Source organism: Pavona decussata, unplaced genomic scaffold (assembly GCF_977016875.1).
Source record: "Pavona decussata unplaced genomic scaffold, jaPavDecu1.1 SCAFFOLD_29, whole genome shotgun sequence".
Taxonomy (NCBI): domain Eukaryota; kingdom Metazoa; phylum Cnidaria; class Anthozoa; order Scleractinia; family Agariciidae; genus Pavona; species Pavona decussata.
Window position 1 is genome coordinate 751,663 of NW_028145452.1, and position 71,227 is coordinate 822,889.

The following is a 71,227-nucleotide window of genomic DNA, read 5'->3' on the forward strand; positions in this document are numbered from 1 at the left end:
AGGTTTAGGAAGGGGGTGCAGACACCAATCAGTATTGTAGCCTTGACCACTCCCCTAAAACACAATTCTTGGTATTTACAAATAACGGTACCCAAAATACCTCTAAACATAAAATGTAAGTGACAGAATCAAAGACCTTTCCAACTGCGACGCAACATAAGCAGGGCCATTCCAGGCAAATGAAATAAAATCGCATCACATCAAATCAAAACAATCTTATTAAAAATGAATGGAACCCAGGGTTTAACCTTGAGAAGTAACTGATATTTAGTTATTCTCTGAACAGGCTTGATGAGATAGTCTGCCAGTTGAAGCCTGTATCCTAACCTCTCTTTACATCCCTGAAGGAAATAAATCAATTAAGCACAGTTTTACTCGTGAAGATTGCATTCATTCATGTCCCTAACAGTTCAAAATACAGTCAATTGTCTCTACGCCGCCTCTTGTAAACAGCCATTAATTAAAACTCGTCGTCAATGACTGAGCTTGGGAGCGGATACCTAAAATATTAGTGGTAGTGGAGCTGAATATAAAGGGTGTCCCTGCCAAGTGCAGTGCGTAGCAATCACAACCCTGTAAGTGGCAAAAACCCAGCACTGCCATGCTTACCAGGAATTCATGAGCACCATACTTGGCTAAGGTGAGGAAGGGCTGGGAGTAGATAAGTTGGAAGAACAAGCTGTCAGCAAGCGAGAAGGAGTCTCAAACAAGCATCAAACTTCCCCACAAACCAAAGAGCCAACTAGGCCATGTGGAGAACTACCGACAGCATTGTCTCAAGTTAAACATCACTGTATTTGAATCCAGATAAGTGACCAGTGTGACCACCATTTCTAGACAAACAACTGCCCAACATTTTACGCAGTCAAAAAATAATTACAACTTTCTTGGAAGCATAAGGGAGGCTATTTTTAAAAAATTCAGTGTCAGGCCTCAATGCTCAACCAAGACCAGAGTTTCGATCTTCTGGTCCTGTACTGAGACATTTTGTCACATGACATTCATTGTCATATGTCATATGACAACTGAATTCTTCATCACTTGATAACTTATTAAAGGTGCGATGACAAAAGTTCGTAGCTACAGCTAATTTATTTGGATTCTGTTCAGGTAACTTGATCTGAATTACAATATTATTAAGTTGTTATTAAATTCTATATTAATGAAAATAACGCAAACCTGGAAGAAGAAGTCTGTATATTTCTGAACTAATGAGTCAGACCTGAGCTTGTTTCTGCAATACTCTGAGTATAACTCTTCCATTCGTTGTTCCTGTTTAAAAGAGAAGTCAAAAATAACTTGATTGTCATAAATGCCCCTGTATAAGCTGCATCCTGTGTAAGGTACAGAAATAGCTACATCCACATATGAGCTACGCCCTAAAAATGCTTACAATATACAGCTGTAAAAGGTCAGATCACACATGGCAATCCAGTCAGGTGGAGTTTAAAGGGGAAGTACGTATCGTGGAGTTTTCAGGGTTTTTGGTATCTTTTGTTAAAAATGATGAAATAAGACCTTCAATCAGCTGCCAGACAATTCTAGAATGACGAGAGGAAAGAAATGAACTCAATTCTTGACAGGAACAACTCGTGATCTGTTCTAGCACATTTTGGAAACAAAAAATGCGAGAACTTGAAAAACATTAGCCTAACAATTTTCAAGTTTCAATCTATACCGGCCTACTCTGTCTCTGGCCAATTGACAGTTTTATTGCACTGGCCAGGGATAATAATTTTATAACAAAATTGACAATTATTTCCTTGTTTCTGCTGACAGACACACATCTTTAGGTTTTGAAATGACAGCAAATTTGCGTGAAACTTTCCCTTTAGCCCATTTGAAGGGCTCAGAGCTATGGTGCATTCCAGATGACGTTTTGTTGCTTTAGCTAAGATTCACCGGAGGTTTTGCATGTGGCTTTGAATTTCTTCAGGAAACATTGTTCCAATGTTTTCTCTGCTGCTTTGCGCCTCGTTTTGTGATTAAAATGGAAATCTTGCCCATGATCATTAGTTTTTATTGCACACGAAGCAGAAAACAGAGAATAAAACATTGGAGCAACTGTTTCCTGAAGGAAGTCAATGTCACATGCAAAAATTCCGGTGAATCTGAGCTAAAACAACAATAAGCAATCTGAAATGGACACAGGTCAGTAATGCACTGATCTTCAACCTTTCAATTTATGTAGAAAGGTAGAATTATTCAGGAACAGGGATGGTGAGGGTGCATGAACAAAGAGTAGACAGCACAGTGGTGACGGCATCCACCTTCAACCAGATGAACGCGACTTAGGTCATTTGGACCTTCACATGTACAGTATGTTATTAGTATTGGTATGTTGTATTATGTGGCTAATGATTAATCCTTATCCTTGCGATTCCGATTTCGTCGAGCTTTTAAATGCAATTGAGATTCCGTCTTGGTTTCTTGATTCACACTGTAACGTGAGGTTCCTTACGCTTCCGATTCAGTGTAGGCCAGCCGGCTTACAGGTTAAAGCATGTTGTCTGCTTCTCGCGAGAACGTTTGAATACGTGTGACTGGTGTGACTATACAAAGTTGCCATAAAGAGTTTCACAGTGCCGGGATCTTGGCGTTGCTCGCACGGTCAGTATGTATTGATGTTATTATCGTGTGGCACGAGGCAGTGAAAGCGCGGATCATGCGCTTTCTGCAACTGATCATGAGGTAGGAGACGCTTCAACTCCTTGTATTGGCCCACTGTGAAGGTTGCAGAATCTAAGGAGTCCTTTCCAAGGTCGGTAACCACTGCAATGAAACCTTAGTATGATAACATCTTCTGTCTTTATTAGCCAATCTTAAACGGACACTCATCCATCACTGTTACATGGAAGGTTAGCATCCATTTTCCAACGAATCCATCTCCCAGTACTGCTTCTGTTCTTACTAATGCTGGATTGCTCGGCCCAGCCGGGAAACGCTTAACCTACTGCTATTAATAACAGCAATGCCGTCAAGCAACAGAAATCATCCGTTTTCCGTAAACCCGGTTTACTTTAAATTTGTTCTTCGGCGACACACTCAGCCCGCCAGTCACTGTACCGTTTCTCATGATCCGTTGTCATAGTTAGTCATATTGAGAGAACGTGAAAAGAGGACCTCTCTGTCGACTCTCTAGCTAGCGGGAAGTAACATACGCCTGTATTTGTGCACGAATTCCCTTCTTGATTGCTTTGCTCTGTTCTTCTTTTGTCGTACATTTTCCATTTCAAGCCCTCACGTGACTCGCGTTCTCTGGAGGCACTTTTCATTTCTTTCCCTCTTTGTAGTTTTCGAGGCACTTTTTTTCTGGTAATCAGCTAATATCCCTTTGGTAAGAGTTGGTGTTTCGGTCTCTTCCCGTTCAGCAATCTTAATTCAGTTTGAAGCACCTGAGGCTATTTCTTAACGGAACTTTATCGAAATAGTCTAGTGGATGCTTATGGCTATGGCAACAGAAATCTAAAGTGACTTGACGTAGATCGTACGTACGGTGACGACGAACAAGAATTTGATCAAAGGTAATATAATGAACAACAGGAACCTGGTTTCAACTCCTAGTAAAGCAAAAGTTTTGAGATAAAACTGAAAAAACCTACACAGTTCTGTTTCTGCTCTGTTCTGCATGTATTAATGATCTTCATTCACTAGATTGCCTGTTTGCTTGATTGATTTACACGTGTCATTAATGTTTCCCTCATCCTTTGTTTTTTTCCTGGTTTTTGGCTTTTTTACTCAGCTAGCTACGCTCTGAAATTTCTAACCGAAGATGGCGGATAGTTGACGATTGTCCCCCCACCCCCGCCGACCCCGATAGTCAATTATCAGAATGCATATGGAAAGACATTGCCCACGTGAAGTTATCTATTAAGTGTCTCTTGTTTGCCTTAGTGAGAAAAGACCATTGTAGTAAAGGGAACTGGAGGCAAGGCTTATGCTTTTTAGCATTGTTAATACAAAAGCCTGTTGTTTGCTAACAATACTAAGGATTCACATTTAATCAGGACTCCGGGTACCCCATGTACACCGAGATCAAGTACTTTTCTCCATTCAAGTCTAAGCAGGTTATTTTTCAGCCATGCCTATTTCTGTATCAATTGGGTCCCCGGGATACCACTTAGTCTCTCTCCAGGGCTTTCTACCCTGCGAGCGGAGGAAGATCGAAGGGATCTCTGCTCACAGGGTAAGGGCTTTCTGTCCTCAGGTCATTGCAGTTGTCCAATTACCTATGAAGAAGAGAGATCTCAAAACAGGGTTGCCAGTTTATCATCTCCGTAGCATCTATCCTGATTTATACGCATGGGACATTGCTCGTTCCCCGAAACGGAATTGGGGAGATTGTTACTCGATTTCTACCCCTGTAGATCAAAGAATCTGGGCCCAGTTGTTCAAAGCCCGATTACAGTAAGCTAATCCTGGGTTAACGTGAACTTTGATTCGAGTTTATTTACTAACCCATACGAATTCTTCGAAAAGAGTTTTGTCCTTCAGTTTTGCCTTCAACTTTTCTTTACCATTAGCTTAAATTGATTATTATTATTATTGTTATTATTATTATCAGCTTAACATTAGCCTTTAAAAAACAGCCTTAACGAGCGAAGTGAAACCAACATTTAATCATGGATTAGTGTTAATCGGCTTTCGACCAACCGGGCCCTGGAGCCTGGAAATACCTCCGCTACAAGCCATTCACGTTAGAATGAGCGTGTTGGGCAAGCAACTGGATACGATGGCTAGGCGCGAAGCACCCTATGCATGGGAAGGAACATCATGCTATTCCTTGAAGCAGTGACGGAATCATCACTGAGCTCAATTCTTTCCGGTCATTTTTATTTTTGTAATAGTAAAGGCTTTATTTATTTATTTATTTATTTATTTATCCATTCATTTATTTTTTAACAATTTTTATTTGCCTTACATGACACAAGATTTACAATACTGAACACTACTAACATTACTTACAATATACAATACTAAACACAATAACTATATCTACATTGTTAACAATACTTACAATACTTACAAAACTAAAAGTACTCTGACAATGTCCACACTACTTAAAGAAATAACGCTATGTCTTTTAGTGAACACTTTTTCTTATTTTTACTAAAAAAAACGCATTAATTTGCATCAAATACAATTTTACAAATTTTCCACTGATTACGTACAATAAGATCAAACTAGAAAGCAACTGCTGAAGATTCTTATTGCTTTATACATCAAATGTAAAGTTACAGCTGTACGGTCATTTATTCTCCCTCAACTTCGCTTCCCTCAATTAAGTTTCGTTATCTCTGATCACCATAGACGGCTAAATGCCGAGATGGGCTAAAAAGAAAGGATTAGAGATCTTAAAGGATTAGTCAAAAGCCAGAGAAAATTCACTTCGTACAGAAAAATCAGTTTGCCTTCGTAATGCCTCACTACCCTTTTGGTCAAACACATGGTTTAAACGGTCAGCTTTCGAAATATTTCCTTGGTTTATGATCAGTAACGGTTATAATGGTGAATTCACGGCAAGGGTCGCTAATTTTTTTTTAACCTGATATATTCGATTATTTTATTTTATTAAAATACAAACAGAAACTACATTTACAAAGCAATACATAGCAGGAACTACAAAAATCCACAGAACAAAAGTTTTACTAGAAGGACTTCAGTACAATCTACCTCAGCGAATAGCCATTATTAAAACAAAAATACCCACGAAACCGACTGACTAATCGGTCTGAAAGCGATGCGTTTTGAAGCTAGCCCGCCGTTTATTGATTCACGAAATAACTTTCTTTTAAACTATCAGTTTTATTCATTTAAATCAACAAATGTTTAGCCCGAAGCGGTAATCACTATGCAAGCTATTGTTTGTACCAACTCTCTATTGGTAGAATTAACAAGTACGCTGATCTGTCACAAGTAATCATGGTTTGTTTTTGGCTAAACGACCATGAAGATCGCAAATAACATTATCAGACAAAGTTCACTCATGCTGAATCGCACGATGAAATAGTCACTCGTGGATGAACCAGGTGTAGCGCATTTCAAAAACTAAGCAGATAATCGATATCGCCTTGGTACTATTTTGTCCGACTCGATTGTCTGCAAATCATATGCAGAGTTGACAAATTATGGAACGTGCCGAATGCGAAGACTGTTTTGAAGAAGAGAGTTGCCTTTCGGATTCAGGATTTGGGGACCTAGTTTGTGAGTAAAATTTCAATTTTGTGCAGTTTGTTAAGGCCAGTTCTGTTTTCAGTTTGCTCAGCACTGACATCCGATAGGAACGCAGGCTAACGTTAGGCGACTGAAATATTGCAGTAGCTAGTTTACATTGGCGTTTGTGAATAATGATCGACTCTCGTCTGGCTAGAGTTTAATTTACCGCACGATATTGTTTTTAAGTTTTATTTGTCTCCTAACTGTATGTTCACGGTCTCATATACAAGTTAAATTGAACAAAAAATTGAACTGTTTAAAGTCTTAAGATTATGAAGAAACTGTGTACTGACACAAATCATGGTGCAAACAACAAAGACTTAGGTAAACAGTGAAACATTTCCTTATATTAAGAAATGCAAAAACTCTTAGTACGTTGATCACAAAAAAGGCCGGACTATCTACCATGGTTTCCTAAAGTCCTCTATCTTATGTGTTGGCTTTTCAACCTAATATATATGTACACATTTTTTTTTTATTTCAATGTCAATATCAAATGCGAGTGATAACTTGCACATCTAGTATATGTGAGCAGAACTAATTGAAAGCCTACCACTAACAATTCCGCTTAATTTTGCATCCAATGGAACTGAACGGAGGTTGTTGAATACAATAGCTTTCACGCCTCGACTGTGTTAGAGTGCGCGTACGTGACGCGAAAAAGGTTTTAACCAGTTTTTCAGGCTACCTGGTTATAACATTTCCACTGAGTGTACAGAGTGCGTGTTATAAGCGTTTCAGTGGCTGATAAAGTACGAACGTCTTAAGGAAGACAAGTTTTGTGCGTCTTTATCCAAGCGCACATTTACTGATAGGTTGGACTTGATAGGATTGGAGATGGTTTTTCATGGGACAGGATGACCGCGGACTGTGGCCGTATTTTTCAACTTCATTTCTCACACACCGAATCCTGGTGTGGATAAAACTTTTCTCTTCACTCTTGTGACCCACACAATAACAGTATTGTGGTTGCTGTAGCTAGTAATTACGTTCTAACAAGTTTGTGACTGATTACGTAATAGGCCGAATAACTGGACTAAGTTTTAAGTTTCAAAAAGTCCGCTTAAAGAGCCACTATCACTTAGGCTATGTCACAACAATAAGTAAACTTTCAGTAAAACCTGACAACTCCATGCATTTTCGGGCTTATTTCTTAAAAATATAAGACTTGGTTTGAACGCAGAAGTCGATGATTCTCTACTCAGGATGAGCTTTTTAGAATTTGTCCAGGGAATGAGGTCAATTAGAGAGGTCGTGTTCAGGATCTAGAGCTCGATCTTGTTCCCGAGCTTACTCCATTTGGATAATCTCCATCAGATCTCAGTGAGTGTTATTTTGAGTTATGTAGTCTCAAAATCTACCGTCCTGTTTTCGTATAACTTGACTGATTGCATGTTACCGTGTAAATGAAGACTAATTTGAGAGACGACCGATATAGCCCACAACTATCTTGCGTTCTTGTCGATATGATCAACTCTCTGTTCACTTCTTGTCTAACCTGGAATAAACGTCTTTTAGCAAGTAGGATATTGCTTTGAGATCTGATCCACTGGCTACCTACCATACCACAAGAACACCTAGTTGTACACTACTGAATGATTGTAATTTGTAAATATGTCTGTTTTAGATTTTAAAATGTTTATCAGTTTGGGGAAATTGTTTTATATAGGGTTAACCTCATAATTTCCCATTTCGGGAAGTGTTGTGTTGATTAGTTGATTTCCTGAATAAAATATTATGTTATGTTTTTGTCATAAGTTCTTTGAAGAAACCAATCCCTGGCCACTACCATACCGATGACCTTTGGAATCTACCTACCCTACCCTCCAAAGTCTAAATCATCTCATGATATCGAGACAGAAGAATGTGCTGGATTTTGCTGCGCGTGAACCGAATATCTGTCGCACATTTCACGCGTTTCTTTTCATTTTCAACGGTCTGTTTAAATCCGTTTGTTATTTCGATCACAGCAAAACAATGCTGAAATACGGAGTCTTGTTTTGAATACTGACAGCCGGACAAAAGTTATGTAATTATTCGTTTTCATTGCTTTATTTACATCGTTGCGAGAGTCAACTTGCCGGCATAACTGTATCAGCGCTCGTTCTTCAATACTTTCTTGTTGAGTTTCGAGGCTATTCGGGTTGTTTTTATTTGCTGAAGAAAAGAAAAACTGGCGGGCCTGGAAATTATTAAACGTTCTTCGTTTATACAACATGGCGAATCGGCTTGTAAAATGGAAGAATGCGAAGACAAGTCATGCTTGGCCAATGACGAGACCAACGACGTCAGCTCGTTTACTAGTTCCGACGGCGTAGAGGATATAGATACCGGCTTTGTGGAGGAAACGTTGTCGAATTCTGATAATCTGGAGGTTGAAAGCGGGGTAGAAAGTGCGACAGGGGATGTAACTGAAGTGGAATTGTTGGATTTGAACTCGTACTTCGGTATCGGTGATGAAAACTTAAACCTAAACTTGGCGGACCTTGATCTCACCACGGAGCAAGCCCAAGAAACGTTGAAATATTTCAGTGAGTATTGCTTCTTGGTAAATTTGTTTTAAAGGGTAGAAGTGCGATAGATTTAGGCTATAACGTAATTTGTTTAAATTCGTAAAGACGAAATAGCTTTTTTTACCAGCTTAGATTATGGCCGACTCGATTTTATTTTCACATTGCATAAGATTCGAGTCTCAAAATTATTTGTTTCTTTATTGTTCCTCTTTCAACGCGAAGTATAAATTCTTTACTTATCCGTTAACTTGGATTGACTTTAAAATATGTATTTTTCTGACATGAAATTAAGCTTAAATTTTTCGCTAGCGTACATTTTTCATTCATGAGCTTGGGAGAAAACAATATCAGCTTGAGCTATTGACATGAATACAATAACATATGCAAAACCCAAGGTTTTGATTGTTTTATTAATCTTCTGCTTCTCTTATGTAACCAGCTGTAATGTTTTTGCCTTGGATAGGCTAATAATAAACATTGAGGCATTCTTTATATTTATATGTAAACCTTTGAGAAGATACAATGTCTATCTGGTCGTATCTTTGTCATGTGGCATGAAAGTAGACATCCGTAAAGTATTATTAATAATGCTACCTTAATTCATTACCTCTCAGTCTTTTGTTTACCTTTTCATTTAATTACTATAAGTCATATATTTATAAGCTTATTGTTATGTTTTGTCTTTTGTAAAAAAGATTTATTCCCTGTTTTCCATGCAGTGGGGTCATACTCAAAGTGTAAATTCAATGTACCAGAAAAACTGTTATCCTTCAGTCAATTCCATCAGTGTCCATCATGATTTTCATCTAACAATACTGTTACTTCATGTCATTGTTAAATAGCTAGATAAAAGCCCTGGTTTACTGTAGTTTCTAAAGAAACTGTGGTGCTGCAACAGTGGGGGAGTAGAAATGGATGCTTGGTTTTATTAGTCAAAAAGGTTATTTGGTCACCATAAAGACATAAGAGAGATTGGAGTGGTGATGTTTCAAGTGACAGCCTTTTGTCAGAGTGAAAAGAAAAGCTGACTAAGACATTGTTAAATATTTGATCGAAGACAATACTTTCATCCAACAAAAATGTTCAAATATCATCTATATAATATAGACTGCTAAATGTTCTGACATTATTGAAGTAATGAAATGTCTTACAGCAATGTTAGAACATTTAGGTGGTGCTTCAGACATATTTATAATATCACCCAGACTGATTGGTTCTGAAGGTAATGTGAATTTTGCTAAACAGGCCACTAAGGTTGACCACTAACAGTTATTGAGTTATCTATTTAATCAAGTAGATTTCCAGAAAATTTTGCTTTTTTTCTTGGTTTCAATATTGTCATCCTAAATGCATGAACCACTGATATTAGATGTACATTGCTATTTTAGTATTACCAGTTTTGAAAAGAGCTATAAAAAATATTTACTGACCTAAAGTTTGTACAAGAAACAGAACAAAGGAACTCAACCAACATTTTTGCAATACAGGCCTCAGTCTAATGCAACACACAAGGGTTTTATGACCCTAAAATTTACAAACATCAGACAAAATTTGTTTAGCATATTATTTTACTTGCATTTGACCTGCATGCACATTATGCAGCTTGCCCAAAATGTTATTTCATTTTCCTTGCGTTAATATAGGGATGTAGGCTAACATTTTTCAGATCCACTTTCAAATAAACAGCAGTTTTTTTCGTTCTTTTTTGTATTTATTATTTTGTTACGGTGTTTTTGTATTTCCCACTGTAACAAACCTTCCACATGCTTGTTGTACTTTTGTGAAAATCATTGTTCCCTTTGTGAAGGCAGGGTGGTATAGGGGTCAGAATGATTTTTTTTGTCTAACTTTCATTCAGGAGATAGAAAGGTCTGTGAATTGAGGCTCGATTGATTTTTACATAATTTGATTTTTTTTTTATATGTAAAAATCAATTTTTACATAAATTGATTTTTTACATAATTTCCTTAGACAGGAAACTTAACTGCATAATTATTGTCTGTGTCCTCCTAGGCATACAGTATAAGCGGGTACCTGGACCCAGTGGGTAAAGTGCTCTCCATTGGATAAAATGTATTTCCACTGACACATTTTATCTGTTGGATAGTGATTTATCCCGTCTTTTAGAGATAGGCTGGTGTGCTTAAACCTGTGATTGACTGTTCCCATCCAGGAAGGTGGTGGTGGTGGTGGTACTAAGGGGGGGGGGGGTAAGTTCTGGCTGTGTGGGCTACACTGTACTTGGGCTCAAAGTGTTCTGTTATGTTACTATCTTAAGGGAAGTTTTTGTTTTCATTGGTTCTCCACATATTTTGGAAAAATTAGTATGAAAAGACTATGCTGGATGCCTACAAGTGCAACCATTTTTGGACTGCAATTTGTTATGTATATTGTATACCAATTAGAGCAAACTCTGGCATATACAAGTAATGAACATATATTTCTCTGTACTTTATGTATGGATCACCATGGTTTTCTTTTATGCTTTTTCAAACTATTTTAGTGTTAAATGTACATCGTTGATTTTGTGTGTGTTCTACTTCTTTGTTAGTCTGCTTGATAACTTTTTTTTAATACGATAAGCAGAAAATAATTAATTTTGATCAGTTGTGTGAGGTTTGTAGTGGTCACTGTAATTAATTCCTGGTTTTTTTTTAACCACTTTATGCCAATATAGGGTGTACTAAATGTACCTGTATTTTGTGGTGGAAACACTGGTGTGCATATAATTTAAATACTTATATTTATGTCCATACATGTAGTTGCATGTATTGCTAAATGAATCTCAAAACCATTAACCTTATTAATTTGAAAGAGAAAATGCAGAAAACAAAAGGCAAATTAGTTTTCCAAAATTATCCCAAGTGGTTCCACCACCTCATTGATTTACAAGTCCTTCACTAGGAACTGTCATTCAGTGGTCAGCTTTAGAAATCAACATTTGAAACTACAGTGTAAAGTGAATTAAAATTTTTCAGGGATTTTTGTGATTGGCAAGCTTATGCTTAGCAAGTGACTGAGGATTGATCCTGTCTCAAACCAAGCTCAGAATGATAATTTATAACCCTCCATAATGCATGTACTTATTGCCACACTTTTTTTTTATAAAGTTGTATGTCACAGAAGCCATATTGAATTCATGGTAACAAGTATTTTTGATGAACAACTGATAAATTTTGTATCATTGAAAAGTAAGAAGACTCTTTATTGTGCAATAAATTACAGCACTTACATGCAGAAGGTGGCTAATGTTGGAAATGTGACATATTTTGTAGTTCAAAACTAGCTCCCCATGTGACAACTTCAAAACTTTCCTAGACAGCTGCCCACTTTGTATTAGCATGCAGACACCTTCAGCAGTTGCTAAAAACCATTATATTTTTACCTTGATTCAATTAAATGTTATTGTTTTAAAGTCCTCTTTGCCATTATGGCATGATTTATTGAATTATGGTGAATAATTTATAACTTTCACTCAGACAAGTTACTGACTAAAGTATATTGCACAGTATTAGAGAGAAAATTTTACAAGGAGAAATTTGTAAGCGGAAATGGGTTAATTTTGGTTAGCTTCTGGACATAAAGTGAGGTAGTAAATTTATCTTGTTTCTGGAGGACACATCATTGCATCATTGGAAAAGAAGAGATTATAGTTCTAGCCCATTCTGAATAGCAGATATATTGATTAATGAAAATAACTGGATATAATATATCCTCATGAATTCACCACAAGGTTAGATTTAGTTAACATTTTGTTCTTTTTTTCGTTATTTAAATTTTTATGAGCAGATTCATCAAGAAAGCTATAAAAATGAAACTGGAAATGGTATAATAATTATGTGGATTTTGACATTACTGCTCAAATTTTGAGAAATATGATATCAATGTTTATTCAAAATTATTGTTTAGTACTTGGTATTCTTGGTTTTTTAATTATCTAACTTGAGTTTTAAAAGGTTATATATTTCATATTGCTTTGTATGCTGCACAGCTTTCTGCCTTTCATGTCATTGCTAATACAGTAAATTAAATATGTCGTCACTTGCCAAATGCTAAAGACGAAGGTTGTGTTATTGACAGTATTTTGATGCCAGTAGCAATTAAGCAGTTTCTGATATTGTATCAGTTCTACCCATTAATTCCAATATTAACAAGTTTTTCTGACTTTTAAGAGGTGGTGGCAAGAATTGTGTTCTTGGCATCTGATGTAGTAAACTTTTTTCATACATAAAACATTATTAATGTTAAGGAAAACCTCTCACAGGTAACTACTTTCAGGTCTATATTTTCCAATCTCCAGCTCTTATGGACAGTTTTGTTATACAATTACATGTACGTACATGTAACCTAATTAAGTGGGTAATAGCTTTTTGTGATTAGTCTGGGTTTTAAGCACAGAGGAGTCAGACAATAAGTTAAAGATAATAGTAACTTAAGTATATTTTCACGTAATGTAGCATTTGTCTGGAATGTTATAACACTATTGGCCCTATATATCAATGCTTCTAGAGAATTCTATACAAGTCGGCATGTTAACTGGTAAAATAGCAGTCGCGAAGAATGAATGGATTCTTACTTACTGTACTTCCAGGTTTATCATGTACTATATTACATTTTTTCTAGCCTTTGGAAGATTTTGCTGCTTTTTATTGTCCTGATTTAAATGAGTGCTCAATGATAGCAAAGAGATCAATGGAGTCCTATGCTATTTTTTATTCCTTACCTCATCTTTAAACAAAAGAAGCAAACTACGGCAGTGATATATTATGATGCTGAATAATTCCATGGTATCATCAAACTTCTAAAGTACACCTGTAGTCTGGTTTTAAAGACTGTTATTAAAAAATAATTTGCTGTCTCTTTGAGCACAGGCCTTCAAAGAGGTGACTTTTGTAGCAACTTGAGTGTTCATAATATTTAATTTTATGTAATTGTCATGATGCCTACATTAATATTTTGTAAGATGGTTGCAACTTTGCAAGTTGTCTATTGAGTGCAGATACATATTACTGATGGTGGTACAGGTTTACTCACAGTGCCTACATCTCTGTTTTTGCTTAAGGAAAAATAAGAAGAAGTTGTATGTTTCCCATTGTAACTGAATTATTGTCATCATTTGCTTGCAGCGTTAGCCTCTGACAGAACAAACCAAATGACAAAGACCCACAATGATCTGGACGCCATTTTACAACTCTTGCAAGAGGTTTGTTATTTTTGATCAGAAAGCTTGGGTTGAGTCCTAATGTCTCTGCAGTTTCATTAGGCAAGAAACTTTGCTCCACATTGCGATCCCGACCTACATGTACAATAGACTTAAAAGTGAGTTCATATAAGTTAAGTAAGTGAGTGTGCTGTTCACTTGGCAAGGCAATCAGTTTTGAGAGTTGATTCTTGAGACTTCATTTTTCAGTTCTCCTCCATTCTCCAAAAACTAGCATCTCCAAATTCTAATGGGGCTGGCATGGAAACCACCAGAACATTCCTCTCTTAACATACATTTCTTGATATATTCTGCCTGCTGTGCAGTCTGTAAAAAATGAGCAAAAAGGGACAGGTCATTAGGAGCTGGCAGCTGGCTATTTAGAATTATGTTTACTGCTAATAAGCAGAAATGACCACATTACCATGTTTATCCTACATTTTTCCACTGGCTACATGTACCTTCAGTTTCTCAATAAAATTGAGTAATTTTGCATTATCATCAAAGGGAAGAATTATTGTTTTGCACTATCCTCATCTATGACATGTACACATTTTTTTTTTTTCAAGAAAACATAAACCAAATTCATGTTTGTTGTTTGCCAGAAACTTAATTCTTAATCTCTCTAAAATTATGGTGGGCAACTGCATGTACAGTGAAGAAAACTGGGTACCTAGAACTTGATCAAAATGCAAGAAGAATGCAAGACTTTCTTTTAGTTTATTTTGGTGATATTGGCAACTTTCCTTTTGAAACCAGGTCTATCACAGGACAGCCTGGAGGAAGTGACAACAAACACTCGTACTCAGTTACAGCACAGAGAACGGCTGGCTGCTGATAGAATTGTTTGTTGTTTTTTTGCTTATAATACCACTGAGTTATCATTTTAATCTTTTTCTTGCACATTTTATGTCCCATAGAAAGAGAAAGACTTGGAGCTTGCTGCCAGAATTGGACAGGTAAAAACAAACAATGCCAATCTTTCTGATAGCTTTGACAACAAACCTGTGTTTCTTAAAATTATGTAATGCTTAATTATAATAAAACAAACAGCCTTCAGAACTGAACCTGGCAAAACACAAAATTTATTTATCATTGTGATTGTACATACTTGCAGTCCTTGTTGGAAAGAAATAAACAGCTCCTTCAAAAAACACAGGCCTTTGAGAATTTTGTTGCAGAGTGTGATGAAAAGGTCAGTATTCATGGATTATTAGTAAAAATGATAGCTGTTATAAATAAAAGTTCTTTAGATACAGCTTGTTCAGGTAGGAAAAGAAAGGTATATATGTTGTAGGTTAAAATGAATCCCAGGTTAAAATGATTTTAACCTAGGTCAATTTGTATTTTCCTTTGTTTCAGACGTAAATAATTACCCAACCTAAACAAAGGAAAATACAAATCAACCAAGGTTGAAATCATTTTAACCTGGATTCATTTTAACCTACAACATATATAATTATTATAATAAATAACTTTTGTGGTTTAATTTTTTTTCAAACCAGTTATATCTTATTTTCCTTCATGTCAGATTCAGTAATTAAACAAACCAGAACAAAGGAAAGTAGGAAGTAAAATCAAACGACACCGGTTTAACTGTTTTGAAAAATTACTAGCCAATATTAAATTTAACCCACCGTCAATACCCCCCAAATACCTCCTCCAAAACTCTGAGTTCATTTAATAATTTAAAATTTCTTTTATTTCGCAGGAAACTCAACTTCAGCATGAAGTGTCCATGAAGAATGCTCTCCTTCAAAAATTCTTGAAAGATCAGGAATTAGATGAGTACTACCAGCTGTCGCATCGCTCAGATGAGGAAAGTCGCAGGTACATTTTTGTATGTTTATTTGTGTATCAAAGAGGAAAAAAACAAGGAGATGTAGAATTGTTGCACTTCATGCTTGTATGACTCCATTGCACCTGAAGAAATTCCTTCCTGCCATCTCTTAAAGGTCCAGGGTTGTAGCTAAGAAATTTGTCTGCCGGTTAGCTGAGAAATTGAGCCGGCTAAAGAATGCGCGAAGTGCCTTCTGCCGTCGGCGTAGCTGACGGCGGGGTAGGTATGGGAGGGGGTTGCCCCCTCCCATTAGGGGGGTCTGGGGGGCCTCCCCAGGAAATTTTGAAAATTTTAATTCAATTTGGTGCACTCTGGTGAAATCTAGGGGCTCTTTTATGCCAAAAGAAACAACCATTAAAGAGAAGGTCAGCTGTCGTGCCGCAGTTTAAAACGTGTGGTACAGAGATTCACCCTGAATTTATTCAAAATTTTCTCCTTCGCTTTGACGTTTCCATATTTCCTTCGTGTGGTTTTTGTTGTTTGGTGTTCCTTGAACTCTCTACCAGGTCTGTTCACTGTGCCCCTAAGGAGAATGACAGACCTGGCTTCTGAGCAGACAGTGCTTTGTTTTACTTCAGTTCGTCAATCTATGTTGTTTTCTTAATTCTCTTTTTGGTGAGCTCACTAGAAATCCATCAGGAGTATAAAAATTAGAAATAACCTAACTCTCCTACACAGAATTCAAAACCTAACTAAAACTAATCTAATCTAACTAAAACCCGTTTTTCATGAATGCCGTGTATACTCTAACATTGAAAATGAAAATACGTGCGTAAGATTTTCAACATTTACTTAACATTAAAGTAATGAGAACGAAAGCTACATGGCTTTCCATTCGTTCCGAAAAGATAAGTGCTTTTAAGTTTGCACTAGAATATCAGAAAATCGATTCTTATAAACGCTTAGAACTGCAAACAAAAGAGCTGTCCACTCGGTCGTTCAGCTGTTCATCCAGTTTCGCGGGTTCGTTCACTCGGTTTCTCGTTCGTTCGTTTTCGCCGGCGAGTCGGTGCTGGACCGTTGGTTCAGTTGTTCCTTCATTTGCCCAGTTCTTCTTGCTATTCATGAGCATAAACATGTTATAAGCAATAAAATTTAACCAATTAAAAGCTGTATTAAAACTTTACGAAGAAATTCCTTCATGTTTTTTTTCTCTGTCATGCAACAGAGAAAGACTTCTTCTTTCTCCGAACTGACACAAATACCTGGTAACAAACTCGTTCCCAATCTTTCGCAATGCCTTGAATGCGGGGGCTACCAAGCTTCGTGTTGACAAGATGGCGGACGCAGAAAACGGAAAGTGGACACGGTAAACAAGTTCTCAAAACAAGACTTTATTTCAATTACTTTATGGTATCGATACTCAAGGTAGTCAGGAGTTTATTCAACCTTTTCACTTAAAATATATTATTCTAAATCGAACAATTGCTTGTGGGTAACTAAAGAACTGTTCATTGCCTTTTTAACCGAGTGCTTGCCACCCAAAATTCAGCCGGCGATGACTTCTTTCCCAGCCGGCGAATTTAGCCGGCAGCCGGCGCTTAGCGACAACCCTGAAGGTCTGTTTACTGTTGCGATTGTTTTGCAATTTCTGTCGCACTTTATTTTAAGTGCAACTTTTATTGCACTCAGCTTGAAGTTTCAAATCACCTGTGTAGGCTAGAGGTGATAATATTACAGGGGTTTTGGTCGCATTTGAAATTTGATGCAAACTTGCGGGATTTCTCAGAAAATGTACAATCCCAATCCCAAAAGGGAACCAAAAGTTGCATAAAAAATGGCACTTGTAAGCAGGCTTTTACATTAAAATCAATCAATCAACCAGGAATTGTATGGTACATGGTAGTTTTTTTATACCATACAAATCACATGGTCTCATGGCAGTTTACAACAAAAAATTCTTCTGTGGGGTGAGAACAGATGTCAGCATGTAGTATATTAAAGGCTCCACTGGCAGTCACTATCAGTCTACCTATCAGCTGGTTACCAACAAACTGTGAAAGTCATAACATATGGAAGCTTTCTTAGTAGTGGTTGTACATAGAAACAAAATCAAAACTGTTTTAATTTGTTTTTTCTTTTGTAAATTCACCAGTAGTGACAGTTCCTGCAAAGATGATTCTATTACTTCACTGCAACAGAAATGTAGCGCCCTGGAGCAGCAAAATACCCATCTTATATTAGAGGTACTATCAACTTTGCTATGCTTGAATTTGTTATGAAATTAATGAAGGCTGCAAAGCTGTATTGTGACACAAATTGTCTTATGTGGTCCATTCTTGCACTTCTTCCATGACAACTGGATTGAACAAACAAATATATGCATATTTTTTGGTGGTGGTGGAGGTGCTCTAGATACACTGTCTCAAATACCTAATTGGAGGGAAAATCAGAAAGAAATTATTGACTCAACTTAAACATGACAGGTTAAAATTCTAACTGTCAGGAAGAAGGCTAGCTAGCTACAGTTAATTCCCTTTATTGCTTACCCGAGGGTGTTACCCTCAGGACCGCAAGCTAGCGTCCTTAATAGTGAGGGTCCATAACAACAGAAATTTATTTCAGCCAATTGTCTGTAATATATTTTTCCGTGGATTTAGCTGCTGTCCGCATTATTGGGGTGTCTGTAATACCGAGGTGTCCGCACGGCGAGAGTTGACTGTATTTACAAGTGAGATTGAAAAGTAAAACTGATCTGGACTATGATCACATATTCCATTTAGTATTCAGAGTAATTTTGCGGTAATCACTTGGCTATGCTGTCTGGCAGAAATTTGACATCTGGTTTGTCTGTCCAATATCTTGTTACATCATCAAACAAACAGTTTGATCCACTTGTTGAATTTCTATTTAAAAAGTAAAAGAATGTGTGTTGTAATGTTAGGTCAGCGGAACAATTCCAAATTTGGCCTGCTTGACAAGTTTTGCTAAGTAAATTTTGCATCTGGATCAACAGTATTTTCTGCTGAATTTGGCTGCGTTCTGCTGAGAAATCTGATATTGAAACTTGCATTTTTGTTATTATTAACACGACAGTTGTAATACCAGCAACAGTTGTGACAGTTTGACAGGTGTTACTTGAGGTTTAATTGAATTAGCTGCATGAAGAGAGCCTGATTTTAAATTGCATGTTAAATTAATTTTCTAGGCTTTGCAGTTAAAGGAAGAAACAGCTTCTGTTGAAATGAAGGAACAACAACTGGTGTTGGACTGTGTGAACCAACTAGGTAGGACAAATTTAAATTATGCCACTGTTTACCACATAGCCTCTGCCTATCCTAGGAGAAATTTGACCAGGGCTGAAAGATAACTATATTTGAGCTTTCCCTTCAGCCTTTCCAGGATCCTTTCAGATGGCAGATGGCTTGCCTTAGGGCAAGTGAGGACGAAAAGTTACTTACAGGCAGTGAAGTCATCTTGTTCCGGACAATTAAGACTTCACATCTGCAATATAATCGTAAGAAAGTAAATTTGGTACCCTAAAGAGATTGAAAAGCTGATGTTTCGAACACTAGACTTCGTCATGTTCTTACGAAGGTGTAGTGCTCAAATTTACTTTGTCAAGTGACACAATACTTTGGTAAAATCAAATATTCATTTTCACTCCCCTGCCTAGGCAGTATCACAGTGTCTTAAAAAACTAACTGCTTCATCCATTTGCAAGATAACGTGTTGCCTGTTCAAATCGTGCTAAGGTACCAATGGTTATGGTTAAATTATTGTTTTGATTTGTTTAACAGTGGAAGCAAAAGACCAGATCAGTGATCTGACTGATGAGATCTCACGCAAGGCAGAAGACAATATCAGACAGCAGGTATATCTATATCCTCAAGGAACCATTGTTTGCAGGCACTAGCATTGGTTTTGATCATAACCGTCTTTACGTCAAATTTTAGGACATATTTTTGTTTCGTCTTAAAGCGCCTGAAGTTTTGCGTGTGGTCTTTTAATTTAATCAAAGAACATTACATTGTGTACAACTATTTTTTGCTCCAAAGCATCTGTTTTTCTGCTTTTTTGCTTTGCTTTTCTTTCAATGACTTGATAGTTTGGCCTTGTTTTCTCAAAAACTAAGTGTAAACTAGTGTTAAAAAGAAACACATGCACAGAGTAATCATTATGTTTTCTGACTAATTGAAGGAAAGAAAAACCCCAGCCCTTGAACTATTTTCCCTAAAGTGAGGAGCTGTTGAATGTTCATCTCCATAAGTCAAGCAGTTCACTTTTCTCACTTCTCTTTCTTCTCTTTTTAAGGAGGAAATTACACATTTAATCAACACGGTGGTGGACCTACAAAAACGACACAAGCAAGTAAGGAAAATAATATTTCAAAACATTTTTGGTAGTTAATTAATTAAAGCTTGTAATACCATTTGTTTGTATAGTGTGATGCAAACACTTTTGTGCTTTATGATGAAAGTGAATTTCATTTAGGAATCAGGGAATTGTCACATGTAAGCTTGTCTTTGGCCCATGAGCTCACTTGACACTGTATTTGTCCAAGTCTAATTTTATTTTTAAAGTTCGTGCTTGGCGTTCAACCTTATTTTGAAGGTTTTGATGCAAAAAATATAATAATGACTACAAAAATGACTACAAAAATATAATGATAATAATGATAAGGTTACTGCTCTACTAGGAATTGATCCACAGTTATGATATGAATATTATTTTTCTTTTTTCAGCTTTCTATGGACAATGAAGATTTACAAAGTCTACTGAACTCTTCCCAAACAAATCAAAACCAGTTGAAAACAAAGGTAATTATCTTAATTTATTTTTTACACTACAAACATGCCCTGTGCGTGTATTCTGAATAGAACTGTAGTCTTTTGGATATGTAAGTCATGTTAATTGCATTGGACATAACAAGAACGCACTCTTAAAGGGGAAGTATCATCATTCATGGGGTTTTTGGTATCTGCCAAATAATTCTAGAATGTCAAGAGGAAAGAAATCAACTCAATTCTTGAAAGGAACTACTCGTGATCTGTTCTAGCGCATTTTGGAAACAAAAAAAGCGAGAACTTAAAAAACATTAGTCTAACATTTTTCAAGTTTCAATCCATACCAGCCTACTCTGTCTCTCTTTGTTTCTACTGACAGACAAACATTTTTGGGTTTTGAAATGACAGCAAATTTGCATTATAATTCCCCTTTAAATACAGATTGGAGTCAATACTGTATGGGATAGTAGATCAACAAATGAGTGGATCTTGGGATGCGTATCTGGCATCCCCTGCAGATTTTGCAGGGGCGGATGACATCATCACCAACTTGGCAAAGACCCTGGGATCAAGATCATCGAACGCACTCCTTATCTTTGATTATTACTAGTATTAATATTTATCTTAATTTTTAGGTTGATGATTTGCAAGAAAAATACCATGAATGTCTGGAGATGCTGATGGAAAACCAGGTGATGTGAATAACACTGCTGACTGAAGCAAAGTGACAGGATTCAAACTATCAAAAACCAATATATAATGATTGATTACTTCAAGTCAATCACAACAAATACAAATAGGCCATTTCTGAGTTGCTGTGAACCTCATTATGAAAGCGAGGCTACGTGCAAAACTTTTCATATGTTTTGATGATAAAAACTTGGCACTTGGCCTCGTTTTCATGATGAGGTTTAAAGCAACTCGCAAATGGCCTATTTAAGAGCTTGGTTGAAAACTCTGTGCAGTGGAAATTTGTGTGTAAAATTCAAATAAGTTTTGGTCTGGTATAGAGATTGATTAACATGTAAGAATCATAGCTCCATATTTATTTTTTTATTTTAACCCTTTAAGCCCTGTGTGATCAGCATCAAATAAAAATTCTCTTTGCGATATCAATGCTTATTCAACCCCTGAGGTCATGAGAATTAAGGATATGATCACCCAAGGTGAACTTGCCTTTTTCACTGCACACGTACATGTAGCCTTATGTCAATGCAAATTATGTTACTTGTTAACATCCTAATTTCTTTTTCAGAGGGAAGTTAAAAAGTTGAATTCAAAAATAGAGTAAGTGCAATGTTAACATTGATCTTGCTAAACATCAAGTTCATCTTGTTTACTTTTTGTGTACAAATTTAAAACTGATATAATGTTTTTGTTATTAACATCCTAGCGCTGACAAAGGACCCAGCAAGATGTCTTCTCTGTCACAACTATCATACCATGTAAGCAGAGTTGAAACTAACGACAGTTGCTTATCAGTCATTGCCTTACCTATCATATCTTTGCTTGATCAAATTTTAATTTTGTTTTCATATGAAAATTGAAAAAAAAAATTGTTTTTTCCAGTTGATTTATGGCCTACGTGAACATAAATCAAGGGGAAAAAACTTGGTCCGTAACTTACAGTATGGACCTTGAATTCGGTTAGTAAGAGGTATTTATTCTGCTATTCAAGGAAATTAATTCCTGGCTCTGTTCTTTTTTGTTACTCTTGTAGGATTCTCGTGATTCTATTGCCCTTGAGATTGAGGAGAGTGTCAAGAGAGATCTTACTTCCCAACAAGAAAAGAGGTTGGACAATTTCAATTTAACAATAATATATTACACCATGAGCGTGCGTTGGATTTGACATGACATATAGCTACACGCCTCGTTGGCTATGTCTTATATCCAACAAGTACGAGTGGTTTTATTAAGAACGTCCAAGAAATATTGCCAGATCTTGCTTATTTTGCTTTGCAAGATCAACCAGAAGACAATTTAATGGTCGCTATTTCTTGGGCATTTTATGATGTCTGATATATTATGACCGCTAAGCCAACAGAAAATTCTGGAATTGCATATGATCATGTTTTTAATTATTCAAATTATCATTGGTTCGTCCATCTGTGTAAAGAGAGTAAAATAAGAGTTAAATGTCATTAACAGCCGTCAACCGCCTTGTCATTAATCCTGTATTTGATTCTTCTTTGCAGAGAACACACAGCTCGTGTTATGGAAACTGTTCGTGCCATCAACACTGGCAGATCGTCAAGAAGATCAACGGAAAAAGGTCCACATCACCAGAGTACAAAAGGTGGGGCCTCCCCTAAAGGTGGGGCAGGCCTGCACTCCTCAGCTGCCGAAACTGAATCATCAGGAGAAGGCGGTAATGCTTTGGCTAACTCAAAGACTGGAAAACCTTTGCAAGGTACAGTTGGAAGATGTCTTGAAACTGTCGCAAAATGGGATACTGCTGACTCAGCGTTATCCAGATCAATCGTTTCTTATTTCTTTTGATAGTGTCAATGGGGAAAAGGAGACCTCTGTAGAAGCTACTAAGCTGCCTTTGGATTGGTTGATATATTACTTCAAATATTTGAATAATTTAGGTTTGACTTGCCTGCTCCTGCTCTTGGAAGCCTGCGTGGAAATCGGGCCTGACGCACGAGGGGAGCTCTCCTCACGTGTGGCACGCGCGCGATTCCCCTTATCCCTCCCCTTTCAAGCACCTGGCACACAGGCTATGCTCTTGGTCACCCATTCAGTTTCTTACTTCTCTTTGCCATAGTCGTAACTTTTAACTTGTAATATTAATTTCTATCATGATTATTTTTTTGTATAGTTTTGTTTAATAAATTCTTAATGTTTATTAGAAAATTTAAAATTGTAATTTGTCTCTTTTTCTAACCGGGCGTTGCTAGCATGGGTTCTCGCGTTCCGTTTGTTACTCATCCGTCTGGTTGTTTACATTCGGGTCCATGCAGGGTTTGTTGAATGAAGGGATTTAAAGTGGGCCGATCAAGTTGATTTGGTTTTTTAATTTTTATTTGACAGAACGGCGGATATCCTACGGACGACGCTCCTTTAGGGCTCCTGAAAAGCTACAAATTGTTAAACCAATCAAAGGTAAGATGACAACAACCTCGCCTCCAGGGTCGGGGAGAAGGGAGAGCCTGGAAACGAGGTTGAGATTAAGGACTGTAGCTGTTGCTCAAAACAAATTAGGGAGCCTTAGCAACGACGACGGCGACGGCAATGAGGACGTCAAAAAAAGCAACAGGCTTAATAACCAAAACAACAACTCTACACGTGCATTACACTTTTTGGTACATTTCTTTGCCGTCACTGTACGACTAGGACGTCAAATTTCCCGATGGGAAGTTTTATGGAGGGTGCCGGTAAACACACAACGACGAATTTTTCTTTCTCTTTCTAAACTTGGGTTTTCTCCAAGAATTTGACTCCAGGAAATTTCACCTACACTTGACATTTAAAGCGAGTGGAGTAATCTCGACAGCGTTTGAAAAAACGCAAATTCATTTTAATAGTGACGTTCTCATCTTGTATCCAACACGTGCTTGTGAAGTAATTGTTAATTATTTGTGTTAGAACCGATTTCTCCCATTGACACCTTTGCCATTTACATTGTAGGTTCAGTCACTCTGCACCAGTGGAAGAAGTTAGCCAATCCTACACTGAATCTAGCAGAAGAGCGCCCCGGGGTACACGTGAAAGGGCAGAGCCCAGAGGTGATGGAGAGAGAGTTGGCGAGGGAACGGATGGACTCAAGTGATTTGGATCCAGATGATCATGAATACGAGGAGGATCAAGCTATACACATGCGTGTGTCCAGGACTTCAGAAAGTGCTTCAGAGGCTACCAGTCTGGCAGGGACAGAGGAGGATGATATTGATGAGGATGGGCCACTTCAGATGCGTATAAACAACAGCCTTGACAAAGGCACTCCGTCTACAGGGGCTCAGAAATCAGGGAGCTTCAAGCGCAGCCCTGCTGTGACCCCTCCACAGAACTTGGGCCTGATGACCCTGGTGGGTGGTCCTGGTTTTCAGAGAGGACTCAGGGAACGCAGTGTTGATAGCGGGGGCGTTTTGACGCATCTTCTAAAAGGCCCCTCCACTACATCACCTGGCAACTCATCGGTTGGTCAGGTGCTTGCAGACGTGTTACACAAGGCAAGTAAAGAAGCTTCTGAAAAGGAGCCTACACGTGCCGAGTCTCTTCGTAACCTGGCAAAATACTTCAGCGAGAAAGAGCACGGCACCAACCCCACCCCAGTCAAAGTCAAAAGCCCCAGCACTCCCCCTGTGGTTCAGGTACCACAGACCAGCTCCCCCGGGGGTGGGGTGCTGTTGAGTAAGATTCTTGGTTCAAGTGGAATATCCGCAGGGTTGTCAATTCCTGCACCTATCACTACTACAGCTAAGACAAATAGTCTGCCTTCAACAACTAACAGCACGTCAACTTCTCCGAGTATTCTTACACGAAGTACCTTAGTAAGGAACTCTAGTGGGAGTAACTTGATGAGCTTGGCTCAGGGATCTATGGAAGAGGATGCTTCAAATAAGCGTCACAGTTTGGACTCATCTAAATTGCTGAACACCACGGCTGGGTCGCTAGACTCGGCTCCAGGACTCGATTTTTCTCAACTGAAATTCCCGACTCTGCGACGGCGCGCCAGCAGCGGTGATCTTCAAGAATTGGCTTCCAGTTCAAGCACCTTGGATGACCTTGGGGGAGGCGGCTTAGGAGCACGATTGTACAGGAGCTCTAGCATCGGAAACATGAAGGACCTTAGCAACGAGAGCTTAGCAGGGCCGTCCAAGGATGTTTCCGAGGGGGGATTTTTTGGACGTCTACGACGTAGTCCTAGCATAGGGAGCCTCACAAACCTTGTTCAGAATTCCAACATATCAGCTGTCCTTCCTCGGGCTACGAGTTTGGAATCATTTCCGACATTTAAACCCGGTGAGTCACCTCCTTCGCCTTCCAGGTTTGATCAAGATGGCACCAACTTCTTTGGCCGCAGTCTATCTTCTAATAATGCTCCCTCGTCCAGTGCGGACACCTTATCTGGTACCTCCGGTGGGAGTGGTTTCCCCATTGGCACACGATTGAGTGGCTTGGCTGGGGTCCGCGGGTTTTGGAGCCAAGGGGGTAGCAGAAGCGTTGAGATCTCAGCCCCAGCTGCACAACAACAACCACAACCACAACCCAAGAGTGAAGAACGCCTGGAAAAAATCAACAAGGCCTTCGCATTTGAGGATTTCGGCGGACTTGGATTGATGTCCTTCTTTGGACGAAAATCACGAGACTCCAGGTCAGGAAGCCAATGAGAGATAAGGAATAATGTTTGAGAATAATCATAGAAAAAAGTAATTTTGATAATGTAAATGAGCGGAGTGTTGCCTCTCCTTGAACAAGAAGTTCCGCTATAAAAGAACAAACCCCTCCTTCCTTTCACACCTTAACCTTTGTGGCCGTGAAATGAAAATTTAGACTGGTATGTTGTTGACCCAAGCATCCTCTGAAAAAATAAGGCTCAGAATCTCATAATGTGACCACAACAATATAAGACATCGGTTTCCACTTTGCTTGACAGGATTTATTCCGAAAACTAAGCCAATTTAAAAGGGAAGTCATTTCAAAACCCAAAAATGTTTGTCTGACAACAGAAACAAAAAAATAATGGTCTACTTTGTTAGAAATTATCACCCCAGTGCAATCAAAACTGTCGATTAGTGCCTCTGGTCAGAGACAGAGTAGGTCGGAATGGATTGAACCTTGAAAAATGTTAGAATAATGTTTTTCAAGTTTTCGCATTTTTGTAATAAGCTGGCGTTTTCGTATTTCCCCTCTAAGAACACCCAGCCTCTGTCCCTAGCATAAATGTGTTAACAATGTTTCATCGAACACGAGGTGTGCGTTAAGTAGTTACCTTAAGGGCGATTTAGACGGTACGATTTTCTCTTTCGACTGACGCATGCGATTTCTAGAGCGCGCGCTGCTTACGTCATGTAAAAATCGTACACAACTCTCGCCACTCAACATTGCCTCTACCTACGATTGTCGTTTTTAAAATCCTACGACATTTTTCGTGTTGTGTGGGTCTGTCGTAAGGATGTTGTAGGTTGATTTACACGACGCGATTCGTGTTGTAGGCATGGCGTAAGCGTGTCGCATGCGACAAATCGTAGGCAAAATCGTACCGTCTAAATCGCCCTTTACGGTTATTAATGCTATATTTTTTTACGTTTTACTTTGTAATTGATAGTGAAGTCACGCCTTATTCTTATTAATTCTGGGATGGCCTGTTGGTAAGGGTGATTTGTCGGTTGCGCCATTATTCTTGTACCTTAGCTGTACAAACGGTGTTTTGCTTGCACAGGTCGGGGATTTGTCCAAACGTTGTCATTTCGTCGGAAACGTTTGGTGAAGATCGCATCGGTAGTGACACTTACACGTGCTACGCGATGTTTTAGCTGTCATCTTCGTCATCATCATCGTCGTCGTTATCATCATCATCATCATCATCATCATGTTTGTTCTTTTTGCAACAACGTGTGGACTTGTAGCGTCTCCTGTGCAAGCAAAAATCACTTGCAGGCGCGGCTTTAGACAAGCTTATGCATTATGCATACGGTTACTAATGGAAGGGGCAACTTGAGAGGCTTTTCACGCAGCATTCTTTCAATTGTAGGCTCTTGTTTATCCGTGTGCTTGGAGGAAAGACACGAAATGCCGGTTAAAAAAATAAAATCGACTTAATGTTGGATTCACTTTAGGGACCTTTCATTATTAACACGGGAGGGGCCTGTACGGGGAAGGGGGCGGGGGGCGGGTCCCGGGGGTGGACTGACAATAAATGATGAGGGGGGACATTCATTTTTTAAAACAAATGTCCTAAAGTTTTTTTTTTTTTCTGCAACAATAACTCGTGAGAATAGCCAGACCATTGTACAATTTTTTATTTTGGATTTGTGGTACAACTGTTTCTTGCATGCTGTCAGACACTAGTAAATTATAAAGTTAACTCTCGCCTTGCGGACACCTCGCTATTACGAACGCCCCGATGTTACGGACAGCAGCTAAATTCTCGGCAAAAATAAATTACACGCGTTTGACTGAAATAAATTCCCGCTGTTACGAAGTCTCGTTATTAAGGACACTAACTCGTGGTCCCGAGGGTGTCCGCAATAAAGGGAGTTGACTGTATGTATCATAAGAATAATGTTTTTAATTAGCTATAATTAAGTGACAAGCAACTATATAAATTAATGGAGGAACTGAAAAAAGTGTTTTTCATGGGCACCGACAGATCATTTTGGTACATACGTTCAGATATACCTGTTTGGGAGGCAATAGTTGCTTCTATTATTTATTTTTTTTCAAACTATTTATTAAATTGCCCGCAGCCGGCGTCTGCAACTTCTTTTATAAAATGTCTACTCCAACTTTTGTAACACGGTAAAATTAATGTTGTTTTTATTGTTTTTTCCCCTTTCATCTGATCCACAAAAAGAGGCTAGGACTTTCAGAAAGACAACAATAGTTAAATTGGGGCTATGATACTCTGTTTCCTAATATTTTCTGTCCTTTAAGAAATTATCTGCAAAGAACAATGTTAGCTACCAGAAATGTTCTAGGAAAGGCCCTTAAACGATCTAGAAAGACAGCAAATGTTATTTTACATGTGTTTTTGATAGAATTGGGTATACCTTTTGATCTGAATATTATAATATTAAATCTTGGGGAGGGGACATTAGTTTTCTCGTGAGCTTTCGCATTTCCAAGCTGTCCCCCTCCCCTCCCATTCTGTGTTAATAATGAACAGGTCCCGAAAAGACCGTTTCTGACTTGTAAAATTATTGTTTCTAGGGCAAGTGTAAAGTTAAGGTGTTTGTTGGTAACTTTACCAATTAAATTAGTCAAGCTGGGGATGCTTGGCAGTTAATTTGTCGTAAAATCCTGCAAAACAGGGAATATATTTTTTGGTGGAATTCTGGACGGTACAGTTGTAAATAGATAACCGATGAATAAAGTTAACATTTGTTCCTTGTAAAGTGTTGTGTTTATAATATGGAGAGAATAAATGTCGACTCTCCCTATTTCTGCCTGGTTTTTCGTTATTTTTCTATATTTTTTTTAAAAAATCGTATTTGCGCGTGTATAAATTATGAGCTCCCAAGGCACCAACTGACGCATGTTTCACATGGGCCCATTTTCAGACTGCTTCAAACCTAGGGTGCTTACCATTTACATGGAAACCCGGAAATTCCAGGTGGAAAATCAAATGGTACGCATCATTCCATTTGGAGTACTTCTGAAATTATGGGCTTCTGGTCTAAGTGATGCATTTTTATTGCTCCTTTTGGGATTTACAGCTGATGTTCATACATTTTTGCATGTTATCCATCTTCTGTTAAGACAAGCTAAATCATTTCGTATTTATGCCGAAAACTTCCATCCCGTTGGTTTGCGTGAATGGTAAGCACTCCTAGGCTCCTTTCTCTGGTCTAAACAGCAGGCACTTGCTACAATCTATCAGCCCAAACAGTTTATATCCATAAGCTTTGGACACATGCATCATACCGCCCACATCAGGGAGTACCCCTTTCCAGGGAAAGTAAAATGGCACACCTCAGACATGGAACCTCGTTCCCAAGTGCGGGACAAAGAGAGAACCTGGGTATGAGGTTGTCTCGATAGAATGGTACTCGATAAGGATGTGAACGAAAATGAACAAAATAAACTCAAATCAAGCAGCAATTATCATACTTTTATTTATTAAAAGTCAAAACAACTTCAGAAACTATTCATTATTTTCGCTAAAATTACCTGGTCCATTGTTTTAATTTTACAGAATAAATATTTTCTAGTTTCAAAGCTCCTCGAAGGACAATCTCTAAACGAATTTCGTAATATTGGTATAATACCAACTTACAACGACAAAACTGACAAACAATACTTACGAGATCATGTACAATAAATCTCGGTATAAAAAATCTAAAAGTCATGAAATCTTTTGGAACTGATAAGATGTATTTTACGGTAGCAGCCGGATTTCTATTTATGGTTAATTAATTTCACTCTTAGTCACCCGGCAAACGCAGTCTTAAGTAATCAAGTTCTCTCAGCAACAACGCACTTACTTAAGTACTTTTCAGCCCCCACCCCCCAAACAACTACAACGTACACAATTAGCAACCGTAGAGGTGATGTTGGTTTCAAATGGTTTGTGAAAAGAGTTTAAATTTCCGGGTTCCATCCATTTAAGGCGAACGTAACGTGAACAATCGAAGCGATTGTTTCATATCAAGTAGAAAGTGAATATCCTCATAAACCAGTGTTATAGCCGTGGATAAGACTGAACTGTGGGTTGGGGTTGAGGGGAGGAGGGGGTGGAGGGAGTATATTTGACCAAATTTATAGGGACAGAAGTCCGGCTACGTTACGGTCAAAGAGCAGCCTATTTTACAAGTCACAAAACTGCTTTATATTACTCGTCGGCAAGATCAAGTTACAGTAAGGATTGACGTGGTACTACAACCTGTTATACTGCGCATATTCCAAAATTTACAACCACCAACTGAACCAAACATATTAGGACATTTTCACTATGGCGTCATTTCGGACTACCAGAATCCTTCAGTTTTTTGTTTTCTCGTGCTAATCGAGAGCTATCGTTCTAAGCTCTCCTCTAGGATTACAAAATTTGAATTACGAAGTGAATTCTGGTAGTTCTGGTCAAATGATGCCTTCATGAAAACGGCCTTTTACCTTTTACTGTTCTCTCCTTAGTTTCCAAATGAAATAGTCTCGCTTTTTACAAGGATTCCACCCGACACAGTGACACTACGTTTAGCTAAATGAAATGAGAGTTTGACGGTGTCTAGCATCTTAAACAAACTCGTGAAGCTATAAGTACATTCTCTCTCTCTCTTTTTTTTTTTGTTTCTAAAAAGAACCTCTTCTTAATTATTCTCGTGCCCAGATCTCCCACGGTCCAAAACCTGCAGTGAGATCTGGGTACGAGATTAAGAACCATCAGCTAATTAGTGATTGCGTACATAATGAAGTTTTCATTTTAGCGTCGTAGAACAGAAACTAAAGTACGATAATTACTATGGCCAATCACAACAGACGTAAATAGCGCCTTGAACCAATCAGAACTCAAACTGATTTAGCCAGCGCCAAATACGTGTAAGAAAGTCTCGATTAGTTTTGGTTTTCTTTTCTCATTGGTTGAGAAAGTGGCGTAAATATATGCCTAACCAATCACAGAGCGTAGTAAGTAGAGTGGTTTCCAATTGAGTGTTGTAAAACCAAAACCAAAGTAATTCTCTAGCCAATCGCAACAGATGTAAACAGCACAATCAGCCAATCAGAACTCGAAGCAAATACATGTAACCTGCGTCAAGCGCGGGAAAACGCGTGCGAGCGAGGCACGATTGGTTTCGGTTTGGTTTCCCATTGGTTGAGAAAATGGCGCGAGTTTTGTTAACCAATCACAGAGTCTAGTAAAGCCAAACCAAAGCAAACGCGAATTTACTTTCTACACTCAATTGAAAACCGCTCTAAAACAAAAGTAAACGCGAAATTACTTACGACACACAATTGAAAACCGCTCTGATATGATCCAGACGGAAATTGGAATTTTTCAGTTAACTTTAAAAAGTTTCGTATTTCGTTGCATATTTTCTCTCAGTGTATTTTATTAGGATGAAAATTAGAGTGTATAGGTGAAAATTATCCAAAAACTAGAGTGTATCATGAGAATAAGCAGAGAGCCTAGGATCCGCTACTGGATCACTACATACACTATAAACTGTAGCTATAAACAATTACGCGAATAAAAGTATGTACAATGAATACAGAATCATCAAGGATAAAGCTTTCATTTGATTGTCTCAGTAAACTTTACATTTTCAGTAAGCCCTTTTCATTAGCCTTGAAAAGCTACACTGTTCCAAACGCACTCTACGGCACTACGTTTTAGGTGTACACACAGCAATAACATTTCTTTGTAGATTTTAAGTGTTATTGGGAAAGAAATAACTTTATCAATTAATAATAACACCAGTAAGCAGAGTGGCGAGGCAGAACTCTTTGTAAACAACAAAACACGGTTCAACATGGACTTCAATACACTTCAAACATAGTCACTCGTGTTTCAATTTCGGTGCGGACTTCTGAACCTTGATGTTGACTCAAACTGTCAGTGAAAATCTAAAAAAAAAAGTGACAGGAAAGGATATAAATATATCATAAAGTAAAGTAAAGTAATTTATTGTAACGTCTTGCCTCGTTTTCTGCGCAAAGATTGGGAACTTTTTAAGTTTAAGTTTAATAATACTTTGTCATGTAATATTACTACAGTCTAGGGTGGGGAGGGGGAGGTGGGGGGGGGAGGGTGTTACATGACTGGAGAATAATTGGGGGAAATTGAATTCCCAAAATTACTCTCCAATATTAGAAATCTTAAGATGATAGAGCGGTTTCCAATTGAGTGTTGTAAAACCAAAACCAAAGCAATTACTCTGGTCAATCACAACAGACGTAAACAACACAATCAGCCAATCAGGATAGGAAGCAATGCAAATACATGTAACCGGCGCCAAGCGCGGGAAAACGCGTGCGGCGAAAACACGATTGGTTTTGGTTTAGATTCCCATTGGTTGAGAAAGTGGCGCGAGTTCTGTTAACAAATCACAGAACTCAGTAATGCAAAACCTAACCAGACGCGAAATTATTTTCGACACTCAATTGAAAACCGTTCAACTTATACCTAACAATAAAATAGAAAAATCATTTACAATACAATTAAAAAGTTAAAAAATGAAAATCATTCACAATGCAATTAAACCAATTAAAATATGCGAACAACAATGTTCACAACTCAGCGGGAAGTAATCTAGAAGAGAAGTTTTAAAACAGTTCAAAGAAGATGCTTGCATAATGTTTGATGGAATGTCATTCCTGTCTTAAATATAGCGGTTAAAAAATAAAATGTATGGGCTTTATCTGGTATAATTTTAAAGTCATGATTCTTAGGGGCTTTAATTCAGACATAAAACCAAAAAAAAGTCTCCTAATAAACGACTTACCTACTGCTTAGAAGGACAGCAACCAAGACGAACCAGATAGGGAGTCGAAACAGTTCTGCAAAAGGAATCAAAACAACGCCTTCAATAAGCTTTCTTACAGTTTCGTGTCAATATATTACGCACTTAGAGGAAAAAACCAACCAACGTTCAACAAAATAACCAACATACTGACATAAAAAAAAACCTACTCCATAGGAAAACAACAAGTTGAACCTTGAACTCGAACGCAAGAGACATGAACAGAAAATGCAAGGCTAATTTGTGGTACCACTGAGAGCGCCCTGTTTTCCAGTGCTTTTGGATCAGTTTCCAAAACACCTTTGGTGCGCATATCGATAATTAGTATGCATATCCGGGTATTCATTGTATAGATTTATCAGTATCGGATTCGACACACCCAATAGTCTTTAAAAGAACTTTGTCAGTTGGAGCGCATGCGCACTAGACTCCGGTTGAGACTAATTTGCATACAACTTGTCGCAGGATTTTTGCTTTTCTGTCATTGCAAAAGCTTTTAAAAATATCGCGACAAACAGCTTCTGTGATTACTAAAAAGCGTTTGTAAATAAAAAATTGGGCTAACTTTGGGAAGATGAACGCAATTCAACGTATTCAAAGCCGAGCGGCTGTGGGGTCGAGAATGAGTGTTTCTCATCAATGCGCGCATGCGCCTGGGGTGACATAGTCCCTTAAATAAATCTCAGGCATCTTGAGCTCTAGCCACTGACCTGACGCTCTGTTTATTGGACAAACTGTGTCACATTCTTTCACCACTTTGTTGACATCCATGACAATATTCGTGTAGTTTCTCTTGACTTCGTCGCAAACATATTGCTTGTCCCGTAGCACAACATAGTCGCATTTGGTGGTGTTGAAGTTCGCTGCGTTGCAATCCTTGTCGATTCCGCTTCCTGTTATTTTACATTGCAATGTAACCGTGACTGTCCCACCGTTATTACAGGACTTGCTGCAATCCACTGATACACTATACGAGCCAGAGATTGGACTGATGGTTACTACAAAACAAAAAGGAACGCAGAGACTTTAGTTCTCAGTATTACACTATTTGATTTCAGAGTCTCCTTTGGTTTAGCTTTACTATGCTCTCTGTTCCTCCTGCTCCCTAGATATTGTTAGTTGTATGTATTTCCGTTTCCGGTTTTAGTTGTTGCTAGAATGTGATTGACAGTCGTCGTTGCTATGCGCCACATGCGTTGAACTGCGTTGTGTGAAAACTAGGTTTCGCGAGTGTGTTGTGAATAAACCTTTTTAGTTCGAACCACCAGTTGTGCTTTGCGTTGTCTCATCGACACTCTGTAATTGTGATAGGTTTAAAAGGGGTGCAACTACTCTTGACTAATTAAAACTGTTTTCCATTGAGAGAGAGAGACCTTTGTAGCCCATTCAGACACCTTAAGCACTGCTGAGTGCGTGTTGAAAGTTATTTTGCGTTTTTTTTACCTTTGCTTGACTACTGCTCTCCTCATAGTGACTAAAAGAGGAAAAATATCGGGCCATTTTCGTAACCCATAACAAAAAACCTAAACCAAACGTTTATTGTTCGCTCGCGATTTTCTCCTCGTATTTCTCCGCGCATTTTCCCGCGCTTGACGCTTTAGTTGTATTTGCTCTCTGCAAGTTTCGTTTGTTTGTGATTGGCGCGTGAGATAACTTGTACTCGGTTTTACAATTTTCAGTTTTAGATCGCTCGATTTAGGAAATGTTTTAACAAACCGATGTTCGTGTTTCTAGACGTAGAATTATTCAACTGTAATTTGCAGCTTGTTGGATAAAATAATACATTAATTGTAGAAAATGTCGAAAAAATTTGAAATTTTATTTTACTTTATTTTAAAGAGAATCAGGGAGCACTACTTACAATAATGCAACATTGCAGAACTTATGACTTACGACACCACGGTACTAATAATACTACTAATAATACTAAGGTTACAATACTGATAAGCTAGACCCATCTGATAAGTTTCTTTGTTAATTTACTTATATATTTTAAAAACCGTAAAAAGCTCGATGCTTACCATTTATCATCGGTTGCGGGGTAGAAACATGCGCAGATGCCGTCTGGTTGGAGGCGACTGAAAGACTTGTTGCATTCGCTGCTGAGGCTGCTGATGGAGATGCGACTGTTGCTGTGGCTGATGCGGTTTGTGCCGCTGTTGTTGCTGAAGCTGATGCCACTTGTGCTGTTGTCGTTGCTGATGCTGATGTCGCTTGTTCTGCTGTTGTTGTTGAAGCTGATGCCGCTTGTGCCGTTGTCGTTGCTGATGCTGATGCCGCTTGTGCTGTTGTCTCTACTGAAGCTGATGCCGCTTGTGCTGTTGTCGTTGCTGATGCTGATGCCCCTTGTGCTGTTGTCGTTGCTGAAGCTGATGCCCCTTGTGCTGTTGTCGTTGTTGAGGCTGATGCCCCTTGTGCTGCTGTAGTTGCTGAGGCTGATGCCCCTTGTGCTGATGCTAATGCCCCTTGTGCTGTTGTCGTTACTGAAGCTGATGCCGCTGGTGCTGTTGTCGTTGCTGATGCTGATGCTGATGCCCCTTGTGCTGTTGTCGTTGCTGATGCTGATGCTGATGCCACTTGTGCTGCTGACGTCGTTGCCGAAGCTGATGCCCCTTGTGTTGTTGTCGTTGCTGATGCGGATTCCGTTTGTGCTGTTGTCGTTGCTGATGCTGATTCCGTTTGTGCTGTTGTCGTTGTTGAAGCTGATGCCCCTTGTGCTGCTGCCGTTGTTGAAGCTGATACCGCTTGTGTTTCTGTCGTTGCTGATGCTGATTCCGTTTGTGCTGTTGTCGTTGTTGAAGCTGATGCCCCTTGTGCTGCTGCCGTTGTTGAAGCTGATACCGCTTGTGTTTCTGTCGTTGCTGATGCTGATTCCGTTTGTGCTGTTGTCGTTGTTGAAGCTGATGCCCCTTGTGCTGCTGCCGTTGTTGAAGCTGATACCGCTTGTGTTTCTGTCGTTGCTGATGCTGATTCCGTTTGTGCTGTTGTCGTTGCTGAAGCTGATTCCGCTTGTGTTGCTGATGAAGAATACGAAGAAGGCATCGACGATGTACTTGCCTGGGATACCTTCGCATGATAGATACTATATACCAACAGAAGCGCAAGCAACCTTCGGTAAGACGCTGACATCATCTATAGGAAGATTGAGCAAAAAACAGTAATAAATAAACAAAATTGTTCATACTACTACATGTCTTTGTTCAGTAATTGTGGCGTAAAAATACTTACAAAACACGTGCCTATCTAATGATTTGTGGCAAATGAGCTGTGAAATGAGCTGCAAAAACATGACTAAAGCAAATTATAAATTTGTGCGCCTAGTGGCGCGGTTTTCTTTTTGTCTGCTTCGATTTAAATCCCTTGATTTGATTTCTGAATGTATTATGTGTTGTTTGAGAGGCTATAGCCTTGTATCCTGTACAGACATTCTTGGAGCTAGTCATGAACTGAGAAGGATTAATTATAAAGCGTTAAAGGTACTGTACATACAACGCAGGAGGCTAGAAACAACCACTACTACGTTAAAAATATACAAACGTATCAAGAGTATAGCCGAGTAAACTCAGTCTAAACTTGAGTTCGGATAATCAAACTGAAATGAAAATTGCGAAATTTTCTCTGATGAGGAATGACGTAGATGTGTACGTATATGCCCGTACTTGTGTTTGCGTTGACAACACAAAAGAGTTGCTTTTAATTTTTAAATGCTTTTAAATGTTTTCCGTTACTGTTACACTAGACAATTTTTCTTTCAACTTGTCTCGCAATATTATTCTAACATTGCCGAAACCGTTGCAAAAAGTAGAAGTCGGTTCTACTTTGTGCAACGGTGAGTACAACAAAAACACTGCGAGACATGTCCATTCCAGGGCATGTTACACGAAGCAACGATCCGCGCAACTTGTGCGGCAACGGCGCAAGGAAATTGCGAGACAAGTTGCAACAGCGCCTTAAGTCGCACCGGCTTTCAAGTTGGTTTCTAGTGCTTATTCTCAACCCTTTCCAGTGTTGCGCAGACAAAGGAGTAAAAACGTAAAGCAAGAATCGTGAATCACAGCAGGGACTACTGGCATTGTGGTTTTTAACATACACCCCTCTTGTGCGGTCTTTTATTTGTTTACATGAGTTGTTGTCATGGCTACGCGCGAACGAAGACTTTTTACTGATATCGTGTATTTCGCCTCGCCGATAATTCTACTGCTTGCTCAGCTATATGTACCTTGCTTATCGTTCTTATGAAAATTTAAAACTTATGTCTCAAACTCATTAATAATTCAGAGATAAAACGAAGGAAATCATTACCGTGAAGGAGGTTTGGAAATGTGTTCTCAATTATCATAAACATTGATGAACTTTTGCTTTAAATTTCTCCAAGAATTATTAATGGTTTGAGAAACTATATTAAACACTCTGTTTCTTCCTACATGTATTTCCAAACACCTCGAAGTTGGTTAAAAGAAACTCAGGTGCGCCTTGCTTTTCACGTGTTTGATCTACTACATGAAATAAATTTGAGTTTAACAGTCACATCAACAGCTCGCTGGTTTTGCGATCTGATTTCCTATCGTTACTCGCTTCGTATCAAGAAAAGTAAGCAAAAGAAAATCCTTCACCAAATATCATGAATGAACCTTTATTTAAGTATAATGCAAGTGCAAGAAAATCCTTGACCAACTACCATTGAAATATTTATGTTTTTTCGATACCAAATTAAATATTATCATTATCAGCAATCTCGGGATTGTCCAACGGTTCGTTTCTTGTCGTTTTGGCTGAAATATCTGTTCGGTAAGCCCGTTACTTGCTTCAGAAATTCGGATTAAATTGAGACCAAAAACTACCGTCCTCTTTCTTTAGCCAAACGTCAAATTTTCATAACAATGAAAACTTAACTCCTTTTGTTTTGGAGGGGCAAATATATCACTTAAAGACCATTTAAACGGTTTTAACATTTGATCAACACTCGTTCAACAAAAGCTGGGCAAAACTTTGCACCTGAATGTTGAACGGAGTGTTGAAACGGCTTCAACGCCATTCAATATTTTCGAAAGCTTTCAACAAGCTTTCAACATTTTTCACACTTTTAACAGTACAGTGTTGAACGACCAGTTAAAACGACCCCGACATTTGGTTCAACAAAGTGTTGAGCGCGGTATGTTGAAGCAAATATTGACTGAACCGTTTGAACGAAAGTGCATGGGAAATAACGCCGGAGAGCAGCCTTTTCGGAAAGCCACTGACACACATCTCGGAAAACTGGAAATAAAATTCCGTTCGCTTAAGACTTTGAACACACAAAAACGTGTTTGCTTACACACATTTGCCTTTGAATTTAAAAAAAATATATGGCCATAAAACCATCTGGGAACAGAAGACAATTTCTTAAGTGCTTTGCTTAAATATTCTCGTTGAATTGGTGCCTCTGTATATGAAGCAGGTGTTTTCAAAGTAACGGTTATAGAGTAGTACTGAGTAAAGCAGAATTTGTATTTCAATAGAAAAGTTACGGTAAAAGGAATAAACTTAATGCTTGTGGGTAATTTAACTGAACTTTTATCGAAGAAAAAAGCCTGCCTTGATGTTTGCAAATTTATTCGTCGCAAACGTTCCCAATTTTTTTGTATTTAGTGTAACAATTCGTCGATTTTTTGTTTAATTAGCGTCTCCTCCTCCAATCAAACTCCTGTCGGTCTCTTTCCGGATTTCAAACAATAAAACAAACATATTGTAATAATAACAATAATTAAAAAAAATACTCAGGCCTCATCGCGAAACAAATGGAGGTGCATGAATTCAAGCATGCTGCATACAAAATATGGCATATGGCACTCTAAAACCCGGACTGAATTGACACGGTGTGAGTGGGTTGTTCAGCTTTTAAATTTTGAATCTGTTTCTCATTAGCTTCACCGTTTGCTATAGTTACGGCTTGGCTCGAGAAAAACAACGTTTCGTCATTCATAATTGATTTTTAATAATAGCACGGACTTCATAAAACCGATCGTTATGGCGAAAGGTTTTATAAAAACCTTTCCCTTTATTTTCCAAAAACATTGAGGTCAAAAGAATTAACTGAGTAAGCCAAGAGCCATTTTAATGATGAATATGGGAACTTTGTTGTGCTCGACATGAGTGCTTTTATAAATTATTCACGAACTAGTGTGTTATTAGCATAACTTGATTCTTAAATACACCTGTGCTTTTTCTAACAAGTTTCGAGTACGCGCTGAGCCATACTGAAGCGAATGAGGCACTTTATTGCCAACTTTTGTAATCCAATGAGTATTTCTTAAGCTTCTGGCAAAAAAAAAAAATATTTTCTAAATTTTACTTCATAAAATGTTTGAAACCTCAACAACAAAAAATAAAAAAAAAAACCGAAGATATAGATAAAATAGCTTTGGCACGGACTACAGTGGTCCGAATATGAAAGACTACATCATTTCAAGATTTAGGACAGCGAAACAGCCTGTCCTATGTACAACTTACTGAAACAAGAACAGCGGTAATACAAGACTTGCCAGGAAGCGAAGGGATTATTTTATATATTTGGTTTCGAGGCTCTCACGATACAACATCATGTAAACTTTAATTTCAGAAAATCAAACATTACAGCGACAATTCAAATTGCTGTGAAATACATTCCAGATTTTAAATTGCCATTTCGTTTTATCGAGGCCAATGGAAACTAAAAGTTTCCCGACTCCTCCTTGCAATAAATTCCGTAAAGAAGGCTTCGCTGACACCCGGCCTCGGTCCAAAATTTAGTTTCCTTTTGCCAGTTTTATTTTATTGGGTATTTTTTGTAATATATGGAAGTTAATCTAACGTAATTTAGGTTGGTTTTACAATCGTTATATCAACAAGATGGACACCAAGCCGGGAAGACTTGGCTTAAATAAAATTTCCCTGCAGTTTTAAAAACTACATATTTACAAGTAATTTATATTACATTTCCCCGTTTCAAAATTATTTCATTTGATTTTAAATAAAGCTAGGAGTAGAGGCAACGGTGAGGAGTGCGTGGATGTTAAACTGGCTTCACGGAAAGCAAAAGATCATGAATTCGAGAGACGAGATCCGCATTATGAAATGAAATCTAAGGCTTTAACCACATTTGGTTTTTCACGTTAACTGGGATGATATGAGACCCTTTTAAAGGTGTAAAAAGTGGTTGAAAACTGTTCGTATCTCTTACCTTGATTCTTGCTCTAAAAAACGAAAGTGGACTGAAAATGTCGCTTGACCAAACAAATCAACCCGGCGTCGATAAAGTGAGAAACAGTAATTTGCGAGACAATATTATACACTACATATGATATTTTAAAGCCCTCCTATTGGGGTCGCTATAGAAACCTAAAAAAACACAACACGTAGTGCTTTCGTTTGCACCATATTTCCTGGTTACCGCAACAATACCTTACTGATAATGCGTTTTATCCAAACACATGGTGTAAGCTTACAGATGCTTGAATATATCGAAGTATTTTTTGACCGGAGTCATAGAAACGACGAGAAACTCGCTCGTCAAACGAGTATTGTTTAACTTTCAAGAGCGGCAGTTGTGAAGGCTACAAGTGACACAAACTATTCCAAGATGAAAATTTGTGTCAAGTGAAATTAAAATGAAGAATCTTACACAATAGCCGCAATCACCAAAGATTTAAGTGCAATACATCTTGCCGCGCGAAAGCTGTTTTCATTCGGACTGATGAATAATATTAGATCTGCTGTTTTTGAAAAGCAGATTTCACCACTGGGGGGCGAAAATAAAAGCAAGTGAAAATTTATTTTCTTGGAAATAATTGTATTTTCCCGTAAATAAATAAAAGAAGAAAAAAAGAAGAAGCCACTTCTGACACGTTGGCTCCGAGAAGATTTGAATTTTATTTTCAAGTGGTCGGAGTAAGCACAGTGTAGGGTGAGGTGTTGTTTTAGCCACGATAGCATAAAATTCATATCTTTGAGCTAATTGCAATCTTCTTTTTATTATATGGACAATAAATATACATGATAGAGATTGAAAAGTTGGATTTACTACAAATACTGGTCATTAGATGAATATTGAGCTTAATTTCAAAAATCTTTTTTAAAAAACATTTTTAAAATTAAAATCACCTTTAAAAGGGTGTTTCAAGCTGTCTAAATACACGTGAACCGGACTAAATGCATGTGAGCTGGTTTTAAGCAATGAAAACTCCATTACTGACTCTGACTTGAATCATCCAATACAGTTATTTTCAGTCTATTTTCACTACGAATCCATTGAGGCTGTTCAGCACGACAGTAATAAACTTACTCATCAGTTTACCGTCCCGATTTTGCAGTTTTGAAATAAACCTAGTAAATGATTTGAGATCTAAGACAAATGATTGAGGCTTACTTGAAGGGGTAGGTAGGTAAGAACCTGAGAAAGGCGAAGCTAATAAAAAAAAGAAATAAATAAAAGTAAATAAATAAACAAATAATACCGGAGATACCGTCATTCTGCGGCGCAAAATGGCGTGCTGGCTCTCGTCAGTACGGTGTGAATTTGTTGCTGCCACACCATGCTCTCGAGAGCCAACCAGCTCGAAACAGCTGTCCACGGTTGCCTTTTTGACTCCCTTTTGACTCTCGCAGTTTCAGTTACTCAAGAAACTGCCTGTCTTATCGGAACGGAAAATCAAAAAATTAAAAAGAAAAGAAAAAGAAAAACACACAAAAAAATAAAGGGAAACAAAAACTTTCTCGAAAGTCCGCACTTTAATATCAGCCGACGTCGTAATCTCGTACCCGGATCTTCCACGGCCATTTCGACATTCTCGAACCGACTGAAATCTCAACCGACGATTCCCCACCCTACCCCGATAGAAAAATTTTTGACACTTCCCAGCGTGCTATATGGTCGCACGTTGATCACGCTTCTTTCTCTTTCGCTCCAGTTTTCATCATGGGTCACTCGAACGTTTGGTTTTCTCACCCAAGAACTTACGGGCCAGGCTCAAGATCCTGGTAAGTTTGCAACTAATACGTATCTAAGTCAGTCCTTGCTATTTTTCTTCAATTCTTTTTCGACCTGCTTCTGTTTTTATGCTTATTTGGCGAATGAAGAACTCGCCGCTTCGTGGACTAAAATTTCAAGATGGCGGACACGTGGTGGCGAATTTATAAATTAGATAGATAGATTGACTTTATTTGTGTGTAGTTCACTTTCAGTGCTTGCCGAGCGGGCGAAATTTGAAATATGTCCAACTTTTTGACTGGAAAATGCTTAAAGTCGATTTAATGCCATGAAAACTTGGTTTCTTTTTAATTTTCGTCTTAATAATGACTGCAGTTTCAGCAAGGCAGTTTAGAGTTGCAGTCCAGAGTCCACTGTTAGTTTCAAATAAAACAGAATAAAAGAGATAACCGAAGAGATACAATTTCATAGTGGATTTTCTACTAATGAACAGCGCAGATTTGATTTCGGTTTTAAATGTAGCTTTGTTTTGTGCTGTTCTTTAGCTTATCAAAGAACGTTACTAGTGTTTTGATCCTTGTGGAGATTTTGTCTTCAAAGATGAAAGTGGATTGTGAAAATCAGATTTGACAATTTTGTTATATCATAAATGCGTGAATTATCATCATCCAGGTTAGTGTAGTTCTGAGAAGGACTATTTGAAGTGACATTGACTGATGTTTCGACAACCTGATCGGAAGTCATTGTCAGAGTCAAGTAAATTGTGGAACATCGGTAGATGGTATAAATGTCTTTGGTTGTTGACCTGATTGGTCAACAAAACAGACAAACAATAGACCATTTTACTGACCAACCAGGGCTGAGTTGCTCGAAACATGGTTAGGGCTAACCATTGGTTAAGAGGTATTAAAACCTATAGGTTGTTATGGTATTTAACCCGGGTTAGCGCTAACCATGCTTCGAGCAACTGGGCCCAGGTCAACAACCAATAATAATAACAATCTTTTATTAGGAAGCTCCATCACTTAGAGTGGTTTACATAGAGGTCCTAAACCAGAGACATTACCATCTACCAACATTCCAAATTTACTTGACTCTGAAAATGATATCCGCTCAGGTTGGCGAAACGTCAGTCAATGTCACCTCAAACAGTCCTTCTCCGGACTACATGGTCATAATTTATGTACTTATGACATGACTCTTGAGTTCAAACCATTTACAATTCTGTTATAGTTATGACAATAATGGAAAATTTCCGAAATAGAGAGGTTCATGGATATTTGTGTTAGACAATTTTTTTTTCTCCTCAGCCGAGTTTGTTTTAATCACCATGGTCTCATAAGAAAGTATGGGCTGAACATTTGTCGGCGATGCTTTAGGGAGTATGCCAAAGATATTGGCTTCCAGAAGGTTAGTTCAGCCATTATGTTCTTACATGTGTACCAGTTGTAGTATCCCCATGAGAGAATACTGAAAAGCCACTGCAGGACGTGTCTACGTAGTCATAAAGACAAGTATAATATAATATAGAATAAGGGGGTCTTCCAATTTGGCACTCTTAATCTCTTCACAGTGTCCATGATTCTGGAAGATCTCCACCCTGATAAAACAACACTTTTTTCTTTAAGGAGTGTATAGAGAATTTGGGGTGAAAATAATGGAAACTAAGGTCGCTGAAATTAACGCGCCACTTAATTAATGACGCAGAAATTAACGTGAACAAATATAAATGTGACTTAAATTAATGTAAGTTTCAAAATTTGCATTAATTTCATGAACCATTAATTATTTCCTATAATAAGGTATATACATATAAACCCACAATTCCTTGATTCGCTCTGATGCAGGGCTAACGCTTGAAATGTCAGCACTCTAATCCCCTTATGGTGGCCATTTTACCTTGATAAACCAAACATTAGTCATAAAGTACAGTTGCATTCTCTTTGTTAGGTTCCTTTTGGTAACTTCCCTAGTTGCCATCTCTTCTGTAAGAGTCATTCAAAGGGCAGACTGATATTCTATCTGCAGTACATGTTATGATCATTTCATATACGTGTATTTGCAATAACGGTATTGTGTTGTAAAATTTCCATTGTGTTATGAAAACACTGAGACAGACCGCTGAAGAGAATCAGAAGTGCTGTTATTGTTTTACTCAATTTGAACTTGAGTAAATAATTGTGTGCAGTGATTTGAATAATCCTCCGTGGTGCCAAATTGTTTGTACCTTGTGATAGCTCAAGAGATGGAAAATTAATTTCATGCTTTAATATTCCCTGAATTAGTGGGCAACACACCACCCTCTGTCCTGAGACTAAATTGTTCCATGCTCTCATTGTGAGTTTGGTGAACAGCTAACCTCAAAAGCAAATGCAAAAATAAAGTGTGCATTTAATTATTGTGTTGGCTTTTCACTGGCCACAGTGCGACATAAGTGAATATCAGTAGCTTGGGTGTCTTCAGCTACAGGTGGTTTTCAGGCATTTCTTTGAACTCACTTTATAGTTGCCTACTTTGCCTAAACTTGGTCATTACTTCACTTCAAAGTTTGTGAGAGTTGTCTCAGGCTTCCTGCAAGTGTGGCTTGTTCTTAAAACCCCTGCAATATTATTCTTATAAATTTGTTTTATTTGCAGTTCCATTAGAGTGTGCTGAAACATGAAGCAATGCAAGGACGCAGGGAAAATATGGTGCTATGATGAAAACAGTATTATTGTTACCACATTGAACTGTCAGACTGTTACATCTTGAGAAATGTTGTATTAAAGCATTGTTAATATTTATCAAACGGTTTGGTGGAGTATCTTTTTATTCGAGTGTGGAAGTAATGTTTAAAACACGAGCAGCAGTGTTTTATCCGGATTTAAAACCACAAGGTGCAGCTGAGTGGTTTTAGACCCGATAAAACACGTGCTGTGAGTTTTTTGAACGTCTTCAAAAACATTCCTGGAAAAGCGTGTGTCAGGAGAGTTCATAACAATGGTGGAAATTAGCATACGAGAAAAATATTAAACACCACATACTAATAAGGAGGAGGTTTTATCAGGTTTTAAAACCACTGCACGTGATATTTTATCGACCATTTTGTAGGTCAATGGGGTTATGAATATTATTAACCAGTTTTTGAAGAACGGATATACGCCATGTGGCCGGGCTTTGAGGATGTTCACTGGAAAATAGTGTAAAACGACGTTTTTTCTGTTGCATGTTCTCCTAAATGAACCCCTCCATTTTTGTTTCAAACAGGAAAGGGGGGGGGGGGGGGGGGAAGGGTGAGGTCACAGGCTTCATGTCAGAGATCGGGCACGTGGAAAAGCACTGATTTTGAGAAATGTTACTCGACACTCAAAGTGACGTCAGTGAGATTAGTTAAAAATAGTCAAGGTGAATCTAACTTTCAAAGCCAATTTTTGTCTATAAAATGTTCAGAAGAAAATTTGTTTTTATATCTAAAAATGGGGGCACCTTCATGTGCACCAATGCTTGTACTGTTAACGAAGTAACATCAAAAATTAATGTAAAGTATATGTGAAGTAAGAATTACTTATTATTATTCTGTGAGTGACACAGGAATAGTCAAAAAAAAGGAAAGGAATTCTGAGTGCTTTTAACAGGAGTTGAACAAATTAGTAAGAACATCCAAGCTTTTAATCAGAAGGTCACATGATCTACAACTGTTGGGAGCACTCGGATTTCCAGTGTGTCACGTGCTGAATAATACATCATTCTCTTTTATTTACCAGGCTTAAATGTTTCATCACATTTATTCTATATGGGAAGTACTAATACGTGTGATAATTTCCACAAGAAGTCAGAGTTTTGTTGCTGTTGTCTCAAATTCAAAGATGCCCACAAGAACATGAATCCAAGGGTTTTGTTGACCCTTTATCCCTTAATGTCAAAGAACAAATTCTTATATCTTGTTCCCTCACTTTTCTTATAAAAGTACTAAGATAATTCCCCTTGGGTGATCATATCCCAGGGGCACCCAACGGATCGTTTCGGTAAATTATCTGTTCCGAAGGCCCTTAATCCCCTACAATTTTCTTAAGGGAATTTTCACCACGAACTTTCGTGATATGGGAAATTTAAGGCCTAGTGTTTTTGGATTGATAAAAATGTTGTTTCGGGTCGAAAAAAGGTCAGCTAAGATTTTCTGAAAGGAAATAAGACCTAAGGTTTTCGGGAAATGGACAAAAATGCCCTACTTATTTCGAAAAGACTCAAGTTCCCCTAGAATGACCGAACAGATAAAAATATTATAGCGCTACCTAAAATGAACCTATAGAGCTTAAAAGCCACTCCAGATCGCCTAGAATAACGTTTCAAAGGATCTGAGAGAAAATTGTCGTTGGGTGCCCCTGATATCCTTAATTCTCATGACCGCAGGTAATGAATAAGCATTGGTATTACCAGGAGAAATTTGATGCTGATCACTGTTAGGGCTTAAGGAGGCTCCAGCAGTTTTTCTGGACTTAGGGTGGTTACAATCTCGCATACAAGATAAACTTCGATCTCCTTTATACTAAATCATCATTTCAACATATGATCAAAGTAAATTTTTTCATCGGTTTCTAAGCAACAGCTACTGCCATAATTATCTCGAAATCTAGTCAGACACTTTATGACGAAATTTTAGGGATTTAAACATCTCATCTCATCTATATTTACCCTCGGATTTTGTATATTAGCCGGCTTATGCAGCTAATATCTCCGAGCAATTACCCACCCAACTTTTTGCGAACAGTGAGTGGGTTCTTTAACGTCCCACAGAGTTATTTACAAACAAGTGTTGTGAGACGGGGCCTACGGCTTATCGTCCTTATCCGAGAAGCCTAGAAAGTCTATCCATTTGCAGATGTCATCACAAAGGCAGCACTTTCTCCTCAGTTATTTCAAGACCCTGATCCGGCCGGGGTTTGAACCCGCGACCTCCTGCACGGTAGTCCGGTACTCCACCAACTGAGCTAACTGGTCGGCTGAGCTAACTTGTAGGCGAAATAAGAAAAAAAATTCGGTAAGAGCGTTTTCAGGTAAATAATGAATCAATTTTTACGGGGTGATTTTGTTTATTTCCGCATTTTTCACCAAGGTTTTCAATATCTCTGTATAATAAAACTTGACATTTTGCCTTTTCTGCTAAAGGTCTTTCCTCATAGCAAAACATTGAGCTTCATGGGTGTCTCCGATTTGAAGATATTTATGTTTGAAAACAGTTAAAATAAAGCGCAGATGAATGAAAAAGTTCCTACTTTGCAAAAATCGAGATATCTTTAAAACGCCCACAAATTTTTCTGTTAAATTACAAGCGGTTAAAGTAAGAATTCTTTTCGATATCCACGCAAGTTTTAGACTCAAGAACCGAAATCGGTGTTAGATAAGAAGGCTGAATCTTGGTCAAGTTTCAGTCGTTATTCGCTTTCTCCGAGCAAGAGTTTTATTTTGTTTGCCCCGGTCTATTTCACTGCTATTTGCATCCTGTGAATATTTATGATTGCGTGAAGTCGTGCAAAAGGTAAAATTTACAATGGAAGACTTGAGAAGCAGGAACATATGGTTATGTTAATTTTAACTTTTGCACGACTTCACTGTTTCTAAAGTTGGTTCTTCAATGCATTTCTTGATTTAAGGACGGTGCCTACTAATACCGAAGTATTTTTGTGCGGTTTATGACTATGCGGGAAAAGCAGATCTTAGTAAGGCCTATTGGAATCCAAAAAGAAAATTGGGGGTAACCACGCATTTTTCAGAGATAATTAAGTAACAATATCTCTAAAAAGCACCAAAATATAAAGCAATGCATGCAGGCCCGTAGCGTGGGGAGGGGCAGGGGGGCTTGAGCCCCCCCCAGAATTTTTGGAAGTTAAAAAGCAATGTGCCCAAAAAATATAATTAAAACAAATTAATGTTGAATTCTGAAGCTGCAAGTGCCTTTTCACAACCTTTTAATAGCCTGTTTACTACCTGTCAATTTCCTTCGCTAACAGGGACTCCTATCTTGTGAATCGGAAATAAGAATCAAAATGGATTGAAATCAACCAATCTGAAGCCGTGAAAGCTGTCGAAATAGATTACTTGTTTTCTAAGACATCCGCTCATTTTAAGCAATACAAATATCCATAGTTTATAACAATTTAGTGTTCCCGCGTTGTCACACAAAAAAGCCACACAAATATGTCCTCAAGACCAGAGGAAAAAAATTCTCCTGCAGTCGGATTCTTACTGCCCGATTCCAAATTTAAAAAGAGAAAGAAAAATTTGTCGTCGTTTGTCTACGTCCTCGTTCAAACGTGAAATTAGGAGACTTTACGTAGTAGCCCACGTTATAAAGAAAAGGCAAAAACATGTATCTAAGAGTGTGATCCAGGGTGCAAAGTTATTGTCTTACTTACTAAATCTACCGGGGTTTTTTGATGTTCTTGTTGCAGGGGCAGTGTCACCTATTTTTTGTGTCTCTTTGAACAGCCAAAAACGTATTTGAATCGATGAAATCGTCAAAATAATGTTTCAGCTTTGTTAACAATAACTCTACTAGTACACAGAAACTGGTATTAATTATGTTTGGCTGCGGATGGCTTGGATGGAAATGGATTGCAACTTGAAAAAATTGGCCAATTTTTTCAAGTTCTTCCTGTGTATTGTAGGGAAAACGATAAAAACCTGATTATAGTTTGTTCCTTCTCGGAGAAATCGCTTAATATTTTCTTCCCGGTGCTCTAACGACAATTTCACGTTATTGAAAGGTTCTTTGTCAAAAATTGGAGCGGGTTTGACCAAAATACAACAAAATCGCCGTGACAGTGCCCCTTTCAACTCCCAAATCAGTCTGTTTTTGAGTGATGGGGGGTAGTTTTGTTTCACCATTTTGCTAAGCCCCCTCAGTTGTTTTAGCCTTGCTACGGGCCTGGCATGGGATTTTTTCCCAAATTGAAGCTTAAGGTGGGGCTCTACCTGAATTTGAGTGAAATTTGAAGAGTTTTAAGAATGGATAGAAGAAAGAAAATGATTTTTGGAACACTAACAGACAGTCGACAACCACGCAAGAGCACCCCAGGTTGCTAGTGGACTAACTTGGTATCCGTCTATTAATTATTAACTACAAATTCTAATTTTAAAACTTCACTATGAATGGAGGGTTTTTGTATTGCTTGAAATGCAAACAAGATATTTTCATTTGACCGATTTTAAGCGGCGTGAAAATGGCTTTTAGGTGAACCCCCACCTTAATTTTCTCTGAAAAATGCATGGTTACCCCCAATTTTCTTTGAGATACCAAAGGCATTTGGTAAGTTCTGCCTTCTCCGCATAGTTTTAAACCGCCCAAAAATATTCCTGTATTAGTAGGCACCATAGGAAACCCGAGTATCTCGCGATGCGCCGAACGTATGCGCAGTAACAATAGTAGGCACCGTCCTTAATGGGGTGACCACCGTGTCTCGATCTCCACCCACCCGTAGGGGCTAGATCCCAGGGCTCGAGCGATTTACGCTCGTCGTGAACTGGCCTGGTTACTAAGTCGATCCCTGTCGAGTTGGAAGCCAAGTTGTTTAGCATGCTTCTCTTATGCATTCTACGTGTAAATTTTCAAAAGAGAGCGCTACATTTGGTTTATTAGCGGTTATCAGCGCCCGGCTAAATGTAGAAAGAACTTATGCTGCGCAGTACCACGATTGGAACTTTGCAGTGGCACTTGAAAATGACAGCTCTTCATTGTGGGAAAATCTACAGCATTCGCTGCCGGGTAGTGACTGTGATGTTGATGTCTTTCATTGTATTGTACTTCGTTTATTTCGCGAACATTCCGCTCTCAGAGTTGTTTTTCCTGATACCAGGAACTAGGCCAAATATTTATGGAATTATGTTTGATGCTGGCAGCACGGGGAGCAGGATACATGTTTTCACGTTTGTGAAAGCTAAGGGTGAGTTAGTTTAATGAAGTTTCTTATGGACACGAAATCTGAGATTTACACCTCAAAGGCGTACAAGTTCAATCGATAAAATATGTAGAAAGTATCTGAGCTTAATTTTTATCAAAATAAATTAATCGATAAAAATCGATGAACGTGTACGTTGTGACTAATCGATAATTGGCTTAACTGCAGAATGCCTTACCACTCCAAACCATCTCTAAACTAGTGGCTAAGTGGGTAGGCAGTCCTGTTTTCTGTGTAGCTGCATAATCAATTCTGAATGTAAATATATGAAACATATATTTTGAGCTGTGGATGAAATATCAAATAGAAGAAAGATCTGGCTAGATTGCAGAATACCCGTCCCACCAAATATCTAACTTAAAAAACTGCAAAATCTGCTACTGCAGTCCCGCAGCCGACTAATTTGCATCCACTACGGGACTGCAAACCGCGGTAGCACTCCAGTTTAATACATTCCTCGTTCTTTAATCCATCCGCTACTGGACTGTTGAGCGCGGTAGCACGGACCACGGGTTTCAGAGTAATGCACCTTGCCAGTGGACGGGTATTCTGCAATTGCTCCAAAGATCCTTGCAGTTAGTACGCAACTTAAGCAGTTGCGAAAAGAAAGCCTGAAAAAAATTCATAGTCAATTCTGTCAGTCAAACCTAGGAAGATCATACAGGGAGGAGTTGTCTTGTTCACTGCATAGCAGTGAAGTTGTTGTAGTTTAAAATCTAGTTTTTGGTTTAAAATTTTTCAAACCAGTTCAATTTTATTTTCCTTTGTGCAGTATTCATTACCACAGTCCGAGATAGTCTCAGTTTTAGTTTCAGTTTATTGTTTTGCCATAAGTTGCACCAAAGCAAGAAAAAAAATTATTATTTAAACATTAATGGCAAGGAAGCCCAAGGGAAGCCACCAGGTTTATAAGGAATGGGCTCCCTCAGTAAAGGGAAATAAAAATCAAACTGGTTTGAAGATTTTAAAACCCAAAAAAATTTGAACCACAGCAAATCAACTTCTGCCAAACCTAAGAATATTGCAGAGGGAGAGCTTGACCCATTTACTGTGCACCACAGATTAGTTCTGCCAAACCTTGTTTATGGCTATTTCTTGTTCTTGGGCTAAGAGTGACTGCAGATTCACATACTCTGTATTCTGTATTCTGCAGTTATGGCTAATCATCAATTTTGCAGCTATCTTTTTTAAATTCTTTCCTGAGTGGCCATTTGGTGACTACATGCAACTCTTTAGATTTGGTAGCTAGCACAGTTGGCAACTCTAGGCAACTCTCATGTTGAGGGTAAAATGTATTAGCTGGATTATATCTTATCTGAAAAGTACCGGTATCCATTCTTTGAACAGCCAGGGTGAGTTACATTGTATTTAAGTGCATCCTGTTAATGACCCTGGTGTTTTTTTTTTTTTCAGTTTTACTTGGGTGAAGTACATGTAAACCATCCTTGTAATCTATAATAATTTTATCATTATAGTGAAGCTCGTTCAAGTGTTTCTACCAATAATATAATTAGAATTTGGTTATTGCCATGTTGATTTCATTCCTCTTTTTAAGAATGTGTCCTTTAAATGAAGAATGGAAACTTCAAACTGACATTGATATATTGGATTTACACTTCATGATGTGCATCAGGCACATGAGAGTTTGGCAGTTTGTCTAAAGCCACCGTTACACGTTGAAACTTTTAGCTGAAGCATGTGTGCAACAGCGCTGCAAACAAGTTTCATGAGATGGTGTTACACAGTGAAACTCAGGATCCGAAATTAACTTTTTTAGGCAGGCGCCAACTGGCGACTGAATATTTTTTTTCAGTCGCCATATGGAAAAATGTGATCGCCAAAAAGTGTCAATAACATTTTTCCTTCGCAGTAAAACACAAACCAAACTTTTTGGTTGCCAATTTTTTTTAAGAATCAGAACGAAGAGAACGCATTTTGGGCCGCAATGGCGATTTTTCTGCTAATGAATAAGATTAAATACAAACACGCTGATCGAAGCTGTGAAACGTTGTGGTAGATTTAATTAACAACAGGAAAATCGGTTTTAAACTTCAAGTAACGGTAAAAGGTAAAACGTAAAGGTAAAAAGTAAGTGACCAATTGGCGGGAGGCTTTGAATTTTATTTTAATTGATTTGTCTGAAATCAAAGTTATTGTTTGTATAATGATCGTGGCATGAAATAGTTAATCGCCCGTTGGCGACCAGTTGTGAAATTCTGGTTGCCAGTGCAAATTTTAAGTCGCATTGGCGACCAGGAAAGCTCAATTTCGGACCCTGAAACTCTTGTTTTTTCACCACTGCGACTAATGTGAGCCGTTGCAGAAGTAGAAAGTGGTTCTACTTTTCGTGAAACTTGTCTCGCAATGGATGTTCGAAAAAGTTTCACGAAACTGACCCTGAACTTACACGGTGCAATGCCTGCTGAAACTTGTTTCGCAGCGTCGTTGCACACAAGTTTCAGCTTACTTAACTTGGCACGGGCCAGGGCTTAAGACTAAAATTAGCCAATTAGCCACAGACTAGTAAAAATTCAGTTTTGGATAGTACACTAGGTTTTGAGTTTTCACAAGCCATTTTGTTAACAAATGTGGCAGATTTTGTCCTAATTGCAGGGTTTTCAAAATGAAAAAAAGTACCAGGAGGAAATATGAAAGTAGCCGGTGCCGTTTCTCGCGGTGGGAGGGTGCAGGAGGGGGATACCCCCTCCTGCTGGAGGAAGGGGGGTCACGGCAAATTTTTAAATTTTGCATATACCCAGAGATGCATTCTGGTGCATTTTCAGGGCAAAAAAGTGTTTGTTTGGAGGTCATTGTAAACTGAATTATAAACAAGAGTTTTCTTCAAAATATCACTCAAAAGTCAAATCCAAGTGACACCATTTGTCTATATTGTTTTGAACCGATGTTTTAGTTTTATTCATAACAAACGGCAAAACCTATTTTACAGTAATTGGAAACTTGTACTACAGACAGCACGGCATCAAAAGCTAATTTGCATTCGTTCTCTGTTACAAATGTTACTGTAGAAAGTTGGTAAAGAGACCGGAAGGTTATGTTTTCCACTTAACGTGACTTTACATCATATTTTGCTCGATACCCCCACAAGATGACACAGACAACGTTATCAGAAGTCAACTTCGCCGGAAGACAGTCGGCTCTACAGCAAAAGAAAAAAACTCGTAAACAAATCTTGCCTTTTGTTACAACGTACCACCCATTGGTGCATAACCTTAAAAACATATTGATCCAAAACTGGAGGTTCATACAAAATCAGCCTTTGCTGAAAAGCATATTCAAAAATCCGCCAATTATATCCTACAAGATAGGACAATCTCTTAAGGACATGCTCGTTAGGGCAAAAATATAAAGGCAGCGTTCATAAAAATATACACCACATAACGCAGTGAGCCGTGCAGGCCTGTCATTTCTATTATTATCACTGTTTGACACCAAACTGGGTTAAACACAGTTGTGATATCCGCCTTTTCATCTGTGATAGCATTATGACTTTCTTGAAGGAAGCTATGTACGAACTCAAATGTACGGACTGTGCTCGCAAGTGCCACATGTATAATTCGCCTACCGGCAAGATGAGAAGGGTAAAAGTGGGCGTCATATGACAGAAACTTCGCAGAACCTCAAATAGTTTCCGGTTCATGTAAAATGTCGTTGAAACAACCCAAAGACAACGCTGGATAGTAGTTGATGAACATGAAGAAGATGTATATAAACTATAAATTATAACAAAAATTAAAATCTGGGCAAAAATATCCACGTCCGTAATCAGCTATGTTATTGACGTAAATTAATACTTTGGAGACAAAAAGTACCTGGTGCAAACACTAAAAGTAGCCAGTGACTTGCGTCGGACGTCTGGTGCTTTTGAAAACCCTGTAATTGTAATTATTACACTTGTAGTCAAAAAGGCACAAGACAAAGTAGTGAAACTGTGCATGGCAAATCTCGGTAGTGAAAATTTTGTTTTGGCTAGCAGGGCTATCAACTCTCCCAGGTAATCTGGCAGTCTCCAGATTTAGGTCTGTAATCTCCAGGTTTTTAGCCATTTCTCCTGGTCTCCAGATTTATTTCTGTAATCTCCTGAATAATTGACGAAGTTTGTGATTTGTCGTGGACTGGACAAGAAAATTGGAAATGTTTAGCGTTGTTTCTCGTGATGCGATGCCTCTGTAAGGCGCTTTGTTATTGCTGGCCGGGGAAGTCAAATTCTCCATGTTTGAAGACTTTGAAGACGTGTGAGGTTGACAGCCTTGGGCTAGTGAAATTAGACCTGTTACAAGCCACTGGGCTAGTCAGCCACAAAGTTAGTCCCCAACCTTGGTAAATTTACTAACCAATAAAAAACCGGTGTTTTATAGTTTATTTTTCTCCTTTTCAACCATTCCAAAACTCTTACAGTGCAACGAACTCAACCTGGGCCACCCAACATTGATCAGCCAATCCCAGTACATGTTTACAACATAGGAGTCTGGCTTTGGTAGTTTGTAAACCAATCAAAAACGGGAACATTTCTTTAAATTTCAAAGTGTCAGTTGAGTTCATTGCACTGTAATGTCTTGATTTGTGTTTTTCATATTTAAAATGCCACGGTGAGTGTAAATTGTGCTATTGCCTGCATTCAAAGGTTTCTATTTTGTTTCTTTTTGTTCCGTGAAGGTGGGCAATTGGATCTCAGGAGGGAATTCTTTTATCAAGTTAAACCAGGTCTCTCAGCTTATGCTAATGATCCTAAACAGGTCAGTAATAAAAAAAATGCCATCCTAATCTTGACAGCTAGATGATGTTCTTGTCAGTTATGAATAATGAGCAGGGATGGCACAGTGGTGAGAACACTTGCTTCCCAACAATGATTGTGACATAGATCCAATTCTGAACTGACATCATTTGGGTTGAGTTTGTTGTTGGTCTCATCCTTGCTCCAAGAGGTTTTGCTCTGGGTACTCCTGCTTCCCCCTTTTCTAAACGACCAACCGCGAAATTTCAGCTTGAAGCTATGGCTTCAAATGCCACTCTTACACAATATCTTCACTATTTTAAAAGACAACACTCTCAAACTTGGCCTTTTTACTAATAATTATTATTTTAAGGTGCTCTTTCCAACAGTATCAATAGTTTTGTGTTACCTAGTGTACATAAAAAATTTTAAACTACCATCATGATAAGAGAGAATAGCAACTAGTTTCGTGTTTTTCCTTTGCAGGGGGCACATTCAATAGAAGAATTACTTAAGAAGTCAAAAGAAATTATTCCTAAAGAACGGTGGAAGCTTACTCCTATTTCTCTGAAAGCTACTGCTGGTCTTAGAATGTTGCCATTAAACTCTTCTAAACAATTGCTATATGAGGTACTTATCATCCTATTTTAATGCAGTTAAATGCAATTTAACAGAGTTAACAACAAGGAGCGCTTGTTCCATCCCGTTGGCCATGCGGCATTTGCGAGATGCGCATGTACCAAGACCCGTCATGCTCTGGGACCAGTATGCATCTTAGCGTGGTCTAGTGCATTTAGTACTTTTTAGCGTGCTTTATTCAGCGTGGGTGTATCACAAACATTGTGACTCATTTTATAAGCAGTTTCTTCCCTCCCCCTTCCCTCCCCTCTTCCACTGATGTTCTCAGTGTGACGGGTGCCTGCTTTCTTCCCTGCCGCGTGGGGGCTCATGGCTGGGTTGCCAGGATTTCCCAGCCATGGGAGCTGGCTGCCAATAGTGGAAGCTCCTGGTTATCACAGGCACCCAACCTCCACTTAGCAACAAAGTTGTTAATGTCATATAACTATGAAGGTGATGCTAGTTCTACAGCAACTACAAATGTATGTGTTATAAGTGGCCCAGATGTTTAAGAGCTGATTCAAGCAGAAGCTACTCCACAAAATAGCCAAGATTTTCATGTTGCTTGTTGAAAAGTTAAAAATAATATATTACAGTCGAACCTCGATTATCCGGACCTCGATTATCTGGACCCAATTTTTTCATGAATATTAATTAGTTGTGATCTTGAAAACTAAAAGTCGCAAAAAGCCCAATATTCCTTTCAAAAGACTGTTGAAACAGGGTATTAACCTGTGCACTTTTCAAAATTCGCGAGTGCAACGAGACAATACATGAACTAAAAGTTTTTATTTGTAAATACATACAGGCTGTGTAGATTTCAAAATTAAAATTATGTTCTCTTCGCTGTAACCTTTTGTTTACATTTCTATCTCATTAATTTTCATATTTTCGATTATCCGGACTCTCGAATATCCGGACTATTTACCGAGGTCCCGACGAGTCCGGATAATCGAGGTTCGACTGTACCTGTAATTTTTTGTTTTCAGAGGCTAATTTTATGGTTAAAGTTAGAGGGTCTAAGTCGCAACTGAAGGGCAAAACCTTTTAGAGAAGTCTCTCTTGATTACTACTAATAGTACTATAATAAAGTGGATTCAATTTGCTGGTACTTCTCTCCCCTCCCCTCGTTTCCATTTCTGTAAATCATTTAACTCCAGCTACAAGTTTCACGGTAGTTGATTACATGACCAATAATTATTGTTGAGGGCCTATTAAGGTCATTCCCCTAAAATAGAACCTACACTCAGATTTTTTCCAAGCTTTGCCCATGTGTGGTTCACTATATGTAAACTGTAAAAATTAAATAAAAAGAGGGGGTCCTCCTGCTTGTTCTTCAGCAACGAAGCATTGAAATATGGTAATTTCTGCATGTTTGGACTAAAAGGACCATAATAGGAGCATTTGCCAAAAACAGGAATTATTTTCTGAAGAGAACAGTTAACGGCTCATTTCATGCAATTTTTTTCCTGTTCATGAATCATTTTCAAAGTGAAATCTGCTTGAAAACTATTGCTAACCAGTACTACTGAGATATTCAACAAAATAATCTAATTCGTTACCTCTGAAGGTAGGCCAAAATGTCCATTGGCGAGATATTAGGCGCAAAATTTGATATTTCTAACACTAGGATTTTCCTTAAATTTTCACGGTAGTTGGCAAACGATATTGTGGTTAGAAATCCGAAAAGATAAAATAGGTTCACCAGGTTGGTTTTGCAGATATTTCACAAAGCAGTGGTAAATTGAGCTTCAAAACTGGTTTCTCCACGAAGGGACTGGGGCAAGTCTTATGAAAACACCTTAATTTCCGCGCAAAATGCAAATTAAGAGTTTTGTTATTAGATGCAAGTCAGATTGAGTGATACTCAGTAGTTAGCTAGAAATGAGAGTAAATTTTTTATTTTGCCATTGTGCGCAGTTGAGTTGCGCACTGCAAAACAGGGGAATGACCTTAAACAGATAAGAGCATACGATTCTTGTATTTGTACAAAGTTCCAAAGGAAATCATCCCCAATAATGGCAGACCCTGAAAGAAGTGACATCTAAACCTGCATGGGTATTAACAAATCCTGAAAGTGGCAACTGGGTCTTTCAAGGCTAGCAACTACTATTCTGTGTAGCTGGCAATAACAGTACTGTCAGCTGTACAGGCTAGATAATTTCATGAAAGCTGTATAATTATTTTGTTCTTGTGTTTTAATAGGTGGATAGATTATTTAGAGATTCTCCATTTTTTCTTCCTGGACAAAGTATGGTTGACATTATGGATGGCCCAGATGAAGGATTATTTGCATGGATTACTGTCAATTTCTTATTAGGTTAATGCTATTTTCTTGTCATTGTAGCTTAATATTATATACTGCATATAGTAGATACATGTACATATAATAAAGAAACATTGTACACAGAACTAAACAAAATAAGACCTCCTGTTGTTGAATGATGAGTATATCAATTCCATTCACTTTCTACAATTGCTGGCCACCTCTTCCACATCCTTTCACAAGCGATAACCCAACCACCTCTGCACATTTTTTTCCAGTCACTCTAAAAACAAAAAAATGTAGTGGGTTCCTCCTCCTCCTCCTCCTCCTCCTCCTCCTCCTCCTCCTCCTTCTTCTTCTTCTTCTTCTTCTTCTTCTTCTTCTTCTTCTTCTTCTTCTTCTTCTTCTTCTTCTTCTTCTTCTTCTTCTTCTCCTCCTTCTCCTTCTCCTTCTCCTTCTCCTTCTCCTTCTCCTTCTCCTTCTCCTTCTCCTTCTCCTTCTTCTTCTTCTTCTTCTTCTTCTTCTTCTTCTTCTTCTTCTTCTTCTTCTTCTTCTTCTTCTTCTTCTCCTCCTTCTCCTTCTCCTTCTCCTTCTCCTTCTCCTTCTCCTTCTCCTTCTCCTTCTCCTTCTCCTTCTCCTTCTCCTTCTTCTTCTTCTTCTTCTTCTTCTTCTTCTTCTTCTTCTTCTTCTTCTTCTTCTTCTTCTTCTTCTTCTTCTTCTTTATCATCAACATTGTCATTGTCATCATCGTCATCATCATCACCATCATCGTCACTGTCATCATGATCATCATCATCATCATCATCATCACTGTCACCATCTTCATCATCATCATCATCATCATCTGGTGGGCACATCATTTAACTTTTGGCGTAATTTTAACTTTTAGCCTAAAATGTGACCTGACCATTTCAATAGGTAATCTTGTGTAACCCTGACGCAGGTATCATCTTACATGTTCATGTACGTATCTTTCTTTAAATTTAGCATATGTAGAAATATTAAAAAAACCTTCCATACTGATACATAAACAGAGGCAGCTAGATCAAGGAGGAAGCAACTTCTGTAATAATTAATTTATTTAAAATTTCCATGTATAATTTGTTTGATATTAACAGGAGGTCTAAGAAGAGGCAGTTCAAAGCTGTTTGGTACTTTGGACCTGGGTGGAGGTTCAACTCAGATTACTCTCAATCCACTTGATCCGGTTAGTACTTTCTTTTATTTTTTTATCTTGAGGTAACAAAATTGTGATGCGATGGATTGGGTATAGTTTTGTTGCATCAGCATTCTTAAAAGCTCTCATAAATCTCCATTAATTTGGAATTAAACATCTGTTTTGAGGATCCTCTTTATTATTTTTGTACTTTAATGTTTTTTTTCTAAATTATGGGTGAATTTTTTTTCTCTTTTTTCTTATTTCTACCAAGTAAGAAGAAGTAAAAACTGACTCAAACACAGCTTTTTGTTGCTTGTTCTCTTTTCAGGAGAACTTGCAAATGAATACAGTAAAAACCTGCATATAAGAACCTTATGATATAAAAACCTACAGGCTGAAATTTGGCATTTAAATATCCAAAAATATAAGAACCTGTTCAGCCTGGCAAAGAAAAATAGGTTCTTATGCAAAAACAATCACTCCAATTTTGATGGTCAAAATTCTGGATTTTAATTGTGTGAAAAACTTCTGACAAAGAGTTATTGTGTATATGTTTTCTTTGATTTGCATTTGTTTGGATTTTCACTAGATTTCACTAGTGCTAAACCATTTTATATTAGTAGTACAATATTTCTGCCAATGGTTGCACTACGACAACCTCTGAAAAATAAGAACCTATTAAGAACCTAATCAGCCTGAATTGTGAAAAACTACCCTAAAATATAAGAACCTGTTCAGCCTAACCTTGAAAATTCCTAGTTCTTATTTGCAGGTTTTGACTATAATAAATTATTGTGTACGTGTAGGTCAGCTAAACACATATATATGTTATTGTTTTCTTTAAAGGTAACTTTAAGAGATTCTCCAAAAGGATTCTCGAGACATTTAAACATTGCTGACTGCCAGTTCACACTCTATACACATAGGTAACTACAACTACTGCCTGTCAGTGAATAGTAGGGTCAGGGTAATGATAATTAGTTTCTTCCTTTAACTTATAAACATTATTATCAATGTTTATAAGTTGAAAGGAAGAAACTTCCTTCCTTCCCTCATTTCTTTTGTCTTTCTTTTCACTATAGTGTTCTGGGCCCAGTTGTTCAAAGCCTGATTAAGCTAATCCTGGACTAATGTGAAGTTTGATTTGAGTTTAACGACTAATCATCAAAATGTAATCTAAAATGTGTATGATACTGACTTGTAAAACGTTAAAAACCAAACGTTTATAAAAACTTTAACAAGACGTTTCGGCCAAGAATCTTCGGCCTTCGTCGGTTTAAAAAATGACAAATAAGCAAACGCTTATCTAACGGTTCACAGTATGCGCGTGCTACAATCACGACACGTAACGAACGATCACCGCGCGAGAGAACAGATCACGTGAGTGAGTTATAAATTCCAGGAACATCAATATGTTCATTGCCCGCATTTTGGTCTCGCAGAGAATGCCAGGCCTCAAGAAAAAGTCTCTTGTGGTAATCACGCCCTTTGTTGACAATGGTGGCTCGGTCAAAATCTATACTATGGCCAAACTGATTCGCGTGTTGCGCTATCTTTGAGTTGTTATCGCCAACACGGACTGCTCTTCTGTGTGAGCGTTGGCAACAAGGATCAAAGAACACAGAAGAGCAGTCCGTGTTGGCGATAACAACTCAAAGATAGCGCAACACGTGAATCAGTTTGGCCATGATGTTCCTGGAATTTATAGCTCACTCACGTGATCTGTTCTCTCGCGCGGTGATCGTTCGTTACGCGTCGTGATTGTAGCACACGCATACTGTGAACTGTTAGATAAGCGTTTGCTTATTTGTCATTTTTTAAACCGATGAAGGCCGAAGATTTTTGGCCGAAACGTCTTGTTAAAGTTTTCATAAACGTTTGGTTTTTAACGTTTTACAAGTCAGTGTCATACACATTTTAGATTAAATTATGTCCATTCCTAACTGCAATTTCAGTATATTTCACTAATCATCAAACATTCTTCCAAAGATTTTGTCCCTCAGAGTCAGTTTTGACCTTAGACTTGTCTTTACCATTAGCTTAAAATTAGATTTTAAAAACATTTTGAACGAGCAAACTGGAAACCAGGGAATCGGTTGTCAACTTTTTAGTGGAATGGTTAGGTGGTGGGTTCACCCAGCAGGGGACCTGCCTCAGGGCGAATTTGTAAAATAAAATAAATAAATAAATAAATAAATAATAACTGGGGATTAGCGTTAATTGGCTTTTGAACAACTGGGCCCAGATAACTAATATCTTTTGGGCATATATCACACCCAGTGTTTGAGAGAGCAATTTCTTTTTTATCCAACATGATTGAAATGGTCGATTGTGTTTAGTTACTTAGGTCTTGGACTCATGGCTGCAAGGACATCCATTCTCCAGTTAGGAGAAACTGTTAAAGAATGTAAGTGTGTAACTTAATAGCTTTTTGTAAGAAGCCTTAAGTTTTACAGACAAATGTTACACTGAAGGTTTCGCCTGAAGGAAGAAAAATGAATTTTTTTCTTTGGATTTAAAAGTGATAAAAGAAATTTTTCATCAACAATAAATATATAGAAATTTCATTAGAGCTTTTGGTACTCACCCAAGTCCCTTTGTCACTGATGTAAGGACTGATTCACAAGATTGTTCTATTGATGTAGATTTGAGAAGTTGACAGGTGTGTTGATGGTAAATGTAAATTGCTTTGTGGATTAGTAAGCGGTCCTTCTCTCCCTTGGCAGGGTTTCTATGGGTCATGGAAATTATCCTGGAAGGTCATGAAATTTCAACATTGTAAAATCCAGGTCTGGAAATCCAGGAAAAAAAGGAGAAGTCATGGACAGTTATGAAAAATTTGATTTTTTTTCCTGAGCATAATGAAATTGTTGTCTTAATCTCTTGTACAACCAATGAGATTCCATGATTCAGCTTTTTCAATTCACCTCAAAGGCATTCTGAACAGTTACTCCAGTCTCCTACGACCCAGAAGACCCTAAATCGTTCAAGTCTACATGTGCTTCATGCATCCTAGCTTGCCCATCGCAACTGGTTTGCAATATTCTGCCATCCCTGCCTGTGCCCCTTTTTTCACCTTTTTTCCTCTGCATTTTCCCTAATGAAGCTAATAAAGATATCAAATGTGAATAACGGAGAAACGAAGACTCAGAAAAAAATCCGAGTCCCAGATGGGATTTGAACCCACAACCCTCCGTGATCTAGTTGGATGCTCTAACCACTGAGCTACTGGAGACTCCATGGTGAGCTAGGATCAAATTGTAGGTATCGACTGGAACCGCATCACGCGGCTACACAGTCACGTACTGACTCATGAACTCACTAAAAGCATTGACTCATATGAACTCACTAACAGCACGATGCTGTTAGTGAGTTCATATGAGTCAGTACGTGACTGTGTAACCGTGCGATGCAGTTCCAGTCGATACCCACAATTTGACCCTTGCTCACCATGGAGTCTCCAGTAGCTCAGTGGTTAGAGCATCCGACTAGATCACGGAGGGTCATGGGTTCAAATCCCATCTGGGACTCGGATTTTTTTTCTGAGTCTTCGTTTCTCCCTTATTCACATTTGACATCTTGTTGTTGTTGTTTGTTCATTAGAAGCTAATAAAATAAAATAAAATAAATCTGGATTGGATCGCTATTAGGAGTATATTTCATAGAACAAAATCATACAAGCTGTGGCTTTATAAAATTTCTCATAGTGTAATGCATTGTTCATGTTACTCAGTTTTGTAATATACTATTCATCTTTTTATTGCCCTTTATTCCTTTAGCTAATGGCAAAGAAGTTAAAATGAGTCCATGTTTATCAAGCAGTTTTAGAGATCGCTGGAACTTTGGTGATAAAAGCTTTGATGTTGGGTAAGTACATGTATGTTTACTTAATTACTACTTAGTATACACAGGGTTCGTGCTACTCCTTGAAGTCCTTGAAAAGCCCTGGAATTTAATTTTAGATCTCAGGGGCGCTTGAAAAGTCATTGAAAAGAAGAATTTTTTCTGAAAGTGCTTGAAAATAATGAAAACTCCTTGAATTTTTTTGTTCGGATGGGAAATATTGTAGGATTGTATCAATATTAAGTAATTCAGGGATTGAGCACAGATTTCAAAATTGGGGACAGATTATATCGGGGGGAGCATTTTTAAAGTTGCTATTGACCAATGAAAACATTTTGATACATAGTGCAAGACAGAGTAAACTTGCTTTGAATACTCCTTGAAGACTCAGTTTTTAGTGCTTGAATTCTCCTTGAATACTCCTTGAATTTTATGTCCAAAACTAGCACAGACTATGTATTCATAAAATATTCAATTTTACATTTCATCAGGCAGAACAGTGTATCCCACTTGAAAATGGTGTTTGTTGGAAAGTTGTTCATTGTTCATGAGTGCACTTTAGCTCTTTAACATACACTCTGATCCATCATCTGTGTCTTTGGTGCTAGCGCCACAGCATTCATTTGAACCCTTTAGGTTCACCTCAGGAGCATACTGTAGGGTACAGGACATGTCTGAGTCCATCTGGCTCAACCAGATGCAGCTCTTGCTGTTGAGCTAAGGGGAGACTTGTAGCAAGCTCAGTCTGGTCATTTCATAGCTTCATATGAAACCTGCATACTGTAAGGATTGATCAATGATGTTGAAACTGTCCTGCACTATGATGTAATGTTTAAAACACGAGCAGCAGCGTTTTATCGGGATTTAAAACCATGAGGCGCAGCCGAATGGTTTTAGACCAGATGAGATGTGTGCTATGGGTTTTTTTTGAACGGCTTCAAAAACATTCCTGGAAAAGCATGTGTCAAGAGAGTTCACAACAATGATGCTTTTGTGAACATTGAAAATTAGCATACGAGAAAAACATTAAACACTGCATACTAATAGGGAGGAGGTTTTATCAGATATAAAACCACTACATGTGATGTTTTAGCGACCATTTGATAGGTCAATGGGCTTATGAACTATTAAAGGGACACAGTCACCTGGTGCACATGCGCATTAGATACCATTTCTTAGCTGATTTGCATATCACACTTCATCACAAGTCTCGCGCTGAGAAGCGCATCCTTTGAAAAATGTAAACAAACCTTGTCGAGTCGACGAAGTATTTGCCAGTCAAAATTATTTTAAAGTGATTATAGACCTAATGTCATTTTAGAACGCTCATTTTCTTGATACCATGGAGAATTTACTGATGGACTTGTCCCGGGAAAGTCACGTCAACGAATACCTCTGAAGTCGAAGAATCGTTTAATCGTTTATTTCGGTATCCGGTCGGGTGAAACATTATCTTAGCTGTTTCTACGTTTCACAGTGTTTGCATGAGAAGCAAATTGAGTTCAAATATTAGAGAATATGTCAATTTTAAAACGTAGCGAATCGACTGAACTGCAGTGTACCGAAACGACTTTGTAGCGAAACTACCGGTAAGCTTTATTTCTGCTTTCAATCATATATTTTGCTTTCACTATAATTTCGTTTCCACAACTTCTCCGTTATCTAAATTTAGGAACCAAACGCATGTCGTTGCAAGAACGCTTCCTCGACCCGTAGAAAACAAGGTTCTACCGGAGGTTTTCCTTGTCGAAGAGATAATCGACTGTGTACCGAAGCTTGTCTTCGTCTGAGCTCAAAACCAAGCAGCCCTGACGCGTAGTTCGAATCGTTTACAAAGATTTCCACCGCACGAACCTTTCGCCAGGTTGAGAAAATGTAATTTTCCAAATATATATAATGGTGATTTGTTCTCCAATGTTTTTGATTGATTTCTCTCGTTATTTTAGTCAACGCAGGCGATTTCTTCCGCCCGGTGCCTTCACGTTTCCCTCTTCTTTTTTTCATGTTCCGTTGGAGACGCGATCCATACTATTTTTAACCAAATATGATAAAATAGTATCATAGGATGAGCAAAAGCATACTCAGAAACAGGTTTCCAGTAAAAGATTGAAAATCCAATAAAACACTGGGAAGATTGAAGCGGATTTCTAGATGCCGACGTGTACTTTTGATTTCGGGTTGAGGTGGACACTTTTCAAAATTGACAAAAACTAACGTCCAGGTCAGCGCGCTCACAAAGGTGACTGTGTCCCTTTAATGAGTTTCTGAAGAAGAAAGGAAGATGGTAATTTTTTACTTGGCCATGAAATAAAAAGGATAAATTGTTGAGTTTGGCACAGGTGTGAGACAGAGGAAAAATTTGAGTCATGGATGCTAAAGAAAATGTTTGTTGTTTTCTTTATTTCTTTCAGTGGTCTTAGCAAATATGGATTCAGTGCTTGTATGGAGCAAACAAGAACATTTATTTCTGATTCAAAAGTTCATAAACCAGGTAAGACTATAACTGCAAGCATGAACTACTAAAACAGATTGTTTTAAAAGAAATTCCATACACGGTATGGTACATTGTAAGCCCAATCTGTATTAGGAGTACGTTCTTTCTACCTCAAATGCAATTAATATTATTATATCTCTCAGTTAGTACGTACAGTGTGATTGGTCAATTTTGCAGGCCATATTTCAGTTTACAGCCTGCTAAATTTGAAAGTTTACTTTTCTGCGCGCCCAATTAACCTCAGAGGTATAATAGATATCTTACTAACCTCATTTTCTCGGTCTGTACTATACAAGCTGTAAGTTGTTCAAATTGATTTATGGCTCGTGCTCTTTGCGCTGGGGCCATACATGTAAAAATAAATAAATAAATAAATAAATAAAAAATGAAAAATAAAATAAAATAATATAAATCAACTGGAAAAACTTCGTCCATAACTTACAGTATGGACCTCGAACTTCGTTACTAAGAGGCATTTAAACTCATCACAAATAGATGAGTTTGGGAAGTGGTGCCTTAAAGGTTAGCGGAGTGCCAGATGCAATATGCAGCAAGGAGGTATCCATGGCAATCCTGGTAGTGGGAACCACCCACGCAAGCAGCCGCTAACCGGCATCGTCACACTGAAAAGAAATTCAGTGGAACCCAACTTACCTGAAGAGATACATACCACAAGGTACCCACACCCAGAAGGGAGGGAGTAGAGAGGGCAAGAATCCGCAAAGATTCGCTAAAGAGAGCAGTGAATTGATCCGCGACGGTCAGCTGAATGAGCAACGCAAGTTATGCAATGAACAACAAGGGCCCTGCAAAACCCCTAGTGGCCACCCTGCGGTCACATACAGCTGAAGGGGAAACCGCTGGCCGCATTGGTTTGAGTTTAACTTTGCCTAAATTATATTTAGCCACATGTAATTAACATTATGCAATCTAATAGCAATAGATGTTACCACATAAAAGACATTTCTTTCTTTTTTCTCTCATGTCAGCTGGTATTAACTCAATAGAGATGTATGCATTTTCGTACTTCTATGACCGAGCTGTGGATATGGAGTTGATTGGTGAGATTTTTAGTCATAAAATGATCATGACGATTTGATCAAGCAAATAAAAAAAATTATGTCATATACACTTTAAAACAACAAAGAGAACTAAAGTGTTTGTTAAGAAAGAAGCATTACATATTACTAGCATCAAACGTCCCCTCAACTACTGGTATTAATACAATAATAATAATAATATAATAATATAAATTCTAATTGCAGATAAAGATAATGGTGGTACCATTACTGTGGGGGATTTTATACGTGGAGCGACAAAAGGTATGTAGAACGTCACAAATTTCATTCTGTTTGTTTAGTCCCTGTTTAAAAATTCAATTTTGCAGACTATTCAAGTTCTTAAAGTAGCCACAATACTATCTTGATGTTTTCACCCAAGCCATTTTTATTATTATTATTATTATTATTATTAGTATTATTATTATTAAATGAATATTATTGTAAATAGGTTCTAATAGTTCTTTTTTCTACAGTTAACTTGTAAATAGCAATTTGCTTGGAGTATGTTAATAAACAGATTATTATTAAAAAATATTATTATTATTATTATTACTATTATTATTTATTTTTTATTAAGTATTCGTTGAGCTCAGACATCTGCAGTGCTTCTTCTCTTTTTCGTCTTTGCAGTGTAGGCTCAAAAAGCATCTCTGACGACATTGGTGTCGTTTGGGCTAATGCTTCTGTTATGAAAAATTGACAAAGTTAAACGTACAGAACTTCCTATAGAACAGTCAAGAATCGGAAGGCATTCAGCCGTGACCTATAAGAACATTCTAGAACGATCTATTTCTTATGTAATTACCTTTGTTTAGAAACCGTATAATACTACTAAATTTAGTTCTTAAAGGGGAAGTATCGTGGGCTTTTTCATATCTTTTGTTAACAATGATGAAATAAGACCTTATCAGCTGCCAAATAATTCTAGAGTGACGAGAGGAAAGAAATCAACTCAATTCTTGAAAGGAACAACTCGTGATCAGTTTCAGTGCATTTTGGAAACAACTTAGCCTAACATTTTTCAAGTTTCAATCCATACCGGCCTATTCTTCCTCTGACCAGAGGCACTAATCGACCGTTTTATTGCACTGGGCTGATAATTTATAACAAACTTGACAATTATTTGTTTGTTTCTGCTGACAGACAAACATTTTTGGGTTTTGAAATGACAGCAAATTTGCGTGATACTTCCTTGGTAGTGTACGTATGTAAGAGCGAGTTTCGTCTGCTCAGTGTAAATGTGCAAATGTGGAGAAGCTTAGTGCTGTAATTTGAGAAATCAACGTTGTGGAAATAAACCAGTTTGTTGCTGTTACCGGCCAACCTCGTTCCCAAAGCCTCTCCTCTTCACGTCCCAGGGACGTGAAGAGGAGAGGCGCTGGGAACGAGGTTGGCTACCGGCAATCCTGAGTTCTTTTCAGGAACAACCCTGCTCTACATCGACACTTGTAATAGCTTCCTTGCCACGTTATGTTTAAAACACGAGTAGCAGTGTTTTATCGGGATTTAAAACCATTGCACATGATGTTTTATTGACCATTTGGTAGGTCAATGGGCTTATGAATTATTAATAAGTTTTTGAAGTGTTCTCTATACACTGTATTTTGTAGTCCATGTATTCAATATATTTGTGGCAAATAATAAATCTGAGACTGAAATTTTTGGCAGTACTCTTATTGCAACAGTTTTGCGCCTGAGTTCTTATTGTTCTGTCCATTATATTGTTTTGTTTTTGTTTTGATAGCTTGTTCCAAGGAATCTCAGTCTTCCCCATACCTCTGCTTGGATGCAGCTTTTATAGTCACATTATTAAAGGAAGGATATGGTTTTACAGAAGACAGAAATTTAACGGTGCGTACCATGCTAGGTCAGAACTGAATAACAACGCTTCATCTCTTAGTCTCAGCTTGGGGACGTTATTAGCATGTTGTTAACATCTGGGTCAATAGACCCTTCTCCAAAATGGCGGCAACATGTTTGAATGAGTTAAAATTGGACTGAATGAAAAACTGATACCAGCACTGGAAAAAGCACCTTTACTGTAGTAACCTTGCAAAGTTTCAGCACATTAGGTGTTATATCAGCTTAGGAAACGTAAGATGAAATTTGACAAATTTACAGACGTTTGTATGACTGGGGGTATACGTCATACCCCCAGTCATACAAACGCCTGTAAATTTTTCATTTTTCAACTTACATTTTCTCAGCTGATATTACACCTGATATGCTGAAACTTTGCAGGGTCACTAAAGTAAAGTGCTCTTTCTAGTGCTAGCATACGTTTTTAATTTTAACTTATTTGAATTTTTGGCCGCCATTTTGTAGAAGGGTCTATTTCAGCCTTAGCGTTCTCATAAAAAAAGGAGTGTATACCGGTTAGTAGTCACATTGCACCTCTGTAAATTCGATGAGATTGTATTCTTTTTTTATTTTTTGCACCAAAGTGTTTCTACAATGAGATAATAAATTATTTAAATGATAGTAAGGGGAAAGTTACTAGTAAATAGTGTGAACAATCAGCTTAGAAAATTAGAAGGAGGTTGAAATGAATTAGGATGAAAAATGAACGTTGGCGAGGAGGTCTCAACGAACCGCAGGCGTCACAGCGAAGAGGCCTCCTCATGCTTTATTAATGTTTAAAAAATGAGCAGGAGTGTTTTATCGGGTTTAAAACCACGAGACGCAGCCGAGTGGTTTTAAACCCGATAAAACACGTGCTGCGAGTTTTTTGAACAGCTTCAATGACATTCCTGGAAAAGGGTGTGTCAATAGAGTTCATAACAATTATGCTTTTGTGAACATTGGAAATTAGCAGACGAGAAGAACACCGCATACTAATGAGAAGTGTTTTATCAGCTGATAAAACACCGCATACTAATAAGGAGGAGGGTTATCGATATAAAGTCACTGCACGTGATGTATTATCGACCAGTTGATAGGTCAATGGGCTTATGAATTATTAAGGAGTTCTTGAACGATTTTTTTATGTTGTCTCATTTGCAGCTTCATATGAAAATAGGTGATGTTGAAATCAGTTGGGCGTTAGGAGCTACTCTGGATCTGCTTACCAAGATGACGTGATACTAGGAAACATTAAATATAGAGGTGTAAAGTGGTGACGTCATAAACACTAAATTTGTGACATCATGAAATTTGCTGAGATATTCAGAAAGAACCTGATGAAAAACGACTACTTGCCAAAAATCAGTTTGCCAAATCAATTTTGGGACGAGCCCCCAAATTGTAACAAGATGCTGATTTTTGGCAAGTAGCGATTTTTCATCATGCTCTGACCGAAGATCTTAACAAATCCCATAATTTCACAAATTCCAATATTTGTGACGTCACACTTTAGGACTCTTTAAAGGGAGCTTAAGCAACGACGACGGCAACGGCAACGAAAACGTCACCCGAAAATATATCTTTATTTCATTTGTGCTACTTCGCGATTATTTCAACTCGCTCAACTTTTACAAAAATGGCGAACTATCAAGGAACCAAATTGGTAGGAGTTATGTACAAGTTAAGAAAGAATATGAAAAATTCACCGTCGTGCGTTCACGTTCTCCACAAAACCTTAAATGTGGTCATTTCACGTTGTTGTTTTGCAGAGGACGGCAAAGAATTGTACTAAAATGTAAAACGCACGTGCAGAGCGATTGTTTTTGCTCATTAAACTTATAATTTTGCGGCGTTGTCGTTGCCGTCGCCGTCGCCGTCGTCGTTGCTTAAGCTCCCGTTTGTCTTAAAGGGGGCTTGTTAACGGGGCGCTTTCCGTTTGGCTGACGTGCAAATTGACTCGTGGATCTAACGGAAATTTTTCCAGAACAAACAAACGACTTTTGAGATACTTCACTTTTTCCTCTCCAACCAGTTGGAAAGAAAATTACCGTCCATCTTCACAAAATTTCCATTTCCATTTCAGTGTCGTCTCCTTGCATCATCACGTAAGTTTCTTGATCTTCCAATGAGATTACAACCTTGCACTAAAGGCGACTTTTCAACCTCGTTCCCAGTGCTTTTCCCTTTTCGTGGAAAAGTCCTGGGAACGAGGTTGGCGACTTTTTCCGCCCAGATGGAAAAAAACTTCCATTCCATTCAACACGGGAAGTTTCCGGAATTTCCAACCACAAATTTTTGCTGAATGGAGAGTGCCCAGATTAACTCTTTAACTAAATTACCAAAATACTTCCAATTGGTGAAAGCGCTGTGTAATCTTTGTATAATTTTGGCTTTCTTTCAAGGTTGGCCATTTTTGGCCAGTTATAATTTATACAATAATGAGAGGTTTTCGATTGGAATTTTAATATTTTGTGTAATGTAAAAGGGAAACCTGCTGCACTGTAAATGGAATCCAAATACTGTAAAGGTTATTTTTAATGTTTGTAAATACTGTTTGTTGAAATTTATTTGAAAAATCTGTCCACATACATTTTTGCCTTTAAATGTGCCATTTTGAAAATGGGGCAGATAGAACATGAAGTAGAGCATTAATATGGGGAAAAAGAGATGTCTATGAGGGCTTTGACAGTGAATAGCGAATCTTACCATGAAAAGTAAATGAACATTTCACAGTCTAACACTGCGTAGGATTACCAGAACACACATCGCACATCTCACATGAAAAGAAAAAAACGTGTCGTCCCGAGTGGGACTGGACCCCACATCTCCCCGGTTTCTAGCCGGGCGTGACGACAATCTCGTACCCAGAGTCCTCAGACTCTTTGGCCAGCGTTTGGTTGCCAGGAGATCAACCGCTGGCCAAAGAGACTGAGATCTCTGGGCTGGGTTATTCGAAAGCCGATTAACGCTAAACTACGATTAAAAGTTAACTGAAGTTTCCAGCTCGCTCTTTAAAAGTGGTTTCAAGGCCTAATTTCAAGCTAAAGGTAAAGAAAAGTCTAAGTCAAAACTGAGGGCCAAAAATCTTTTGGAAGAATCTTTACCGATTAGTAATTAAACTCAATCAAAGTTTACGTTAACCCAGGATTAGCTTAATCGGGCTTTGAACAACTGGGCCCTGGGTACGAGATGGGGCGTGATGACCACTACACCATCGAGGCAACCACGATGGCAACGTGGCCTCTTTGCACGTTGTTAGTCTGCAAAATGTTCGTTTATTCGTACTAAGTCTTTTCTGGCTTCGAAATACTTGGTCGGTTGTTACCATGAGCATACTGAATTTTGGGAAAGATTTATTATTTATAGAACAATTTTATGCATGAGGATAGTTACGTATGGAGAGCTGGACAGAAGACCATCCAGTATAAAAGGGAATAAAGCTTAGTATTAAGCACCTCATTCGTTCCTCTCTTCTGGTGTGTGGCTCGTAAATTAAATAAGTTTGAAAGTTGCCTAAAATCAGGTAATTCATTGTTAGTAAAATATGTAAGGTAAGACTAGCGTTCGTCCAGAAATTAAACAAGTTTCATCGCACAATATTTGTGGCAGAAAAGACGTGTGTTTGTTAGTCTAGCTGATTAACACAATAAGGTGAGAATGGTCAAGTGAGGTCAATTTTATGCTGGAACAAGAAGCTGTTTCCAGCTTAT

General features: G+C 38.1%; 5 protein-coding genes and 1 non-coding gene across 7 annotated transcripts in view; 4 read left to right on the forward strand and 2 right to left on the reverse strand.

Annotated features, from left to right (window-relative positions):
- LOC146484807 (rho guanine nucleotide exchange factor 25-like) overlaps positions 1-1,290 on the reverse strand; it is a 7,338-nt gene extending 6,048 nt beyond the window's left edge. The window contains exons 1-2 of the mRNA XM_085104292.1: positions 1,180-1,290; positions 249-341 (exon numbers count right to left, since the gene is read on the reverse strand). Coding sequence (XP_084960418.1) covers positions 249-341; positions 1,180-1,263 — 177 coding nt within the window. The 5' untranslated portion in view covers positions 1,264-1,290. The remainder of the gene's footprint in view (positions 1-248; positions 342-1,179) is intronic.
- Positions 1,291-5,952: 4,662 nt separating this feature from the next.
- On the forward strand, positions 5,953-28,562 carry LOC146484808 (uncharacterized). Of its 2 annotated transcripts, none has more exons than XM_085104262.1 (17): positions 5,953-6,204; positions 13,856-13,932; positions 14,850-14,888; positions 15,047-15,124; positions 15,641-15,759; positions 17,865-17,955; positions 18,918-18,996; positions 19,510-19,583; positions 20,024-20,080; positions 20,455-20,529; positions 21,132-21,188; positions 21,752-21,783; positions 21,890-21,941; positions 22,217-22,290; positions 22,695-22,909; positions 23,536-23,607; positions 24,133-28,562. In XM_085104262.1, the coding sequence occupies exons 1-17, from the start codon at positions 6,129-6,131 to the stop codon at positions 25,833-25,835; spliced, it is 2,970 nt and encodes a 989-aa protein (XP_084960388.1). In that variant the 5' UTR covers positions 5,953-6,128; the 3' UTR covers positions 25,836-28,562. The 2 variants fall into 2 exon arrangements, with proteins under 2 accessions (XP_084960388.1, XP_084960387.1); XM_085104261.1 differs by lacking the exon at positions 5,953-6,204 and adding an exon at positions 8,068-8,747.
- Positions 28,563-29,257: 695 nt separating this feature from the next.
- Positions 29,258-39,929, reverse strand: LOC146484809 (uncharacterized). The gene is made up of 5 exons (XM_085104282.1): positions 39,823-39,929; positions 34,646-35,756; positions 33,335-33,622; positions 32,607-32,661; positions 29,258-31,728 (listed from the first exon to the last, which is right to left on the reverse strand). Exons 2-5 carry the CDS (start codon positions 35,754-35,756, stop codon positions 31,710-31,712), a joined length of 1,473 nt encoding a protein of 490 aa, XP_084960408.1. The 5' UTR covers positions 39,823-39,929; the 3' UTR covers positions 29,258-31,709.
- Positions 39,930-41,495: 1,566 nt separating this feature from the next.
- Positions 41,496-44,356, forward strand: LOC146484810 (small ribosomal subunit protein uS14-like). Its single transcript, XM_085104294.1, has 3 exons — positions 41,496-41,618; positions 42,879-42,978; positions 44,205-44,356. Exons 1-3 carry the CDS (start codon positions 41,557-41,559, stop codon positions 44,211-44,213), a joined length of 171 nt encoding a protein of 56 aa, XP_084960420.1. The 5' UTR covers positions 41,496-41,556; the 3' UTR covers positions 44,214-44,356.
- Positions 44,357-49,092: 4,736 nt separating this feature from the next.
- Positions 49,093-70,976, forward strand: LOC146484811 (ectonucleoside triphosphate diphosphohydrolase 5-like). The gene is made up of 13 exons (XM_085104284.1): positions 49,093-49,487; positions 54,177-54,256; positions 54,721-54,864; positions 57,058-57,172; positions 58,237-58,325; positions 59,124-59,203; positions 60,617-60,684; positions 62,057-62,144; positions 64,532-64,611; positions 65,604-65,675; positions 65,880-65,936; positions 67,420-67,526; positions 68,679-70,976. Exons 1-13 carry the CDS (start codon positions 49,220-49,222, stop codon positions 68,754-68,756), a joined length of 1,326 nt encoding a protein of 441 aa, XP_084960410.1. The 5' UTR covers positions 49,093-49,219; the 3' UTR covers positions 68,757-70,976.
- Positions 61,734-61,807, forward strand: Trnas-aga (transfer RNA serine (anticodon AGA)). The gene has a single exon. It is a non-coding gene; the product is annotated as a tRNA-Ser (tRNA).
- Positions 70,977-71,227: the final 251 nt, after the last annotated feature.

Bases quoted from the DNA above. Each gene is read 5' to 3' on its own strand.
- LOC146484808 (XM_085104261.1), top strand. From the start codon at position 8,453: ATGGAAGAATGCGAAGACAAGTCATGCTTGGCCAATGACGAGACCAAC. The intron at 20,081-20,454 runs GTAAGGAAAATA...TTCTTTTTTCAG, and splicing joins TACAAAAACGACACAAGCAA to CTTTCTATGGACAATGAAGA. The intron at 21,942-22,216 runs GTAAGCAGAGTT...TTACTCTTGTAG, and splicing joins TGTCACAACTATCATACCAT to GATTCTCGTGATTCTATTGC.
- LOC146484809 (XM_085104282.1), bottom strand. From the start codon at position 35,756: ATGATGTCAGCGTCTTACCGAAGGTTGCTTGCGCTTCTGTTGGTATAT. The intron at 33,623-34,645 runs GTAAGCATCGAG...TTTGTTTTGTAG, and splicing joins CCCGCAACCGATGATAAATG to TAACCATCAGTCCAATCTCT. The intron at 32,662-33,334 runs GTCAGTGGCTAG...TTCCTTTTGCAG, and splicing joins TCCAATAAACAGAGCGTCAG to AACTGTTTCGACTCCCTATC.
- LOC146484810 (XM_085104294.1), top strand. From the start codon at position 41,557: ATGGGTCACTCGAACGTTTGGTTTTCTCACCCAAGAACTTACGGGCCA. The intron at 41,619-42,878 runs GTAAGTTTGCAA...TTTTCTCCTCAG, and splicing joins GGGCCAGGCTCAAGATCCTG to CCGAGTTTGTTTTAATCACC.
- LOC146484811 (XM_085104284.1), top strand. From the start codon at position 49,220: ATGCTGCGCAGTACCACGATTGGAACTTTGCAGTGGCACTTGAAAATG. The intron at 54,257-54,720 runs GTCAGTAATAAA...TTTCCTTTGCAG, and splicing joins ATGCTAATGATCCTAAACAG to GGGGCACATTCAATAGAAGA. The intron at 65,937-67,419 runs GTATGTAGAACG...TTGTTTTGATAG, and splicing joins TATACGTGGAGCGACAAAAG to CTTGTTCCAAGGAATCTCAG.